The 72,089-nt window shown below is 38.5% G+C and overlaps 3 protein-coding genes across 3 annotated transcripts; 2 read left to right on the top strand and 1 right to left on the bottom strand.

The window, feature by feature from the left end:
• Nucleotides 1–32,403: 32,403 nt before the first annotated feature.
• Nucleotides 32,404–47,068, top strand: FUCA2 (alpha-L-fucosidase 2). The gene is made up of 7 exons (XM_034418945.3): nt 32,404–32,718; nt 34,476–34,663; nt 35,385–35,724; nt 39,090–39,300; nt 42,042–42,232; nt 43,375–43,483; nt 44,983–47,068. The coding sequence occupies exons 1-7, from the start codon at nt 32,420–32,422 to the stop codon at nt 45,121–45,123; spliced, it is 1,479 nt and encodes a 492-aa protein (XP_034274836.3). The 5' UTR covers nt 32,404–32,419; the 3' UTR covers nt 45,124–47,068.
• A 167-nt stretch (nt 47,069–47,235) lies between these two features.
• PEX3 (peroxisomal biogenesis factor 3) lies at nt 47,236–60,160 on the bottom strand. Its single transcript, XM_034418943.3, has 12 exons — nt 59,966–60,160; nt 57,936–58,067; nt 56,653–56,734; nt 55,983–56,026; nt 53,646–53,770; nt 52,098–52,164; nt 51,948–52,002; nt 51,706–51,871; nt 51,167–51,237; nt 49,750–49,872; nt 48,871–48,967; nt 47,236–48,333 (listed from the first exon to the last, which is right to left on the bottom strand). Exons 1-12 carry the CDS (start codon nt 60,036–60,038, stop codon nt 48,250–48,252), a joined length of 1,119 nt encoding a protein of 372 aa, XP_034274834.2. The 5' UTR covers nt 60,039–60,160; the 3' UTR covers nt 47,236–48,249.
• A 70-nt stretch (nt 60,161–60,230) lies between these two features.
• On the top strand, nt 60,231–70,937 carry ADAT2 (adenosine deaminase tRNA specific 2). The gene is made up of 6 exons (XM_034418944.3): nt 60,231–60,386; nt 62,915–63,019; nt 68,227–68,377; nt 69,730–69,836; nt 70,558–70,630; nt 70,721–70,937. The coding sequence occupies exons 1-6, from the start codon at nt 60,312–60,314 to the stop codon at nt 70,759–70,761; spliced, it is 552 nt and encodes a 183-aa protein (XP_034274835.2). The 5' UTR covers nt 60,231–60,311; the 3' UTR covers nt 70,762–70,937.
• Nucleotides 70,938–72,089: the final 1,152 nt, after the last annotated feature.

The following is a 72,089-nucleotide window of genomic DNA, read 5'->3' as shown; positions in this document are numbered from 1 at the left end:
AATCCAACCAGACTCTCAAAAAGCTTGGAAATATTTGATTTCAAGGCTATGCCTGTTGGATGGAATACATGAAGACAAAGGAGGACATGACCTCATTTGCTGGACATCTAGTAACCTTAATGTTGAAGATATAACAAAAGAAGAGGAATCTATCCCAACTTCCTTGACTTTTGCAATCCCATGTCAGATGGAAGCTCAATAGATATAAAAAGGAGAGGAAAAGGACCAAATATTTATGCATCTTTGCAGCTGGAAAAATTGACAATACTGCAAGTCATGACATAATAAGACTAATTAATTCATGCTAAAATAAATTACCCCTGCTATACGTGAAAGCCAATAAATATTTCCAATGTATGAAACCCTAGTTTCTTTTCTTGTCTTTTTGGCAGATAGGTAAGGGCATATCTCTATTAATAAGAAGGGCTTTCTTAAATGAATTATGAATTCCAAAGCATTAGCATCTTTAGCACTTAGAAGATTGCCAAAAAATGCTTAACAGGAAACTTGGGATCTCTTTAAGATTTTCTTCTGCACATCCATTAACTCAGTGCTAAATGTCCTAACCTTGGATCTCTTCTGATGGAAGTCACCCTGTGAACATTACTGATTTCCTAAGTCCCAGAACTATGCTTGTACTGCCTTTAAACTTTAACTTAAGTAGCAGAAGAATGCAGCCATACAGTTGCATTATGTATATTCTTGTAATTAAATCCTATGTAATTTAGTAGAGCTTATTCACATGTGAAGAGATTTCTATTTCAAGCATTTAAAGATTTAAATCTGCTTCTTATACAGTCTCTGGAAAGCTCTTATAACACTATTGCCTTTCTAGTTTAATCTTTTTTTTTCTTTTGTATCTTTGTTTAACTGCAAAGCTAAATTATTTACTAACGATATTGCAAAAATATCGACCAATGTGGCTTCCTTATCCTGTTTGTAAACAGGATACTTATGTATTTGTAATGAATAAATAAATCCTTATATATAATAAATCCTTAAAATATTATTTGTAATTTATTGTACGTCCATCATTGCAAAATCGAAATGTGAGTAAATAGCAACATAAAGGGATGACGTAGTCATAATTGTAGATTTTTCTGCATATATGAAACAAAAATAGCAAGCATGCTATAGTAAATATAAGCTACAATTCAGATCCTTTTAGAAATATAGACAATAAAATGCAAGAATTAAAAATTTATTGCCTTTTTGGAAATTATGGTAAGCAGAGGGAATTTTTTTCAACGAAGAATGTTGTCATCTATTGGTTGCATTTTTTAAATCATTTTTCATCTTTTTGTTTTATTCCATGGATGTTTTAATGTAATTTGATAAGACCGTAAGCTGCCAAGTCTTTTTTTACTACATTAGGAGGAACTCAAGTAAATTAATGCATATATCAGTGTTGGCGAACCTTTTCAGCACCGAATGCCGAAACAGGACCGCACACACATGTGCCGGAAACCGGAAGAGCTGCACGCCAGGCAGCTACTCTTTTGGTTTCCGGCATGTGCATGCACACTGGCCACCTGGTCTTCTGCTTTCTGGCGCGCATGCGTGTGTGAAGACCAGCTGGCCAGTGCGCATGCGTGTGCCAGAAACCGGGAGAGCAGCCACCCGGTGCGCATGCATGCGCCATGAAGATGATCTTCATCACCTGATCTTCTGGTTTCCGGTGCTCCCACATGTGTGAAGACCAGCTGGCCAGCAACGTGGAATCCAGAAGAGTAACAGGCAATGGCTCGCGTGTCCGGAGAGATGGGTCTGTATTCCACTTCTGGCATGGGTGCCATAGGTTCGCCATCACAGGCATATATCCTTTTTTTGCATGATGCATGAAATTGTATAAAATTTTGCTATATATATTGGAGGGCAAACGCATTATAACATTGTACCAGACCAGATCTTTTTATGTACTTTGAGCATTTAAACATTATGTGTGGAAAAGGGAGAAATATTTTTTTTTTCCAAAATAGGAAAGATAGGCACAGAAGATTGTAATTGATATTGCCAGGGCCAGGTGTTGCTAAAAAAAAAACAACTCTTTTGCTCTAGAACAGTGATGGTGAACCTTTTCGGCACCAAGTGTCGAAAAGAGAGCACTTCGTGTATGCGCTTATCTGGGCTGAGACCAGGAATAGGAGTTGCCCGGGACATGCGCACGCTGGCGAATGTACTTGTGGTGTCTTCAGGTTTCTTCTTTACTGCAGTTTCTTCTTCTTTACTGCCAGCAAGTCTTCAGATTACTGCCGAGCATGCACATGCGGCAATCAACTGGCCAGCGTGCACCAGAAAATGTACTTGTGGTTTCTGGCATGCACATGTGCGCCAGCCGGCAAGTCTTCATGCACACGTGTCGATCAGCTGGCCAGTGCACATGGTCATGCCAGAAAATGGAAGACTAGCTGATCATCGCTCGTGCATGCGCACCAGAAACCCAGAAGAGGAACGGGTGCTGCCGCATGTGCCAGGTGACATGGCTCTGTGTGCCTGAAGTGGCACACTTGCCATAGGTTCACCATCACAGCTCTAGGAACAAATATCAGCCATATTGTACTTGGCATCAAGGTCTCTGAGTCAATTCCACTTTTCATTGTTTTTTTATACCATTAGGGAGTAATCTAACTTTAGGGCCTGCTAAGTGAATATTGGTGCTTCTGTTAAGTATTCTGAAATTGTGATTAACTCACTAGCAAGCTGCAATGCAGGTACTATTATTGTTTTGAAGTCTTTGGCAATGATGCAAAACACACTACATTATAGAGGGTGGGAGACAAAAAAACATATTGTTTATTATACAGTTGTTTTTTCCACCTGGCTGCTCACCATTCACAGCGTGCCACAGGATTCTCTCTATTTCTGAAGGGATCACAAGTCAATGTTGTTTGGATGACGTGTTCCTAGGGTAGTAATCAGGCTAATAATCCACTGTATTCCTTGCTTTTTCCTTCACAATAGCATCCATTAGCACTTGTACTTTAACTACTTGTTTGAAGTGAAGCTGAAGATACTGTAATTAGCACTGTAACATCCAAGGTTATATTAAGACCCTGAATGTGATGGGGGAAGTAATATAATTTCTTTACTTTACCCCCAAGGTACAATTTTCAGCAGGAGCACCTGCTTCAGGAGAAAACCGAGGCATCCCAGGACAAAGGAATTCCCAGTGATGCCAAGTTAAATAATACACCGGAAATTTATTTAAGACATTTTAAATAAATAAATAAATAAAATCGCTATTGAGAACATGTCTTCATTTTCCTGAAGTTTTTTTTTTTGACACTTTTCCATTTTGTTTCATTTTTCAGAACTTTTTGACACTTCAACATTTTTTCTTGCTTTCTCTTGATCCAGATAACCAGTGACTGATCCTTTGATTTCATCACTGAATAACGTTTTTACAATTGTTCCATTGGCAGTTTCCCTTCTCAAGAAATGTTTGAATATTGTTTTACTTCTAATCATAATCCAGTCTGAATATCTGGCTGATTGTGCGACAGACCACAATAATAATAATTCCTAACAATAATAACCATCAAACATCCACATCTGCCTATCCCAGGTCCTTGGAAAGGACTTGATAAGTAGATAAAAATACCAAATTGGGTCTGAATATCTGGCTGACTATGTGATGAACCATATAATAATATAGCAACAATGGTGCAATAAATACCATTTGCCTGCAAGCAAGAACTGGTGGGAGGTTCTTGCAAAATAGACAAAGTCATAAAAAATGAATAAACTAAAATATCTGGGATATAACACTGAAGAGTCCACGATTGTTCAGAACAGAAGAGGAAGAACTGGAAAAATGACAAAATATAGATGACAAATAAAATAAATGACTGTGGCAAAAGAAAGCAAAGATAATAGTAATAGGCATCTTGGTGCAATCCCATCTGGACCACCACTTGAACATCATCAGCATTGACAAAATCACCATTGGTCAATTGCAAAAGGCAGCTTTACTTGGAACTGCTTACATCAGGGGTGAAATGCTCCCAGTTCGGACCAGCTCAGGTGAGTATCTAACGATGGCGGTGGGCAGTTTGGAGAACCAGTAGCAAAAATCCCTGCCCCCGCCCCCCCATGCCCAGCTGAGCCGCGTGATCATCAGAGCCTTTTTTTCCTTTTAAAAAGGAAAGCTCTGACGATCCCAGCTGAGTTGCCTGCTAATCAGGCAACTCAGCTTGGATCGCCAGAGCCATGTAAAAGAAAAAAAAGTTTCTTTTTTTCTCCCCTCCCCCCAAGCCTCCAGCTTGCTTACCTTAGCTGCTGGTCGCAAGGCAATCCATTGCATCAGCAAGCAACTGAATCTCCCTGCCTGCAATCAAGCTCATCGGTGAGCAGCTCTATCTGCAACTTTAAGACTTGTGGACTTTAACTCCCAGCAAAGCTGGCTGACGAATTTTGGGAGTTGAAGTTCACAAGTCTTAAAGTTGCCAAGGTTGGAGACCCCTGTTCTATTGGGTAAGTTTTTTTCCCCTTTGGGAGCTTTAAAAAAAATAGTTAATTGGGGTTTTTTTTAGTTGTTCTTTTTTTAGACCTAGCCATTTAAAGTTTAGGAAGTTTTAAATTTAGCTGCTTTTATATAAAAATAAAAATAAATAAAAATAAAATAATATTTGTGCAGCTTTCTGAGATTTACTGTGTTTCTGTAGTGTTTCACTCTAACTACACAAACACACAAAATCTCACAAAGCTGTATGTGGAATTTTGTGTGTGTAAAGTGTGAAAGTTGGTTTTTTGGGCTTTTTGTGGCTGTGTGAGGTTCCTGCTTGTTGCAGGGGCCATTTTGGGTCTAGCACAGCTGCTTTTACATTGTGGGTGAGCCAGTTGTGTTGTGTTGTGTTTTGTAGGTTAAAAAAGGGCAAAGAAGTGACATTGACTTGGCCACGCCCACCCAGTCACCTTGCCACCAAGCCACGCCCACTAATTAAGCCACGCCCACAGAACCGGTAGCAAAAAAAATTAGATTTCACCCCTGGCTTACATCCTATGACAATAGCTTTAACACCATAAAATAACATCTATCTATCCCAGGTCTTGAGAAAGACTCAGTAGGTAGATAAAAATGACCAGTCCATTTTAAACTTCTCATTGACTATGTAACAAACCATTATAATAATAATCCCCCAGGGAGACACTACCTTGATGTGGTTGTGGGACTTGCATGCTCTGAGGAAGATGAGAGCTATGCCAGAGCAGGGGTGAAATGCTCCCGGTTCGGACCAGATCGCCTGATCTGGTAGCGATGGAGGCAGGTGGTTCGGAGAATCGGTAGCAAAAATCCCTGCCCCCCCATTGTCCAGCTGAGCCGCGCAATCATCAGAGGCTTTTTTTTTAATTTTTAAAAGCATTTTTTCTGCAACCTCTTTGGCCAAAAAAATGCTTTTAAAAGTAAAAAAAAAGCGCCTCTGATGATCGCGCGGCTCAGCTGGGATCATCAGAAGCTTTAAAAAAAAAAGAAAGAAAGCCTCTGCCGATCATGCAAGTCAGCTGGGATCGTCAGAGGCTTTAAAAGCATTTTTTTTACAACCTCTTCAGCTGAACAGGTTGTAGAAAAAATGGTTTTAAAAGTTAAAAAAAAAAAGTTGGCCACACCCACTCAATCATATTACCACCACCCCCAAGCCACACACACAGAACCGGTAGTAACAAATTTTACATTTCACCACTGTGCCAGAGGTTCAACTGTATGGACAGAATTCATCAGGAAAGCCAGATGAAGAATGTCTCCCCAATAACCAATATGGCAAGATGTAATTTACTGAAATCCATGCCAGATTGGTCCTTACCCAAATCAACAAGGGCTGTGCTACGTACATGTTGGAGTTCCTGAATATCTGATGACAAGTGACCTATAGAACTTAGGACATTTGGATGAGCATCCTGGGACAGCAGCTTCAAGACTACTGGAAGAAAAGGTGTTTACATGTTGCAAAGATATAAATATTGAAAACAAAGAGGTAATGTTCTGCTATTACAAATTAAGCCCAATAAGAAGATATCTGACAAGAATGCACCAGTTCTGGAAGGGACAACATCCAGAATCCAAAATTACAGAACAAAGGCTAGTAGATCAACATTGATTTATAATGTGAAATAAAGTATTCACAGAAGCAGACTTGGAAGAACTGCAAAGGTCTACCTAGGGCAAAGAAATCAAAGCCTTGCCAGTAGTAGCTCAGACTGTAGAGGTAAAGCTGGAGGAGTTGGAAGTAGAGGAATCTAGCAGAGATATAGAATTGTTTTCATTTGGAAACCTGTCACCCTCTCCTCTGCCTCAGAAAGAACAAAGCCTTCCAAATAAAGAAGTAGAAGAATTGAAACAAAGAATAACAGTACAAGAAGCCAACATAGCTATTTAAATTGTTTTCATTCTCAAATCAGACATCATCCCTTCTGCCTTCTCCTCAGAAACAACATTAAATAAAAAAGAATTGAAACAAAGAATACCTGAGCATCCAAAACAGTGTAAAAAGAACAGAATAAGGTTCCCTGGGTTGAAGTTTGTTCCAAAGAAACAATCAGCAGAAGTAATTAAACATGCCATTACTATAATATCAAATATAAGCACCAGCTCATTGCAAGAAACAAACCAACTAATGTAAAGCATGACTGCAGTTATAATTGAATAAGTGGGATCAGCCCCCCCCCCAAAAAATCCAAGCAGTGCAGTAAAGAATATTTCTTTTATTAAAACCATAATAATATAATGATCTGCAAAGAAGCTGAAGAAGCAGTGAATCATCTAGTTAACTGTTGCAAAAAGATTGCACAGACTGACTGCAAGCAACGGCATGGAAAAGTAGTAACTATGGTGCATTGGAAGATCTGTAAGAAATATCATTTGCCTGCAAGCAAGAACGGATGAGACCACAAAATAGAGAAAGTCACAGAAAATGAAGAAGCTAAAGTGTTCTGGGACATAACACCCGAGACTTAACATTTGTTGATAAGAAAAACAAAAAAAGATTCTGGATAGTGGAGATGGCAATACCTGGAGACAGCAAAAGAGAAGAGGATGAACTGATGAAACAAAGACCTGCAAATAGAAGTAGAATGCCTGTAACAAAAGAAAGCAAAGATAGTACTAATACTAAGAGGCACCTTGGGTGCAATCTCAAAAAATCTGGAACATCACTTGAACATCACTTGATACCTTCAGAAATCGTGGGCACTCCATCACTGGAAGTTTTTAAGAAGAGACTGGACAGTCACTTGTCTGAGATAGTATAGGTTCTCCTGCTTGATTCTATTCTATTCTATTCTATTCTATTCTATTCTATTCTATTCTATTCTATTCTATTCTATTCTATTCTATTCTATTCTATTCTATTCTATTCTGGCTGCTGATCACCAACGGCACTTACAAAAATCACCAGTCAATTGTAAAAGGAGCCTTACTTGGAACAATTTACATCCCGTGGTGATACTTTTAACATCATCAAACAACATCAGCCTAGTCCAGATCCTTGGGAAAGATTAAGTAGGTAGGTGGATGAAAATGCCAAATACAGTTTAAACACCTGGCTGACTGGGCCATGAACATAATAACAATAATGCAGCACTTTGGCCATTTTAAAAGATGGGAGAACAATTTTTGGCAACAAATATTCTTGGCAAATATTTGTTCAATCTGAACCTTGATGGATACACTTTCAAAGGGACTCATGCTTAGATCTGGCTAGCAGAATATATATTGGTATCACAGGCAGACAATAATGGCCAAGCTTACTGAAGAACATGAAGTTAACAAACCTTTTGCCAGCCTTAGGATATAAGGTGGAGCTATAAGGGTATCCACAGCAGGTGGTTAAAAGAAAAAATGTTGAGCTTTGATTACACTGTCATGTCATCTTTCACTTTTTTTAACCATATCTTTCAGATATCCCAGGGTGGCAATGTAATCATGCAAATTTGCTTGTAGGGAAGTTTTAAGTGCAAAATTCTTTTAAACCTTTGAAGCTACATATCTAAATATAGAAAGGAACATTAGAAAAAGGGAAATACCAGGAAAAAAAGGAGGGGAAACAACAGTCATGCATACCGAATCCAAGACAAAATCAGCTTAAAGAAGTTATTCTTATCTGCTGGAATAAAATCTTGGATTTTAGAATATGGCCAGAGTTCGTTACAGGGTGGGTAGTTGGAGAAGGATTATTCAAAACTGAACATGGTGATCTGGGTTCAGATTCCTTGGCTGTGATGTATCCTCTGTACAGGTAGTCCTCAATTTACAACAGTTCATTTAGTGACCATTCAATGTTACAACAGCACTGAAAAATGTAACTTATGACCATTTTTCACAGTTATGACCTTTGCAGCATGATCATGTGATCAAAATTCAGATGCTTGGCAACTGGTTCATAATTATGGCCATTGCTGTGTTCCAAGTTCAAATGATCATCTTTTGCGACCTTCTCACAAGCAAAGTCAATGGGGAAGCCAGATTCACTTAATAACTGGGATACTAACTTATCAGTTGCAGTGATTCACTTAACAACTGTGGCAAAAAAGGTCGTAAAATGGGGCAAAACTAACTTAACAAATGTTTCACTTAACAACAAAAATTTGGGGCTCAATTGTGGTTGTAAGTTGAGGACTACCTGTATTGCCACCCTGCTGGATAACTTGTCCTGGGAAGATTGCAGAAAATCATTGTAGAGCAAGATGGGGCTATATAGCATGAGCAACAATCACAATGTGTCCAGTTCCTCAGTCAGTCACTGTCCATAGGTATACCAAATATGCAAAATAGACTTTTTCACAGATTAACTTGCATCAGTAATGTTGCAAACTTGAAGTATATGTCCAATTCAAATACTGTAATAACTTATGAATGAATCCAAAGAGCTAAAATATAAATGGAAGGAGAAGAAGGAGAAGAAGAAGAAGATGATGATGCTTGACACCTAGGACACTGGCAGCAACCCGTATCAGCCATTGGCACCAGTCAATCGTATTTGTGACACATTTTTAAATGTTCAGTTGACTGAGTTTCATGTTTAATGAATAAAAGAGATAATAATAATAGTAGTAGTAGTTGGCTTTGGATGGTAAACTAACTTTATGAATCTTTTAGACATATCAAAATGCACCATATCTTTTTTCTCAGAAAGTTCTGGACCTCCAGATGCTTATTTAAAAGGCATACTACTATTAAAATCTGCAAAATGTGTGCTAAAAAGTTTAATATGTTAACCTTAAAATGTTACAAGTTCCAATGAGTTTTTATATTTGGATATAACAACTGTCCGGCATTACATCTCTTCTTTAGGAATATGCATTTTAATTTAAAAAGCCTCTTTGAGAAATTAAAAATTCAAGCTGGCATTTGATATTACAGTAAAAACAGTTTACCTATCAGTGTGGCAAATGCTCCATCTAGTGAGCTAATTCTGCACAGCAATCTTTTTTCAAAACTATATTATAGTATAGTAATTTAGGTCTTTTTTCTACTAGCTTCTCTTCAGAGATTTGGTACCAGCAACAGCCACTATATCACTTTATCTGAAATATAGCTATCTTAAAAGCATTACTGAAAAATGTAAGGAAATATCAAATTCTCACAAGCAACAATAAAGTATGGAACAATGATTCTACTCATTCCACAATAAACCCAGATGTCTATTTGCCCCTACATTTATATCAGCACCGTCATAGACGCCAATAATTCCATACACAAGATTACAGGTAGCTTCACATGCTGTTCTTTCATCTTCCAGTAATGTCCCTCTAGATTCTACCGAGGGCAAAGGGGACAAACTTTGCACAGAAGAACTAATGGATACAAATTTAGTATCAGGACTCAAAGCAAGGACAAAGTATTATTAGAGACTTTTAACCTTCCAGGGAGGAGAACGGTGGCTCACGTAGTTAGGACACTGGATTGGAGGTTAGCAAGGCTGCATTCGAGACCCAAGTCCTGCTGCGTGGCAGGGTGAGCTCTTGTCACTTGCTCCAGCTCCTTGATGGGGACATGAAAATAGCCCCCAAGAGCATCCCCTGAGCTACGGTGAGGTCACCCGTTAATCCTTTCAACCCGGAAGTGCCTTAAACGGTGCCTCTGACATGAATGGGACAGGATAAATTCCAGAGCACTGTTTTTAAAATCAGATAGCAGTTTCAGAAGAACCAACTACACCAGCACTATAGACTTGAGAAACTGCACAACTCACATTAAAAGGTTTCAGGCCATCTCAGAAGATTATAACAACCACAATGTGTTTTAATCTGTTACTTGAGGAGATACTTATAATCTGAATCGTGTATAGTAACTGAATCTTCATAACCACTCTTTCTCCACCACCATCTATCCAGCTCAATGTAAAGCCTATATCAATTTAATCTTACCATGCATCTGTGATATGAGATACAATTCAGAAAACCCTATGCCTTTAAAGAAATTGTATTAGTATGAAAAGCTATTACTAGACTCCTCCTGATTTTTTGCAGCCATAATACAGCTCTCTTCCTACAATGTCTAGGATAAAATAGACAAAATGGAGATCAAAGGAGAATAAACCCTCAATTTTGAAAGCAGTACTTCCTGAGCCCAGTCATTTCTTGATTTCAGAAAGAAACAGGAAATTGCAAATATGCCCTGGGAGCAGTTAAGCCAGAATTTACATATAAAGTCAATAAAAAGTTCAGTGATACTTGTTCTGTCCCTCTTACTTGATGTTGTTCTGCAGATAGATTCAATTTTAGGTAGAAATTTACTATATGGTTGAACAAGAAGCCTTATGATATACAGTATCCAGAAAGATGAAAGCTATTGTCTTTAAAGAATATGGGCTACCATCTTTCAAAATGGTTAAAACATCTTCTAAATTGTAAAAGGTATTTTTGAGTCTATGTAAAGTCAAAAATATCAAGATTAAATACAATAGTGCAACTTGATATAATTGGTCTATCATTAGTTTACATTGTCCAATTACGGGGTACTGAATTTGTTTTCCTCAATTTGTTTTCTTATACAATACATATGCCATTCTGACTAGGAATTGGTGCTAATGTTAACTAATCATAGCAGTCCAACTTCTGATTTGAAGAAAGCACTACATATTTTAAAATAATTATTTTCAAATGCATTTTTGCCTTTTTCACTAGTTTATGTGTATATTAACAACAGAAAGAGATACTCCATTTTACTGTCCCCTATATTCCAAAGAGGGACGGGGTGGCTCAGTGGCTAAAATGCTGTGCTTGTTGATTGAAAGGTCGGCAGTTCAGCGGTTCGAATCCCTAGTGCCATGTAACAGGGTAAGCTCCTCTTACTTGTCCCAGCTTCTGCCAACCTAGCAGTTCGAAAGTACGTAAAAAATGCAAGTAGAAAAATAGGGACCACCTTTGGTGGGAAGGTAACAGCGTTCCGTGCACGTTTGGCATTTAGCATGCTGCCCACACAGGAACGACTAGCACATGTGCAAGGGGAACCTTTACCTTTACCTTATATTCCAAAGAAAATTTTCAATACAAATTCTAATAATAGGGCAGTTCTGAATTCCAAACAAATTATGTTATATTACTTGGCTGTTCCCCTGGGACTACTAGCAATAAAACGAGTTGTAGAACTTAAGACAGAAGTTGAAAAACAGCAGAATTAAAGCTTTTCTGCAAGATTTCATGATTCTGGGTGTCTGGATTCAGAATCCAGTCACAGAAGTTTAAATTTTTTTTCACCATTCAACAAATGGTGCACATGTGCACATGTTGATTTCAACTGTGTCATAAATGTCAGCTGGAATATCAAAAACTATTACAAATTTCCAATATGGAAGCTTTACAGTGGATTTATAAACAAGGTTAGATATAAGATTAATACATAAGCATCATAAATACTATGTTTTGACATCAATAGAAACCTTAAAGCTTCCACATCTGCATACCAAAATTGCAACTCACATATAAAATCTCAAGCGTCATCAAGTATTGCGATGGATTGGTAAAATTTCTGTCAATTGAAAAATCAAAAGACAATTTTCTTCCAGGTCTTTAATCTCCTTATGCTAAAATAAGATTGAAGTACCATGTTTCCCCAAAAATAAGACCCTGCCTTATATTTTTTTGAACCTCGAAATAAACGCTTGGCCTTATTTTCAGGGAGGTCTTATTATTTTAGGGCGCATGGTGCAAGAAGGGGTTCTTCTTGCCATCTTACCTGATTTCCCACTCTATCTCCCTAACCCTAACCAAGGGAAATGTCGGGGACCGGCTGTGCATGTGGTTAAATATTTTCAGGAAGGGCTTATTTTCGGAACGGAGGGCTTATTTCAGCTCATGTGCTCAAAAGCCTAATTGGACTTATTATCAGGGGATGTCTTATTTTGGGGGAAACAGGATAGTCACGTGAGTATAAACATTGAATGACATTTTGTTTTTTTTAAAATAAACAAAACCCTTGAGTTATAGAAAAGATTAATATTTGGGGTAAAAGTAAAATCTTCATAGCTTTCTATTTTCTACATGATAAATTATCCTACCAGGATCGAATTCAATCCATATATGGATCCTTATAAGTCCAAATTTACATGTGGACTTCTGACCTGTTTTTAAGTAAAAATTGGATAAGTACTCAAATAAATGGCATAGGAATTTGATAGAATATTTTCTTTGAGTTCTTGTTTTTATCCTGAACTTTTCAGTTTTGGATTTGTCAATAGGACTATCAGATCTTGATTTCCAGTCATATCCATCTCATTCCTGTACTCAGTGGAACCTATACTGTACCTAGAACAGCATTCATAGGATTATCATTGCCATTTTGTGCAGAAAACCATCTAGACAGTATCAATATAAAGCCAACCATTTAATTGGCTAGTCTACTTAATGAGGTCTACATCTTAGCAGAACTCTATAGACAGATGGCAGGATATTGTTTTCTATGCGGGAAATACCAATTATCTGTTTAGAGATGCGTAGATTATACAGAATGATAGACAGATGGATTCTGTGAATCATTGCCAGAATAGCTTTTAAGGCATATTGTATCGCTAACCAGAATTTTATCTTTAACAGTTTCTTGCAGCAATTGATGAGTTTCTTAGTTCTGTGCATAGTAGTGAAGATTACAGTCAATAGATTCCACCAATATTTTGATGTCATCATGGAAGAAAGGTCACATTTCTCTTACACAGCAGTTCCAGGTGCAAAAGTCTAATAAATATTGTACTGTATAATATTGGCTTACCATTAGAATCCAGCATGCCTATTTTTTGGAGGGATGGAAATCTACTGTTAATATCGTCATTACAACTATATAATGCAGTATAAAAATTTAATAAATAAACTATATATACAACTTGAGTGTTTTCAATTGAAAGTGAACTATAATTGTGATACTGCTCACAAGCAATGTTATGTCTCTATTTTAACCTCACAAATCTAACCCATATGAAAGAAGTCAACATTATTGAATTGAAATTGGTTATTTACTAATAGCTTTAGTAGCTGCATTCACACATAATTATAAGCCAGACCTTTATCCATACTTTGTTGAACACGGTTTAACAGTGCGGAATATTGCGTTCAACTGTAATGTGTGGGGTTTGCACATATCACACTAAGCAAGAAGCAAGTAAACCACATTGTGGTTTATGTATTGCACGAACCCAAATCAGTTTGGAATTGGGCAGTGTCTAAATTGAACTGAATAAAGGAAAACAATGTATAAGAAATAAATCCACCACTCTTTTATCCGAACTATCTGTCTCCTTTTTCATGTGCTTTAAAGAAGCCTTGTTAAAACTTATATTTTATGATTTCCTAATATTGTTTCTTACTTCAATTCCTTCTTTAAAAATATGACTTACCAAGTAGAAATTTCATCATGTTAAAAATTGTTTCTTATCTGCACTCTTGTATATTTTTACTGTGTACAATATACTAGCTTTAAAGTATCTTTTCTCCCCTCAAAATTAGTGTATGATTACACTTACCAGACTGTCTTTATCCACTTGGTCTACACCCTTTTCCAGTCCAAGATAATATCTACCAGTATCAGCTCTCCTTTACTTTTTTCTTTCCTAAACTTTTTCCTGCACTGCTGAACTCACTGGAGCAAAGCAATTAGGGCTTATGACATGTGCTGCTGCCAATTACTTATTTTAAACCCCACCCCCAAGCTTTCTGCTTCAGATATAAATAAAGATAGAAGGAGGTTTCCCAGATTGCAGGCTGGAGGGAGAAGCTGAGAGTCTAGGTCAAGGACTGCTGCTCCATCTGCAGGGAGAGAGTGACTATTGTTGGCCTTTTACATCCAGCCGCGGTGAGAGAACGGCTGTGGCCATCCGCCTGCACTGCAGCCATCTGATCTGGTCGCCCCATCACTGTGAGAGAGTGAAGGGGCCCCAGCTTCATCCTGGCCAGCCTCTTTTGCCATCTCTCACCTCAATGACTATCTTTAAATTTCGCTGACATCCAAGGTTCCCCTTTTCCATCTCATCATACTTGTATGGCTTATACCTCGGCAGATTTGCTTGCGCTGCGAGATGCCCCCCTCTCGCGGCGATGGCCTTCCACTCTATCGAAGGCCTACCTTAAGGACGGGCTTTGGAGCCCCGAGAGGTGGCATGTTTTAAAGCAGGGATTGAGGGGTTTTTTAATTAGGGTTTTTAATAATCTTTTAAGGGGAACTGGGAGGGTGACCAAAGGGGATGGGGGGGTAATCCACCTAGGTCAGGGCCCAGCCTGGCACAGGGTAACGGTCTGGAGGGCGCAGGATGAGGGATTGGGGATGTCATCAGCACGGTGGATGGGAGGGGCAGATATGGCAGGAGCAGAGGACCTTATCTTGTGCCGGGAGTGCGCACTCGCTACTTGAGAGCGATTGCACGCCCCGGTCCTCAAGGCTCCCCTCGGATACTAGGTGGCTCAGATACTCAGGACCTGGGCCTCCGGCTGATGCTGTGCAACGCCAGGTCCGTGGTAAATAAGGCCCCCCTCATTTACGATCTTATTCAAGAGGGGGGAGCGGACCTGGCGGGTATTACGGAGACCTGGTTGGGCCCGGAGGGAGGGGTCCCTCTGGTTGAGATGTGTCCACCAGGCTTCAGAGCACTCCATCAGCCGAGGGCCCAGGGGAGGGGAGGGGGGGTGGCGGTTATTATTAACGAAGGTCTGGGTCCAAGGGAGACCACTGTGCCACAGATTGCCGGATGTGAGTCCCTCTTTGTGAGATGGGGTCATGGGGTTCAGATGGGCTTGCTGCTTACGTACCTGGCTCCCTGCCGCGTGGCAACGGCCCTGCCCGAGCTACTCGACGTGATAGCCACGGTGGCAGTTGATACACCCAGGCTTATGGTCATGGGTGATTTCAATCTGCCGTCCGTTGGTGAAACGTCAGAGATGGCTCGGGAGTTCATGGCTTCCATGACGGCCATGGACCTGACCCAGTTAGTTCATGGCCCCACTCACAGGGGGGGACACACGCTGGACCTGATTTTTGTCTCTGGCCAGTGGTTGAGTGGTCTTATTATAGGGGATATAGACATGAAACCCTTGTCATGGTCAGATCACTCACTCCTTCGTCTGGACCTTCGAACCGCTACACCCCGCCGCAGGGAGGCGGACCCAATTAGATGGATCCGCCCCAGGCGCCTGATGGATCCTGATAGGTTCCAGATGGAGCTTGGGCCAATTCCTGAAGATCTGGCACACGACTCGGCTGAGGACCTGGTAGCTGCCTGGGATCGGGCGGCTGGTGGGGCCTTGGATCGAGTCGTGCCTTTGCGGCCTCTGACCCGGTGTCGATCCCTCGCGGCTCCTTGGTTCACCGAGGAGCTGAGGGAGATGAAACGCCGGAAAAGACGCCTAGAGAGCGGTTGGAGGGCCAGTCTCGCTGAATCTGACCGAACACTGGTAAGGTCGCATATTAAGACCTACCTAGTGGCAATAAAGACGGCAAAGTTTAACTACTTTTCCGCCTCTATTGCGTCATCAGGGAATCGTCCGGCCGCCCTGTTCAGGGTAACCCGCTCCCTGCTCCATCCGGGAGTGCGGGAGGATCCCTTGGAAGGCAGGGCGGAGGATTTCGGACAATACCTGTATGACAAAATCGCTCAGATCCGGGGGGATTTGGACTCTGACTGGGTAGATCAGGGCAGGGTGACGAGGAATAGTCTTGAGAATGTTACCTGGGAGGAGTTTGATGCTGTGACTCCGGATGATGTGGACAGGATTTTGGGGAGACCACATGTTTACTGGACCCGTGTCCCTCCTGGTTGGTACTGGCCTCCCGGGAGGTTACACGAGGCTGGCTCCAGGGTGTTATCAACGCTTCGTTGAGTGAGGGTCACTTCCCCGCCGCCTTGAAAGAAGCGGTGGTGAGGCCTCTCCTCAAGAAGCCGTCCCTGGATCCGGCAATATTGGCCAACTATCGTCCTGTCTCCAACCTTCACTTCCTGGCGAAGGTTGTTGAGAGTGTGGTCGCGCGAGAGTTTCCACAATTCTTGGAGGAAACATCCTATCTAGATCCGTTCCAGTCGGGTTTCAGGCCTGGACACAGCACGGAAACGGCATTGGTCGCGTTGGTTGATGATCTCTGGAGGGCTCGGGACAGGGGTTGTTCCTCTGTTCTGGTCCTGTTAGACCTCTCAGCGGCTTTTGATACCATCGACCATGGTATCATGCTGCACCGGTTGGAAGAGTTGGGGATGGGGGGCACCATATTACGATGGTTCTCCTCCTTTCTCTCCGACCGGTCGCAGTTCATGTTGGCAGGGGGGCAGAGGTCGACCTCAAGGCCTCTTATATGTGGAGTGCCTCAGGGGTCGGTCCTCTCGCCCCTCCTGTTCAACATTTATGTGAAGCCGCTGGGCGAGATCATCCGTGGCTTTGGGGTGAGATACCACCAGTACGCTGATGACACCCAGCTGTACATCTCCACCCCAGGCCACCCCAACGATGCCCTTGAAGTGATGTCCCAGTGCCTGGAGGCTGTGCGGATCTGGATGGGGAGGAACAGGCTCAGGCTCAACCCTTCCAAGACTGAGTGGCTGTGGCTCCCGGCATCCCGATATAGTCAGTTGACTCCATCACTGACTATTGGGGGCGAGTCGTTGGCCCCCACAGAGAGGGCTCGCAATCTGGGAGTCCTCCTGGATAGGCAGCTGTCCTTGGAGGAACATCTGACGGCTGTAACCAGGGGGACCTTTTGTCAGGTTCGCCTGATCCGCCAGTTGTGGCCCTTTCTTGATCGGGATTCCCTGTGCACAGTCACTCATGCCCTTGTCACCTCTCGCCTTGACTACTGCAATGCTCTCTACATGGGGCTCCCCTTGAGGAGCACCCGGAGGCTCCAACTGGTCCAGAATGCAGCAGCGCGGGTAGTGACGGGAGCAGCCTGGTGCTCCCATGTAACACCGCTCCTGCGCGAGCTGCACTGGCTCCCAGTGGTCTTCCGGGTGCGCTTCAAGGTGTTGGTTATCACCTTTAAAGTGCTCCATGGCATAGGGCCTAGCTATCTTCGAGACCGCCTGCTGCCACCGACGATCTCCCATCGACCCGTGCGCTCCCACAGAGAGGGCCTCCTCGGGGTGCCATCAGCCAAACAGTGCAGGCTGGTGACCCCCAGGGGGAGGGCCTTCTCTGTGGGGGCACCTACCCTCTGGAATCAATTGCCTCCAGAGATAAGGAGAATCCAAGACCTCGGTGCCTTCCGCCGTGCCCTTAAAACCTTCCTTTTCCAGCAAGCCGGGCTGGCCTAATTTTTTAAGTGTTTTTAAGTGTTTTGTTTATTGTTTTTAATTAATGGGGCCAAATATATAAATGTATATTTTAACTGTATTTTAATATTTGTATTTGATGTTTTTTACTTGGCTGTTCACCGCCCTGAGTCCTCAGGGAGAAGGGCGGTATACAAATTCAAAAATAAATAAATAAATAAATAAATTATCTTCTATAAAAAGTTACTCTCCCTCTGAGAATATCAGAGATCAGAAATTCAAGAAAACCCTATACCCAGACAGAAGCTTTGGAAAATTCATGAAATAACCTTTCTGGAGGTAGTAAGTAAGGGTTCTTTCTTAAGTACTGCTGCAATCTGAATTGAAATCAAAATGGAATAGGATGCTTAAAAAACAGGAAAAAAAAGATTAACAAAATTGTATGAAAGTGCTTCTCCAATCCTCTTCAGACAGCAGTTTCTTTCTCCAAACTGTAGGTCTCTGCAAATGTTTAATGATTAGGAGGACATCTAATTGCAAAGTTGTAATTTTTACACAACGAAGCATACAAGAAACTTAGCCTTGGAAGTTGACAAGATGATATTAGGGTCTGTCACTCTGTCCCTACCTATCTTACAGGGTTGTTGTTGCAGGGGAGGGGAGAAGGGAAATTAGCTCTTATATTAACTTCAGTAACAAATAAAAATAGTATCCTATAATGAAAATAAATGTACAAGCCTCGGATAACAGGTCTATTAACTGGTCATTAGATGGTAGCAAGAGACAATGAAAACACTAACACATGTCTCCCATCTAGTGGTTGTCTCCATTTTTACACCCCAGCCCTCATATGTGGGAGGCATGTTTGTTTGTTTGTTTGTTTGTTTATTGGAATTTGTCAAACAAAAACGAGAACAAAATTAAGAGAATAAAAATACAATAACAGGGACGATAGGCCGTTAGTGCACTTATGCACGCCCCCTCTACTGACCACTTAAGTATGAAATAAGGTCCACGGAAGTCAATTTGTGACTGAAACTGTGAAAATTTGTAACTGAGACAACTGAATCAGGTAGGGTATTCCAGACTTTGACAACTCTATTACAGAAATCATATTTTTTACAATCAAGTTTAGAACGATTTTCACTGAGTTTAAAGTGGTTGTTCGCGTGCGTATTATTGCGATTAAAACAGAAAAAGTCATTTACAGGTAAAACATTACTATGTATAATTACTATGTATAATTACTATACAATACTATGTATAATTTTGTATGCAATATCAAGTTCTGACCACAAGTGATGCAGTTCTAAGTTATCCAAACTGAGAATTTCTAGCCTAGTAACATTTGGTGAAGAATTAAGCATTATTACTTATTTAATGTATGCACATATCACACTAAGCAATGGGATTGCAAATTGTTTTTAAAAGCTAAGAGGGACAAATGGAAACAAATTATAACCTTGTACAAAGATTTTGGCCCTTTTAAAATTGCTCTGGTTCTTCTTGTGCCCCCTCCCAAAAGACGGTATAGACAGATATAGAAGTAGGATACAGCCATATATCTCTAGCCACGTTTCTGGAAACAGACACTGCACATTCAGTTTTTATAAATAAAGAGTAAGAATGTCCAACAGCCTATTTAGTGTAGGCTCTTGGTTCAAATCCTTTCCTTTACCGTTCCCACTGAAGTTAAACTATTGTTCACAATATAAAATTTGAAATTAGTTCTTACGTTCTCTCAGCATGTTAAAAATATTGTATAAAGCAATAATCATTCTATCTCTCCTAAGAATTCAAAATATTATGTTTAAATTTAAAAGGTCTCTTCCTGTACCACTATAAGTAGGTCAGTATCATTAAAACAATTAAATGGGATTTGGGCATGCCAGATTTTTTAACAGTTTGTCATGCCCATGGCCTATTGCAGAATCTATTAATTTAGAATATGCCTAAGACTTAAACCAAAGCAATTTTTTTAAAAAAATCACATCTTTTTTCTCCATTCAAGTTTGACCAGTAACTATGTCATTCTTCCCTTCACACTCACCCATATAATTATATCAATTCGCCATCTGATTTGCTAGAGATGTTCCAATTTTTAACAGAGTGCATTTAGTTGCTTTAAGAGACTAATTTGTATTTAAGGAAATCTGAGTCTACCAATTAGTTTTGCTATTTTTAATCTAACCTGTTAACCACTAAGTTCAACAGCCGTAAAACTTGCAAATGGTTCAACAAGCAGAGCTCTTTCCTGTCACTGCACACCACATGAAATATTGCTTTTTCAATGCAACCCGCCCAGAGTCACCTCAATAAGGGAGATGGATGGGATAAAAATTTAGTAAATAATAATTTAATAATAACAAATAGTGTCTCCATTCCATGTAAAAAGCTCTAAGGCATCTGCCAAGACCCTATAGGAGCCACTAATAAATGAGGAAGAAAAAGCCATCCATAACCTTCTGCTACACAAGTTTATTCATCCAAGGCCCTACACATTTTTTTCTTAAAAGAGAAAGTAACAATACAGCCAACAAGACTTCGAGCGAAAGTCCTTTGTACAGTGGTTCTCAACCTTCCTAATGCTGCGACCCTTTAATACAGTTCCTCATGTTGTGGTGACCCCCAACAATAAAATTATTCCTAAGACCATTGAAAATATGTGTTTTCCAATGGTCTTAGGCGACCCCTGTGAAAGGGTCATTCAACCCCCAAAGGGGTCCCGACCCACAGGTTGAGAACCACTGCCTTTGTAGATGCAATCCTGTGGCTAATAAAAGGATTCATCTGGAGACTAAAATCAGTGAACAACGAACCCATTCAGTACATGCCATTTTTTTCCAAGGTAACTGCAGGGTCCCCACCGAATTTCTGCCTGCCAAGTAGCTAGGAAAAGCTAAGAATTCTGAACCAATCAATCATAATAGAGCTAGAAGGGACCTTGGAGGTCTTCTAGTCCAGCCCCCTGCTCAAGTAGGAGACCCGATACCATCTCAGACAGGTGGCTGTCCGGTCTTTCCTTAAAACCATCCAGTGATGAAACAAGCCAAAAAACCCCAATCAATCAATCAATCAATCAATCAATCAGAATAGAGCTAGAAGGGACTTTGGAGGTCTTCTGGTCCAACCCCTACTCAAGCAGGAGACCCTATACTCTTTCCTTAAAAACCTCCAGAGATGAAGTCCCTTCAACTTCTGAAGGCAAAGTAGCCTTCTGAAACCCTTCCTGTCAAGAAAAAAGGTTTATGTGAAAGACAAGGGTTAGCAGGTGGGAGCTGCCAAATCCGGGACGCCAGTAATCTCTCTTTTTGCAACGGCCAGGATTTCCGCAGCCCACCTCTGGTCCCCCACAACAAAGAGCATCGTCCGATGACACACACACACACACGCACACACAAGCACCCGGCCCTACCTGACCCTGAGAGCGGCGCTCGGAGCAAGGGACTCTTCCTGAGGGTCCGGAAAGCGGAGATGTCGCTCTGGGTGCGGCCTCTGGGTGCGGCCTCGGTGGGAAGCGGCAACCGGCGAGGCGAAGGAGCAGCGGCTTCGGCTTGAGGGCTCCCTTCTTTCCCTTCCATCGCTCCCTCCGTCTGCTTTCCTCCTCTCGAGGTCCCGGAGCTGTCTGGGCGCGCTTGGCGCCTTCTTCCGCAGCAGGTGCAGCGCCTCCCTCGAGCAGCCGCCCGGAGGGGACCCGCGCGAGAAAAGTTTTGACAAGAAGGGACCGCCCCCACTCGCTCAGTTCCCTCGCCGTCAGCCCAGCCGCCGCCGCCTCCATTGCCCGGGGTTGTTGCCGCTCAGCCATTCTCAAGCGGGAGGTTCCTCGGGGGCAGGGAGTCCTCTTCCACCCCCCCAACTTACTCAGGACTCGGAGCCGAAAGCCAGAGCCCCACGCGGGGCGGGGAGTGGGGGTGGATGGGTGGTCAAGAGAGACTCCCGACCGTCCCAACTTAGCAAAGACGTCGCAGGGAATGGAAATGGGGACTTTTCCCCTTCCTCGCGCGCCGAGATGGGGGCTGCGTCCATTTATTTGACAAGAGGCGTGGTTGCCCTTCGGTGACCCTTTGAGGATTTTGCACTTGGAATCCCACATGTTTCAGGGGGATGTTTTTAGGCAAGGCATGAATTTTGAATGCGGTGATGTGCTTTTTAAGGGAAATTGCTTCCAGGAAAGTATCCATGAGCAACACATAACATAGATAGGTTTGTGTGTCTGTGTGTACGTCTGGGTGTGTTGGCCACCTAGCCAAGTCCCTGCAGTTTTCTGTACAAGATGTCAGAAGCGGCTTGTCCTTGCCCTCGTTTTAGGGCTGAGAAAGAGGGACTGGCTAGCCCAAGGCAGCTGGCTTTGTGCTAAGGCAGAACTAGAACTCGCAACCTCCTGGCTTCTAGCCTGATCAGAGGTGGGTTTCAGCAGGTTCTGACCAGTTCTGGACAACCGGTAGCGGAAATTTTGAGTAGTTCAAAGAACCGGTAGTAAAAATTCTGACTGGCTCCATCTCCATTGATTCTCTGCCTCCCAATTACCAGCTGATTGGGAGGAAATGGGGATTTTGCAGTAACTTTCCCCTACCACCCCCACCAAGCCATGCCACGCCCACCAAGCCACACCCACAGAACTGGTAGTAAAAAAATTTGAAACCCACCACTGAGCCTGATGCCTTGGCAGCTACCATACCTTGCCTGGAATTAAGTGTCTGGAAGAGATACAAGCAGCAATTTAATGGTTTGTGTGCTTTTTGAAGTCCTGTGGATCTACCCGGAGTCAGAAATATGGCAAGGATTTCCAGGATAGGTTCTTTCCGGGAGCAGAATGCTGTGCTTCTTTTATGGTCTGTTTGCTTTAGGTTTTATTTGTCCAAGCCTTTTAAATATGGCTTTTCTCTGTTTGACCCCAGCTTCATTCCATTTTAATATCTATTCTTCTTACGTTTATTTTACACAGTCTGCCTTATCTGTTTTTTTGGGTTGAATGTGATGCACTGTATTACTTTTTTAGGGTTGAAGAGGATAGAGAAAGATTGCTAATAAATAGATCAGGGGTATGAATGTGTGTGTTATACCACAATAGAATCCAGAATGGTTGACTGTACTCATCTATTGTTAGTTCATTAAGGAAAATGGATCTTATTGCACACTCACTATTTTGTCCAATAAAAGCAAACCTGCACTTCTTTGAAAAATTGTGACATACTATACTCACTGAACTGAAATGAAGGAGGGGTTAAGTTGAACTTCATTCATAAAAATCTGACTCCACCAGAATGTCTTTCCTCAAAAACTGATTATTTATTTAAGAAATATATTCTAGCAATTTAAGGTAGCTGACAATAATAAAACTTTTACATATGAAATAGCCATAAAATAATAAAAGGAATATTGAAATAGAAGCATGTTTTCTCTCTATTGTATATTTAAATATATTATAAATACTGCTATAAAGTTACTTTCTGTCCTAAACTTGTGAACAATAACAATAAAAGTTTCAAAATGAAAAATACATTGATTCTGTGATACAAAGCACTATGGTCCTGGCCATAATCAAATCATGAACTTTAGTACAAAGATGTGCAATATCTCCTGGAATTATAAGGCTGAAAGGGATCCTGTAGGTCTTCTAATCCAACCCTCTGCCCAAGGCAAGAATCCTTATATACCATCCCAGACAAATTAATGCCCAATCTTTTGTTAATGATGGAGCAGTCATGGCTTCAGGAGGCAAGCTGTTCCATTGGTTAATTGCTCTGCAGGAAATTTCTCCGTAATTCCAGGTAGGATCGCTCTTTAATAAGCTTCCACCTGTTACTTCTTGTCCTGTCCTCTGATGCTTTGGAGAATAAGACAACCACTGCATCTCTGTGACTACCCCTCAAGTACTAGAAGATAGCTATCATGTCACCCCTATTCCTTCTCTTTGTTAGGCTACACATATCTAGTTCCCTTAACCATTGTGGTTTACTTTGTCAAATGCCTTAGTGAAGTCCAACTATACTATATCCATAAAATTTCCTTGATCTTCCTTGATCTACAAATTTAGTCACTTTATCAAAGAAGGCAATACATTTGTTTGGCACAATCTGTTTTTAACAAACCAATACTGGCTTCTATTAATCACCTTGTTCATTTCTAGGTTCTCTGCTGCTTGATGATATTCTGCTGCTTGATGATATTTTCTAAGATTTTCCCAGGTATTAATGTCAAGCTGACTGCTTTGTAATTTCCTGATTCCACTTATTTCCTTTTTTGAAAATCTTCTGCAAGAGAATCGAAGATGGCTGATTCAACATTTTAGTTTTGCTAATGACTCTGAATATATAAGTAAACTTTCTAGTATCGACATATGATATTATAATGTCTCTCTTATGTATTGCTAATGTATCTGACACTACAATCTTTGGATAGTGAATATAAAATCAATGGTTTCATTAAAATTGCATGGAAAGTGCTTTAATGTCCATTTCCAGAATCAGCAGTTACAGTATAAAACACTTTTATTCTTTTATTTTCTTGTCTTCTTGTCTTGTATTTTGATAACATAGAATATTAGCACTCTATTCACAATCTATACTACTGGAACATAGTTCGCCTATATCTGTAAGTTTATAAATATTGGGCATCTAGAACTTATCCCAAAGGACAGGATATCTTTGCGTAATCTCATATTTCATTTAGTATTTTTAAAAATATATTTTGAAAGAAATCAAAGATCACAACTTGGAAGTTCAAACACCTGTGGATATGTGTTACCTCCCTCTTCTCCTGTGGTTTTCCCAATAGGAATTGCTGTCTACCCACAACTGATACTTACCTTGTTATGGAAAACCATAAGGAAATTAATAACATCTTATGTAGGATCAGGCTTAGCATTTATTTTTCAGTCGATGTATATACAGTTAAGTGCATGTCACAAAATGTGGAATGTAACCAGTCTTTTTGCTTAGTCAATGTTTCCGGATAACATTTCTATGATGGGTTCTAATTATGATAGCTGGTTTCATCTGGGAAATTTCCTCTGCAATTGTTTTTAGGATTAGCAGTGCAGTCATAACACAGAAATAAATCCCAGAGCATCCAGGGCAGTCACGTCTATGTAAGAATGCATAGGATTGGAGCCTAAATATGTCATAGATGATGGCATTTTGCTTTATTTAATTTGAGATTGTCAAGTCTTGAAATTTCCAATCTTTTATAAGATGGCTACAAAATAAATTATTCTGGTACAATTGCATATTTGTATATCAGTCACGTTTCTTACCCGTGGTCTCAAGTGCTGAAGAAAGATAAAATGGCACTCTTAGAAACTATATTATGCCAAGCAGAGTATTTCCTTCGGTCAGCATTAGAATATGCTAAAATTAGTTTCACACTCCCAATCAGAGGTGGGTTTCAGCAGGTTCTGACCACTTCTGGAGAACCGGTAGCAGAAATTTTGAGTAGTTCGGAAAACCGGAAGTAAAAATTCTGACTGGCCCCGCCCCCATCTATTATCTGCCTTCCAAATCCCAGCTGATTGGGAGGGAATGGAGATTTTACAGTATCCTTTCTGCCACGCCCACCAAGCCACGCCCACCAAGCCACGCCACGCCCACCAAGCCTCACCCACAGAACCGGTAATAAAAAAAGTTGAAACCCACCATTGCTCCCAATTAATTGAGAAATTAGACAATTGACATTTCTGAATTATGTGTTTTTAGGAGTTACATGGAAACTCTTTTTCCTTATAGTAGATGAAGAAAAATTTGGCCTACAACTTCTCACAGGAATTTTTCTTTTTAACCATCTTATATATTTCACTATGAATAAAATTTGAAAATATTCTTTTGAACTGTTGATATCTGCTTACTATTTTCCTCTGAATTTTTATGTGTAACATAACAATCAGTCCACACTCTTTACAAGGAGAGCTAAAACCATTTCCCCCCTCTGGATGCAAACATAAAATCATCAATGAGAAGATTTATCCATGTTGCTTCTAACACTTGACACTGATTTGATGACACATTATCTACTTATCTATTTAAGAATTATTCAAATAATTCTCTTGCAGTATAGAGACTCCAATATATTTCTTCCCTAACTGGGTTTCTTTCATCCTAAACTATTATGCAGCATATGCAATATCTAAAAAATAAATCACTTTGAGCTCAAAGTCACTTCCACCAGATAAGTGTTTTCAGTTTGCAGCCTTTCTTATGATCAAGAAGAATCTTTGGCTATTCTTTCATTCAGCTGAACATCTCAGAATTGGGCAAGATAGCCATGTCATGCTAGCTTAATTTATTTTGCTTTGTCCTACCTCAATTTTGGAGTCTTGAAACTCAAAATCATGGTTTATTCAAGTGGGGTTTTTTTACCTCAGCAACACTAATATTATCAAAAGCTGCAGTACAACTTTTCTGTATTTCTTTAACAGACATGTGTTTGTTTATTCATGTCAAAAGCATCACAATTAAAATAAGGCATATCATAAAATTTAAAATATAAAATACAAGATTAAAATGTGTACGAATTAAACAGATCTTGCCCAGAAACTAGCAACATTGTGTTCTGTCATGTTGTCATGAAGCCTTCAATTGTACCCTGATTGGGACACAATGGGTAGATATACAGGTATATAATTAACAGGTTATTTTTTTTTATAAAAAACATTGAACATTTATTTTATTTTTTATTTTTTTATTTTTTTTGCTTTAATTTATATGCCGCCCTTCTCCGGAGACTCAGGGCGGCTTACAATGCGTTAAGCAATAGCCTTCATACTTTTGTATATTTATACAAAGTCAGCTTATTGCCCCCACAAACTGGGTCCTCAATTTACCTACCTTAGAAAGGATGGAAGGCTGAGTCAACCTTGAGTAGTATTTATTAGTAACATTTATATCTATCTTTCTGCCAATTGGTGGGAAGACAGGAAAGTTACAAAAGGAACACCAAGTATTAGGACTCCATTAATGGAACATCATGAATGTAATGAGACTATTAATAATTGAATTTAAATGAATATTTGGCCAAGTGTGATTAGACATACAAGGAATTCATCTCCAATACAGAAGCACTCAATGTACTTGCAATTTAATAATAAAGATGTAATTAAAGATATACAGGATCCAGAAAACACTAAGATTGAATAATTCTTAAATTGTGCTAAGCTCACAACATATAGAACATCAATATAACATATAAACAATAAGTCCATATAGTTACTACTCTAGGTTGACTAATAAAGAAGACTACTGATCTACTCTTTCAGGAGGCCTATTAGAAACAAACGTTTAAAATGAAACCTGTCAGTTGGCAAAGGAGAGGCTGGTCATCATTAGGAACTGCTGGTATCATCTTGATACTCACAACGGATTTGAGTACCCCTGAGCTACCTTTTCTGCAATAGTAGATCATATAAAGAACTATATACAGCTTTAGAAATTCTAGTTACAGGAATTTGACTAGCATAGCTAAATTTACTTAGTATTCATCTCAAATGTTTGCTACATGGGCTTTTTCATAAACAGTAGGCTGATTATAACTTTGGGGGAATACAGTTACAAAATTTTCTTCCTTTGAAAGGTATATCTCATTATTTATAGGTAAGTTGTTACATTTAATCCTAAATCACATAAGGAACTGATGTTGTGGTATAACTCAAACTTGAAAATAATGGGGAAGTTGTCCTGTTGGAATGTTTGTCTTAAACAAGGGATAAAGATAAAAATCTATTGATTTTTCACTTTGTTTTAAAGATTTTGAGAGATTGCATTTTGACTTATCACATATATAGGTTGGCAATATATACAAATGAAGTATATGCTAACTGAACAGTATACCCTGTAGGCTTTAAAAATTTCCATGACACCTGCAATTCTAACTTATTTATTTCCTTGATTGGAAACCAACAGTTCAATTTTATAAAAGGTGAAATAAAAATGTCATTTTTACATTTCAACTGTGAAAAGAAAGATTGGAGTATCAAATTTTAGAGAATAAATGGGTTTATTCATTAAAATATTAAATTTACTTAATATGATTTTTTTTAAAATGATCTAAAATATTATGTTAGGTTTGCTGAAGCCCTCAAAGAATATTTAAAAATAGATGAACATTAGATCCTTGTTTATTTCCCTCAAATTATATCTTACATCTTATTAACATTCTTATTTGGAGAATTAAGATGAATTGAATGGCAGATTATAATTTTTTAAAATAAGAAACAAAAATACTTCCATTCAATTGTGTCTGATTCTCAGAGATTGCCTGGAGAACTCCCTGCAGTTTTCCTTGGCAATGTTTTTCAGAAGTGGTTTTCCATTGCTCCTTTCTAGGGCTGAGAGCGTGTGACTGGTTGTGTGGCAGGCACCTGGGCTCATGGAAGGGCTAGAACTCATGGTCTCTCTCCTGGTTTCTAAACTGCTACCTTAATCACTGCACCAAATTGGTTTTCAAATAAGAAAATAAGTAAGTTAATCGCATAAAACCAAAAGACTGAACCAACTGATTCATTGGTCGAACGATCAACATTAACTACCTGTTGTTTATAAAAGAAGCCAGAGGTCATTCTATCATTATTTGAATAATTGCATTTGATGTTATGATGCATTAGTCATTGGATCAGTTTCCCCTTTCGATACTAAATAATCAAACAGGAGTCAATGCAAACTAAGGTTAAGGAGGCAATCCCATCCATTAAGAAGCACTTTTCCTTTCAAAATGTAAGAGTCTGCCAATCATGCCTATAGTATTGTATAAGAAAACTATATTCAGACCATCAAAGGCACTTACTGATAAAAGGTACACTTATGCTGCATTAAACATGAGCGGCTCTTCATTCAAAGATAATTGAATGAGCAAGTAAATAGGCAAAAGTCACTCAGCTAAAGTTTCTGGCAGCATTCAAAGCTAAAGAATTTTCAAGAGATTAACATGAAACAGTTGCTTGATATCTGATAGCTGTCAGAACAGATATTCTTCAATGCAGATCGTTTATATACATGCATATGCTCCATCATATAGCTTATGTATCATTGTATAAAATGGAAAACTATGCAAAGATAGGACGGATTTAAGTCTTAAATGATCTGAAAAATTAGCCCAGCCTGTTGTGAGCTCCAGCAAGTTTCCTCTTGGGAAAAGAATTGTAAGGAAAATGGTGTTCTCTAGGTATATAAACTGGAATGGGAAAGTAGCCATTTGAAATAGAGCCTTGTTCTGTCCCAAGTGCCTCTTAGTCTGCCTGTTTCTTCAGGCCAGTGTTTCCCAGCCTTGGCAACTTTATGCTGTGTGGGCTTCAACTCCCAGCATGCTAGCTAGGCAATTCTGGGGAATTATAGTCCATACAGGTTAAAGCTGCCAAAGCTAAGAAACATTGCTTCAGGCCCCCAGCTAAACTATCCTGTTTAGCACTGGGTTTTTCAGGGTATAATAATGCCTGTGATCAATTCATATCTGAATTAGCCATGCATGGATACAAACTGATCACAAGATATCCCTAAGGACTCTGCAAAACATCAGCTATTCTGGGATCCTTCACTACTAAGATGCAATCACCAGGACTCAACAGCTGTGATGCCAATGAAGTCCTTCCTTCTTTTAACCTTGTACTTCCTTGTCATTTGTAGGCTGCTTATCATTATATCATCTCATATCCCTCTAAAATTAGCATCTGCTCTGAATAGAAAGGAACTTTGCTTGCATTTATACTTTACTGTAAGGTGTCACAAAGGTGCTTTTTCCAAAAATTAACTGGACTTTCTAGTTTTTTTGTTTGAAAACTCTTTTGCTTCTCACCCAAGAAGCTTCTTCAGTTCTAACTGACTGGTTGGGAATGGAAGGATTTATATTATTTACAGTCATCTGGTCATCTTCAATGCATGTGAACGAGGCATCCTACATCACCCTATCTTACTTTTTTAAGCAGCATTGAAAGAAAACCTGGCCAGCTATGGTTTACACATGTGAAACACTTGACATAGGTAGCACTTATCTGCTAGATTTATATTTCGTCCTGTTTCAAATATCTGGAGGATAATATATTAAGTTAATTTCCATATTTCTTCAGGGACACCTTGAATGGATTATAATTATAGCAAGTGCAAGCCATTGACTCTGCAAAAAGAGAAGATAAAACATTTGAAGGCGTGCCTCTGTATAATTCAGTTTATCAGCATGAATGGGCTTTTTTGTAGGATGTAGGTAAACCTTCTGAAGGATCATTAGAAAGGGATGTGGTTTCAAGAAGGAGAAGTAAAAGGCAAGAGGTAAGAGAATAGAAAAATCTGACAAACAGGAACAGGAGGGACATTTAGTGCCACTAATATTATGCCATGCATGGCAATAATTTTTACATTTTTGGCCACTCCCTGGTGATTGGCCACCCTGCTTTCCAAAAAACTTTAAGGAAAATGCTCAAGATCAGTTGGATGAAAGGAATCTAAGCACCAAACTGAAAAACATACATACTTGGAGATCTCTCCTGAGATCAGAAGCAACTAAGATCAGATGCTACTAAGACTCATACAATTAGCTCACTATAGTTCTATCCTGCTGATCAGATGGAAATAAACAATATAGCAAGAAACTATATGAACAGTATTTCTTTTGGATGGGACAGAAAAATGGATCTCAACCTGAGCAGATGATTCTATTAACTGTAGTCTGAGAGAAGCTCTCATTTTGTGGGCTGTGGAATCCAATAGAAATAAAAATTCAGGGCAGGAAACAGAAATAGATCATAGTTCTAGAAAAAGTGTGTTTAACAGATCATCCAAACTTTAACAAGAGATGTTTATAACAAAATTTTGCTGAGGAAGGTGGCAAAAACTTTAGAGCTAAATAACAAAATATTAGAGACAAAAATATGCGTGACAAAGAGAGTGGCAGTGAGGCCAAATGACCTTCAAATAAATACAATAGGGAAATTAGGAAGATGCAATATTCATAGCATCCGATACCTATATACTAATGCATGCAGGGGGAAAAAAACCCCAGGATGAAATTAAGATCTGAAGTCCTAATGGAACATCTAATGTATTCTTGTCTTGCTGATATGTAATTTCTGAAGAGATGGATTATATTATTTTTTAATACTAGATTTAATCCTGATCAATAAGAATGAATCCAATGAGCTTGAAATTCATGGGCTTGGTCAGACATTTTTAGTATTAATATTAGATTTCCCGCCACCGCCCCCACCCCCACCCCATGATCATGGGGGATGCTGCAACGGTTGTAAATTGTAAGTAAAAAACGGTCATAAGTAACTTTTTTCAGTGCTGCTGAATGATCACTTGACTAAATGAACTGTTATAAGTTGAGGACTATCTGTATATTAACCCCAGGCCTGGGACCAAAGCTAGGTCTTGAGGACTTTTCAGGAGAGAGGCTGGATCCTTATCTTGGAGTGGAGGCAACAACAGAGAAAGCACACTTTCTTAGTCCCGCAAGATGACAATGTTTAATAGTGGGGAACCTGGGGTGCACTGCACATACTGTGGGGAATGTATCTGGCAGGGAGAATTGATTGGAGACAGGCAGTCCCTGAGATATCCAGGCCCTATGTCATACAGAGTAATAGCCAACACCTTACATCACACTCGGAAGTCAACTAGCAACCAATGCAGCCTGAATAACACTGGTGACATGTAAGCATGACAACAATACTATACTATATTGCTTGCACTGCTCTACTGCATTACAAGACAGTTGCTTCTTTCCCTTGACAGTTGAGGTCAGTGTGCATGCTTAAGACAATGATCATCATTTAAAGTTAAATAAATAAAATAGCGGGAGAAATTAAAACTAGATTAAGAAGACACCTGAAATGAAGTTTTCCTCAGTATGTTTCGTTAAAAATAACTATTCAAAATTGCATACATTTTAAGATAGCTGTCCTTAGTTGCTGAAATACTTAGATGGTTTTTTTTTTTTTACCAGACTTGCATTTATTGGATTTATAAATCATTCACCAGGTTTTTATTATCTTAGAGAAAATTAAATATTAAAAGAAGAGCAGGCATTAAATCACAATAAGAGAACAGCATAAAAAACATCCGAGAGCCAGTTGCATAGTCAAGAAGGATCATATGAAAATGGCTGATGATGAAGATGGCTCACATCACAATCTTATACAATGGTAGTAGTATCTGAGTCAGTTTGGACTAGTGTTTAAGCACCATGTAGAAATTGGGAGACAGTGGGCATGAAGCCAACTGGGAGCCCTTGGCCCAGACATTCTCCCTCAGATCTAAGAAGCAGGCAATGGCAAACCATTTTTGAAAAGTGCCAGGATGTGTCCAGGAGAGAAGCAACCTGGAAACACCTCCTAACAATGAGGACAATTAACCAGTGGAGCAGCTTGCCTTCAGACATTGTGGGTGCTTCATCATTGAAGGTTTTTAAGAAGAGACTGGACAGTTACTTGTCTGAAATGGTATAGCATCTCCTGCTTGAGCAAGGGGTTGGACTAGAAGACCTCTAAGGTCCCTTCCAACTGCGTCATTCTGTTAAAATGGCACCTTTCTTTCCCTCCCACATCTAAAAGGTGGGATGAACTTGCCAATAAATGTCGAAGACGGCGCCTTAACGAGCCTGCAGCCTTAGATAAACCACCCTCTCACAAAACACTTGTTACCCAACCATTGTGTGTGATCGCACAACCACCCGACACCGGAGACAACCCTGTTCCGCAGAAAGGCAGAACTCAAAGCTTCGCGGGCGGAAGCAGCCGGTCCGGCGGCCATGTGACTCGGCGTCATATGATTCGAGGGAGGCAGAGAAGCGAAGCGGGAAACGTTGGGAGTTCAGTCCGGGTTCCCATGGCTCAGCCGGACGGTTCATCCTTTCTCCGGCGGGAGTTTCCTCGCTTCTTGCTGCCGTTACCCCCGCTGCTCATCTTCCTCCTGCTACCCTCAAGCGGCCGGGGCGGTGGCTACGATCCCACTTGGGAGTCTCTGGACTCCCGGCCGCTTCCGCCCTGGTTCGATGAAGCCAAGTTTGGGATTTTCATCCACTGGGGTGTTTTTTCCGTGCCAAGCTTCGGCAGCGAGTGGTTTTGGTGAGGTTCCCCTCTGCCAGCTCTGCCATGCGTTTTCTCTGACCTCGCCTCCCTGTTTTATTTATTACCCGCCTCGGTTACTTGCAACTAGCAGGGTGTGCTTTAAGGATTCTTCTCTGCTGGGAAGACGGGCATAAAACGAAACGGGCATGAGTTGCTCTGAATCTCATTGCAATTCCATCCCCACCCCCCCTTGGGGTAATGTGAGAATCCGTCTCACACCAAAGTACTGGCCCCCTTCTAATTCTATAGAAAAGCACTCTACAGACTGTCTTGGTCTGGAGGTTTGGAAATCATGGGTGTTTGCAGAACACTGAAGATTCAAGGAGAGACACCCATAGGCCTTGTATTGCCTATTCCCCGTTTGAAAATGAAAATCTTGAATAGCAGGATATTCCCTTCATCCTTTACTTTTTTTTCCCCCAGCTAACGTTCTCAGCTGATTTCATTATTCTTGAACCTTTGGAGAACTCTGTCATTCTTAGTTCTCTTAGGCAACTTCTGCTTTTATTTCTATTTTTAATTTAAAGGTTTGTGTATGCTTGCATGCTAGGGAAATGCCTGCCTTTGACATAATTTTTGCTGCGTGTACTCGCAAGGATAAACAACAAAATGGATTTTGAAGTGTAGTCTATGGATTAATTTTAAGATGTGAATAACTCAGTGTGAACCCTGGAAGTGGGTTAAAGACAGAACTGGAGGTTGTCAAGCCAGGAAGTTGAAATCATTATCAAACCAGGCTTTGCTTGCCTTGAAGGATTTTCCTGTCTAAAGGGAACATTTTATAATAATATAATAAACCCTGCTGTTAATTGCCCTGTCACTTTGCTCTCAAATATGTATAGTTTAAATCAGCAGTCATGTCCATTTCTTCTGTACTTTATTTCCTAGAGGAATTACTGTTATAGCAGATTGGTTCTACATGGGGTATGAACAATATTCAGATACAGAATGCAATGGTACACAGTTTGCAATGCATCAATATTTATCCATATGACACCATTTTTATACAAGATGCACTAGCTCCCCGTAGATTTCCAAATGCAATTGAAGATGCTGGTTACCACCTTTAAAATCCTGTGTGGCATAGGACCATCCATCTCCAATGGTTTCAACTATAGGACCCAGGAAACAGGCCACTTTTTTTGCAATATAGTACCTATCCTATGAAACAGCTTCCCCCCTGAGAGTGGATAGCCTGATCCCACTGACCTTCTGGAAGGTTGCAAAAATCTATTTTTTCCCTCAGGCATTGATAGATTGATTATGTGCCATCAACTCAGTATTGTCTCCTAGCAACCACATAGATAATTTTTCCCCATCATAATCTATCCTTAACATGGTATTTCACGTCTTCCAAAGTTATACTTATCACCACTATAATTGAGTCCATCCGATTTGTTACTGGTCATCTTATTTCTTTCCATGTTTCCCAGCATCTTTCCTCAGTGTTCTTGGGAAAGTTAGCAAATTGAACTGAATTATACTCCGCTTACCTCAAACTTTAGATTTTTATATTTATCATCGAAAGCTATATTTCCAGAATTCTGTGGGCTATCAGGCTTTGAATTTGATTCATTTAGAGAATGCATCTTGAGATTATCAGAAAAAATATTTTAAAATACTGGTTCTGCACTTGCACAAAGCTTGCACATATAATACTATGTTCAAGATATGTGTAAGAATTTGCTTTAGTCTTATCTTTGTTAGTCCTTCTGTCATTGTATGCAGATACATGGGATGTTGTTCCTTTGCAGGTGGTATTGGCAAGCAGAAAAGAAGGAACCTTATGTAACTTTTATGAAGAAAAACTACCATCCTGGATTCACTTATGAAGATTTCGGCCCTATGTTTACAGCTGAGTTGTTTGATGCCAAGCAGTGGGCAGATATTCTGAGTGCTTCAGGTGCCAAATACGTTGTCTTGACTTCAAAACATCATGAAGGTAAAGTGGCCACAGTTCTTTTGGATCTCAATTGGTTTAGTTATTTTACCAGATGAAAGGCTTGGGTAAGATATCCTCATTATATTCTAAAGAAAAAGATGACTGAAAGTAATGTTATAATGCTAAGCCAAGATGATGAAGATGAAGAGGATGCAATGGAAGAAATCAGGCAGCAGATAGCAGAAGTAGATAGCCCTATTTTAGAAGCTAAATTGAATTGGCTCTGGTTGACATTTGGATACAGAATTACTGGAAAATCTCAAAAGTAAAAATTCATGGAAGAAAGCAATGGCAAGCCATTTCTGTAACCTAGCCAAAAAAGATCCCAGTTCAATATCTTTACACCCTTCTACAGAAAAAGCCAAAATGGTTTGGTTTGTGTGCTAATCTGTAAAGGATGGAGTTATATGTCATGCTGAGCTCAAAATAAGCATATTGTGTGCTTGGTATGATGTGTTAATAATAAATCACTTACATCTTACACTTTCTCCTATGATACTGCAGAGAGGGTCAAAATAATGTAGGACAAGCGATCCTGTATTATCTAGTGATAACTAAATTTAGATCATCTTGTTGAAGATGCCTTATACAGTGCAGTCTCATTAGTCTCATATCAGGAGATAACAATGGCAAAAAAAAAAGCGTGAAACAAAGGTTTCCAGAACATATACTGTACACACCCAAAATAGTTCATTCCTAACCATTTTCTTTCTTTGACCAGGTTTTACTCTGTGGGGGTCGAAATATTCCTGGGCTTGGAACAGTGTGGATGTGGGACCAAAACGGGACCTTGTGGGAGAGTTAGCTACATCCATTAGAAACCAGACAAGCTTACGTTTCGGGCTATATCACTCATTGTTTGAATGGTTCAATCCTCTCTTCTGTGATGACGCTGCTAGCAAATTCAAGAAACAACAGTTTCCAAATGTCAAAACTCGCCCAGAGCTTTATGAGATTGTGATGCGATATCAGCCAGAGGTTCTGTGGTCAGATGGTGATGGGAATGCTCCAGATACTTACTGGAACAGCACTGCCTTCCTAGCATGGCTTTATAATGAGAGGTATGGGTTATTTTCGTATTGAAATAGTGCATTTCACCTAAATATTTAGAAGGAAATTGTGCCCTAATCATAATGTTGTATTCTTTTTTTTTTATTGAAAAGTTTTAAAGTATTTTACAAACAAATTTCCCCCCCTCCTCCCCCCTCCCATTCCCTTCTCCCTCCCCCGACTTCCCAGAGCAAAATACAGGGTATTGAATTTAACAAACATAATCAAACATAAACAAACTAACTATAAGCTCGTAACTCCCCCTTACACTTTAACTCCCCCATACATACCAAAATATCAAAATAAAAAAAATTCAGCTAAATATTTCATTCATAAGCTATTTGCAACTTTTTAGTCCCATATTTGTTTTGTATATAGTCAATCCATCTTCGCCATTCCAATACATATCTTTCATTCGAACGATCCTTCAAATATGCAGAGATTTTAGCCATCTCTGCCAAATTAGCTACTTTTAATGTCCATTCTTCAATAGTAGTAGTTCTTCCTTCTTCCAATACTGCGCCACCAGAAGTCTGGCTGCAGTTATTAAGTTCAAAATCAGATTAGTTTCTATAACTCTACAGTCTGCAGTTATACCCAATAAAAACAACTGTGGAGCAAATTTTATCTTCCTTTTAAGAATATTCTGTATAATCCACCATATCTTAATCCAAAATGCCTTAATTTTCTTACATGTCCACCATATATGAAAATACGTTGCATCATCACATTTACATCTCCAACATGTAGATTGTAAACTTGGGTACATACAAGCTAACTTTTTGGGATTTAAATGCCATCTATAAAACATTTTATAAAAATTTTCTCTCAGGTTTTGGGCTTGGGTAAATTTTACATTTCTAACCCATATTTTTTCCCATACTTCCATCATTATTGGTTCCCCAAAGTTTTGTGCCCATTTTATCATACAATCATAATGTTGTATTCTTGATTGCTTTAAACTGCAGTCCTGGTTCATGTTGCTCCCTTATTTTTAAATAGTACTAGGATTAGAATATTGCTTCTAAAATAATTTAATTGGATTCTATGATCTAAAACAGTATCTTGATGGTGAGAAAAAAAATTAAACATTTCACATGTCATTTAGGAATATTTTTTGTGACCATCCAATCACAGCCAGCTTTGGAAAAAGTCTGACTCTCTTCACAGAGCTGCCACATAATTTAATCTCTGAGTTACTTGCATAGTTTATACTGTTGGTAATGGGTTAGAGCAGCTTCCCTGGGGTTTAACACTACTTTTTGGCATCTGTTGAAGCCTTATCTTCCCAGCCATTAATATTTCTTTTAGAACTTCATACTGTTTATTTTGTTGATGATTTACTCTAGTTTTATGTGATGCATTTTATTACTACTACGTTTTTATTACTGTTCTTGCAGCTTCTTATCTTACTTTTATGATGCTTTTTTCATTATTTCTTTATTTGGCATTTTATATTCTCAATTTGTAGTGGCTACAAAGATGAATTCGGGTACAGGATGAATTAATAGTTTAATGCATAACTCACTCCTTTCCTTCACCCTGCTTAAAGTCAGAGATTTAATCCAGAGCCTGTTGGAAACTATTGCCTGAATACATCATAAGGTTGCAACTCCTGCATTTCAGTTTTGTGCCTTCCACAAACATTGTTCTTTCTGTTTGCAAAGATTTGCAGTTCCACGGTGTTATGTTTATATTTACTGTTTTATCTCTGATTTTATATTTAATTATCTTGTGTTTAAAACATTTGCAATATGCTTACAAGTGGGCCTCCCAAAAACCAAGTATCAGACAATCAAGAGAACTGGCACTTCTTCAAAATTGATGGAGAAGCAATGGATTTAAAACTGGCATTTCTAAAAATTCTAATCCAAGAATTCATAACTGTTTTGAGAAACCTACGTTTTCTGGAAATGTGTCAGAATGAGAGTATATTACTTGGCAGAGAATTTCAGAATAGCAAATTGCATGTGTTAAGTTCTTCTGTGCCCTTTGTTAAAGTGAACCACGCACAAGATTATAGATAAATGCACTTTGAGTATTTTCAGTCTGAAAACTTCATGTATGTGATAAGTTTGCCTTCATTATTATGCCCCTTTGAACATTACTTTTGCTTGAAGAAAGAGAAGGGCCAAGACTAGTGGTATAACCACACTGCTCAGCATCTCTCACATTGCCACAGGAGCTGATGGGCAATAAAATTAAGGCCATCTGGCAGGTCACCGATTCCTATCTCTGCTAAATTGGTGCCACAGGCTCACACCACAGTGTTGTACTATCATTTTGCAAGTTCCGCCTCTTAGGGAAACTGTGCAACAGCACAACCCATGTAGAAAAAGAGCATGGCTTGCATCACCATGTGATACTGCTTGTGTTATTTTGATCCCTCTCTCCCTTTCCCTACAGACATCACTGCTCTGCTCTGCTCTGAAGGACCACTATATAGCAAGGAGGAAAGAATTAGACAATAGAAGTAACATCAGGCATTTATTGTTTTAAAATTCTGAAAATCAGAATGGAAGAAAAATTAATCTGACGTGCATATTCAGGGAACAAATAACATTAAATTTGACCAGGGACAATTTTAAGATTTTACCTAATTGTTAAAGATACGATTACAGTGAAAGCTTGATTTTTCCAGACCTCAGTACAACAGACTTCGCATGCAAATGAGATTATGTAAATGCCAGTTTGGGTCATTTGTGTAATAATATCATCTAAATAATGCCGATTATGTCATTTGTATTAGTTTGTATCAAAGGAATGACATTGGTCATTTGTATCATTGGCAGCATAATAGAGTTAGCTTTGACAAGATGGGCAGCATATAAATTCAGGTAGTCCCTGGGTTGCAATTGTTTGACTGTTCAATTTTACAGTGGCGCTGAATGAAAAGTACTTATGACTGGTACTTGGAATTCTGGCTGTCATAACATCCCAGTGGATACATGATTGCAGTTTCTTATATTCCTGCCTGCTTCCCACAGAGTCAATGGGGGAGGCGGTAGGCGGTAGGGAATCAAAATCATGTGACTTAATGACCTTTGAGATGCTCAGGTTATGATGGCAACCGGGAATGCCAAAATTCCCATTACTAAGCGACACAGTTGCATGATGTTGTGCTTTACAACTGCATTCCTTAGCAATGGAAATTATGGTCCCGATCATCTTTGTAACCTGAAGATTACTTGACAGAAACTGATCTGACATTTAGGAATAATGGATCTATTCTTTTAGTTCAGTTGAAGTAAGTTTCCCTATATCCTGCCTTTCCTCTCAAGTTTATTTTTTATATTCAGTGAAGAATATAAATGAAGAAATGTGCCTGCAGGTTTGAGTTGGCACCACATACCAACAATGTGTTTTAATTTTTCAGCCCTGTTCGGAAAACAGTTGTAACAAACGATCGCTGGGGAGCTGGCACAATGTGCAAACACGGAGGTTTTTTCACTTGTGCAGATCGATACAGCCCTAAACATCTCTTGTCCCATAAGTGGGAGGACTGTATGACAATTGACAGAAAGTCTTGGGGATACCGAAGGGATGCACAATTAAGTGATTATCTGACTATTGAAGCTCTCATACAGGTAAGGCAAGTCAAAATGGTACCTGTAATTGTATGGGGACTACTAGTTCTTATTTTTTCCGAAAACATGAATAGCTTATTTCAAAAATGTAACAAATTATATATTTAGTTAGAATAACTAATTAACAGAACACCTTACTGTCCTCGTGCATATCCTATACATAGGTCAGGAAGCAATAGTATGGACAGAATACAGTGAAGTAGTCTGGCTCTAGATTGGCAAAGGAGTGAGATAAGGCTGTATTTTCTCCCCTTATTTATCAAACCTATATGCTGAATACATATTAAGGATAGATGGATTGGAAGAAAATGAATGTGGTCTTTACAATTGGCGGAAGACGTATCACTAATCTGCCCCAAGCTGATGATACCCTTCTGATAGGTGAAAACACAAAGGACCTGCAAATTCTAGTAATAAAAACCAAGGGCACAGTGAAAAAAATGGGACTAAAATTAAAAGATGACTGGTATAGAACCGGCCTCAGAATTGACAATGAAGACAGTGGATGGCTCCTGCCTTTTAGGATCAATTTTCAACTGTTCAAGAACCAGCAGAAATAAGTCACATGTTTGCATTTGGCAGAGTAGCAATAAAGACCTTGGAAAGTATATTCATATACTAGAACGTGTTTATATCTACAGTTATCAGACTTGTGTAGGCAGTGTTTTTCTCTGTAAGAAATGAAGGTTTCTAATGGAAGTGAAAATTGTAATTTAAAGAAGTAGGCTAGAAGGAGTATTGATATTTTTGAATTTTGGTGTTGTAAAAGACTTTAAAATTATGTGGTTAGCAAAGAGAACAAATAGATGGATCATCAAAAAAATGAACCCAAAGTTCCAGCTTGAGGCACAGATCACTAGTAATCCAAGATCTAACCCTTTGGAGAAATCTATAATGTTGGGACAGCAGTATGACTTGCAGTAAAGTGGATGGATTCATTTACAGCAGTGGCTTCACCATTGGAAGACCTGAAGGAGTAGGCTAAGGACAGATTATCCTGGATAAAATCTATTTATGTGGTCAATAAGAATCAACACAGATTATAAACTAATTTATAAACTAATTAAACCCTACAGTTTGTTATCCTAGAGTTGCAAAAAGTTCTTAAATGGGAATATTTCCCATCTTTTCACTCATCTTTTCTCCCCAATTTCACTCCACATTTTACTCTTTCTGTTTTGGTTTGTTTCTTTGATTTGTATGAGAAACTTTGCAAATACAGGATGTAGGTACTATACAATCTGATTTAGAACCATTATCTTATTGATATCATGTTACAAAATTTAAATCAGAGTACTATGTGATCTGTTTTCTCAAATACAAAGAGAAGCGAGAATATATTCAGTTTTTGCTAGCCAATTCCCAAAGAACATCCAGATCCATTCAAAACCCTGATCTTTTACATCTATCATGTCTTAGATTTATATGTTCAAACATTGCACTGAACCATAAATCATGGTACAAAAATTACAATCCCTTGGTTCATAAAATCAAACCAAATAAGCATAAATGGGCTTAGCTCAAATGTGTGATCCAGCTATATCACCTCTGTTTGTATAAAGTTCTATGGTTTAAGATGCTGTACTAGAAATTTATTTTATGTTCAATCATCAGGTCAATTCCAATAAGAAACAAAGTTCTCTCAGCAGAAACCTTGAGGTTATCTCTTCGAGCAATTTGGCAATTGCTAGAAGCAGCTCCTCATAATCCTGAATATGTTATTCTGTAACTTCATAATTTCAGCCTTGGAAAAAGCTGTACAAATGCTTAAGTTTAAGTTTACTTTATTGTCATTGCACCTCGTACAACAAAATTAAATGCCATCTTCAATGCACATTATACATAAAAAATAAAAAAAACACACATCCTTCACATTCTATGCACTTGAATTGAAAATCCCTGATATTGCATTAATATTAATATATTAAGTTAATATATATTAATATATATTATTTATATAATATATATTATAATTAGTATTAAAATAATAAGTTTTAAACTAGTTTACGTTTTTATGAATTCAGCGGATTTTAAATAGATATAGGTATAGGAACTTTGCAGTTGTAATCTGTAAGTAATCTGCTAAATGTGTATCCCTCTAGAATGGGTGTCAAACTCAAGGCCCAGGGGCTGAATCCAGGCCCCGGGGTGCTTAGATATGGCCCACGGGGCTACCCTGGAAACAGCAAAGGACTGGCCCACAGTGTGTCTGCCAGGGAAATGGAGCTTGGGAGAGCTGTCCCAGGCTCTGTTTTCTGCCACAACAGCCTCCTGCAGCTCTCTGCCAGCAAAAACGGAGCAGCACGTGACATGGAGCTGCCCCCCCTCCAGCACACACACCTGGCCCTGCATGTCAAATACAACCCTGATGCGGCCCTCAATGAAATCAAGTTTCACACCCCTGCTCTAGAACATAGACCTGTTCTTCAGTCAAATGAGCAAAAGGAAATACCAGGAAGTAAGAGAAACCTGACCTACTAGGTAGGTGAACTGCGCTTGCCAATGCCACACACAGGGCAAAAGGACAATGTAAAGTACAGAGCAGGATGTTGATGAACTCATGAATAAGTTTGTAGTGATTCATAGAACTGGCAACTCCACTTGAATAGTTGTACTTTGCTTCAACCTACAGCAGTGCACTGGCAGCATTATAACAGAAATATTGATTTAGACCGGAAAAACTCAAACACATGTTTTGAATTTTAGAATCTTGTGTTGATCATTTTTTAAAATTGTTTCAGCAACTTGTAGAGACAGTAGCATGTGGAGGAAATCTTTTGGTGAATATTGGGCCCACCCATGATGGTCGCATTCCTATTATATTTGAAGAGCGTCTGAAGCAAATGGGGACTTGGTTGGCATTGAACGGTGAAGCTATTTTCAGCACTAAACCTTGGAGAGCCCAAAATGATAGTATAACACCAGGAGTCTGGTGAGTTCATGAGATCAGTGATATTACAATATTAAAGTAACTAAGTAGCTTTAAACATGTTTAAACTGAACAAGATTTACTTGTGAGTAACCTGGGCCTTACATTGCAATCATACAGGTAAGGTTATATTGTTAAAATTGTGCAAGATTGCACCTGAATTTTTATATTTAGATGGCTGCAAAAGTGGGAGGAAACCAAAATAGATGCTCAGCTAAAGATGAACAGTTACAATTTCCTAATTATTCATATTTGGTTTGGCTTTGAACATACATAAAACTTGCTGCTCAATATTTCATCAGCGGAAAATGCTCTGAAAACATAACTTGCAGATAACATAGTTTTTAAAAATTCTGTCAGAAATAAGAATGTGCAGGGCAGTAATGATTAGATAAAAAGCTACATTTAAAATTGAGTGAATTAAAAGAAAACATACATTTAGATGTTTCCAGTAGGATTGGTTATATATGGATTGGTAGATTATTGGCTACAGACATCAATTGCTAATTCATACTTGTACATTGTTTGATCTCTAATATGTTTTGAAAGAAGTAGATATAAGGGCTAAATATATGTGGGAGAGACGCTATTTATTTTGATCCAAATTAATCACTTCCTGAGACTGTTTGCTTCAAGATGCGATTTCAAGATGTGCTTCCTTCCTGATGTTAGATAACAACCCTAGATTGCTATAATATGTTCCAGAATATGCCCTGGCTCCCATCACCTCCAATCTGCTACTTATTAGGACTTTTGGTACATATATTTCAGTCTCGGTGTTATTAGCATTTCTAAAATCTGCAAGCTATTAATGAACTTTTTTTTTCTTCTTCCTTCACAAAAATGCAGTTTTAGAACATTTAATGACCAAGTATTGGTAGACTATTAGATATTTGTTGGTGGAAATAATCATCACAAAACTCAATCCTCATTTTATTCTCTCTTCACACATCAGGTGTCCCCATTTGGGATAACAAGTGGGGGGGGGGAATCTGCTGTTTTTTGCCCCTAGATTTTCCTTTCGCCCCAAAAAACTTAATGTTTAAAATATCTGTTATAGTTTTATTACTGTAACTTCTCAGTCTTGGAAAGATGTTTATTCTGAAAGACTAAAGATACATAATAGAATAAAATATCCCCATCAGGTACACATTCAAACCAAAAGAAAACATTCTGTATGCCATTTTCCTTAAGTGGCCAACTTCCGGAACTCTGACGCTGGGTGAACCAAAAGCTATTCTTGGGAAAACAAAGGTAAGCAATTCTGATTATAGCTGAAGACATCAGAAAATGCCAATAGGCAGCCTCCTTGCAAACTATAGATCCTTCATATTGATCCACTTACTCTTCCAGTGAATAGGGGTTGTTATGTCTATCTTTTTGGGGTTTTGTGAGCATGGATTAAGGTTATTTTTATTGATGCTTAGGTGTAACTTTGGAAAAATAGTTAGCACTAGCATACAGAACATGCTGTGTCAGACTGGACTATGTTAAGTACCACCACTAACTCTGATCTTTCAGTAAATCAGAAACATCTGATAATTGATGCAACTGCTCATCTCTATCACCATGTCCTACTCCACCCTCAAATTTCCTTTCAGGAATCTAAATAGGAAACTAGAATGTGTAATAAGTTTCAGGAACCAAATAGCCTAGGCATGAGTGGTTTCACAGTGCTGAGACAAAGACCATAATAGCACAGGGTAGCAATAACAAGTTTACATGATAGAATGACTTATTTTCAAGTACGCTTAAACCAAAGATGCATGGTAACTCTTGTAGTCAAAACAAATTTTATTTCAGTGGAAGAAGTTCGAAGGTCTGGGGTTTCCTAGAACTTTATTTGGGTGTGTAATTTAGCAATCTCTCTGCATGAAACTTAAGTCACCATCAAGCAAATGTGCAGAACACTACTAAATTTACATAATGAGATTTGGTTTTTTTTTACTTAATATGCTATGTGGAAGGTGGATGAAAAAACAGAGTTTTAGACTGTCAAATCAAGATAGCCATTAGCCTACCACTACCACTGTGGCTGAGGATGATATATGGACAGAGATCCATAGTTTTAGTTCCTGGTTTGTTTTTGTGGCTCAATGTCTGTAGGGATCCTCAGTCATCCTGGTCATAGTTGCCCCAAAGTTGCTTTCTTTCAAAAGCCAACTGGATTTTCTTGTTTTGCTTGAAGATGTTTCGCTACTCATCCAAGAAGCTTCTTCAGTTCTGACTGAATGGTGGAGAATGGAAGGATTTATATTCCTTGCAGTCATATGGTCATTAGCTTTTTCTGAAAGTTGTTGAAGCCACTTATCTGTGTCCTCAGGGTCACCTAAATCCTGTAGTCTTGCAATTCTCCATTCAGTCAGAACTGAAGAAGCTTCTTGGATGAGAAGTAAAATGTCTTCAAGCAAAGCAAGAAAGACTAGTTGCCTTTTGAAAGAAAGTACTTTTGGGATAACCATCACCTGGATGACTGAGAATCTACAGAGACATTTAGCTGTCTGTTTTGTGATGAACTCCCTTCGAATGGTGTGGGAATTTGAACGGATTTTCAGGGGGAAAAATTGCAGACTACAGGATTGAAACACCAATTAACGTATTTCTAATTTAAATTGTACTTCAAACAAGCCATGATTTTATGTAATCCATGAAAGCAGCTAATTATTTCTTCTTATTACACATGAATCCATTTATCATTTGAAGAGCTTTCTTCCTACTTTCCTCCCATTTATAATAGCTTTTTAAAATTTCAGGTGAAACTAATAGGATATGAAGAATCATTGCCCTGGATTTCTACGGGAGAAAAAGGAATGATGATGGCTGCACCTCTGTTACCATTCAACAAATATCCCTATCAGTGGGCCTGGACTCTACAGCTTACTAATATACAGTAGTGACAGAATCTTGCTCTGCTGAATTTTTGTAACTGGAGAAATAAGGATAGATTTAAAATAGAAAATAATTCAGGCACCAATCTTCTTTTCTTCTCTTAATATTTTTAAAGCAAGGTTGATGGAAGAATGCATATTGCAATCACAAAAGCTGAATAGGAAAGGTTAAGTAAATTTATATTGTCCAGTGAATGCTGAGGTACTGAAATAGCAATAGCAGATTTATATACCACTTCACAGTGCTTTAGAGCCCTCTCTAAGCAGTTTACGGAGTCAGCATATTGCCCCCAACAATCTGGATCCTCATTTTACTGACCTCGGAAGGTTGGAAGGCTGAGTCAACCTTGAGCCGGTGAGAGATTTCAACTGCTGGTAGCCAGCAGTCAGCAGAAGTAACCTGCAGTACTGTGTTCTAACCACCATGGCTCTTGATAGACATAACAGAAGTATTGAAGTTTATGGTGTTAAATACAGTTCTTAATACAATCTTGTTTTTGTGAAATAGAATACTGAATTCAGTAAAAGATGTTACCATGGAAGGGAGTTTCAGAATTGTTTTAAAATTGGGGCTTTAATCTTTCCCCCCACAATAAGCTTTTATCGTACTTATTTTGACTACCTCAGAGAATTCCAAAGAGGTTAGAAACTTGTCTATTGGCGCTTAGATCTTAGTTTTGAGGAGATAAAAGTGATCTAGTATTCTGAATACACGTTTAAAGCCCCGCATGGGATGGGTGCAGGCTACTTGGACCGTCCTGATGGGACTGGCCTGCCTCACATACGCTGGCAGAGGGGTTATGATACAGATTCTGTCAGACAAGGAATTCTGGCTGGTGGGATCCAGGAGAAGAGTCTTCTATGCCATGGTTCCTGCCCTCTGAACATCTTACTCCCTGAGGCAAGATTGGTTCCCACCCTCCTGACTTAAGACCTGGTTCTGCCAGATACTTGGGGACCTAAAGAGGAAACTTCACACTGGATGTGTTTGACTAAAACCTAATCCCACCTCTCCCCATGCATCCTTTGCCATCTTGTGTTGATGATTTTATCTGTTGTGTTATTTTATAAATGATGATTTTAATGTTTTTTAAAAAATATTTTTATGGTACAAGCCATCCAGAGTTGCCGGATATGAAATGAGCAGCAAATAAATTTCATAATAAATAAATAAATATCATAGTTATAGAAAATTCTGTTAAACACAGCCCTGTTAAAATGCTAGATTTTTAAGATGTAAAAAAATCAGACCAAGATAAATAACATCAGAATTTTTTCTACCTTTAATATAACACATAAGCTGTACAATTCAATTGCAAAGCAGACAAATCTTTCTGGGGAGGAATAAATAGCTTAACATGGTTAATAACATGGTTAATAATATGGTTGCATAAAGGTACACACCCTCCTATAAGCAGGGATGTGGCTATGTTCAGAATTAACTGATCACGTTCAAAATGTGGTACACAATAGTGATTAAAATGATTGATCAAGCCCATTTTCAACTGTTCTAGTAGGATTTTTTGACATTTACTCAGTTGCCTCTTACAGCAAAATCCATGGTGCTTCAACAAATATTAGTTTAAAGGTGTGCACACTTATGCAACCACGTTATTATGTTTTTTTATTTTTTCCCCCTGAAAGATTTCAGTTTTTCAATTGAATTGTACAGCTTGTATTTTCAATAAAAGTTGGAAAAAATTCTGAAGTAATTTATCTTGGTCTGATTTTTTTTCAAAAACCTGGCATTTTAATAGGGCTGTATAGACTTTCTTCTATATGCACTCTTATTTCTAAGTGATCTAGTTCATACTTTAAAATACAGAGGTTATTACAGTTAAAAATACGTTTTTAATTTAAATGTTTATAATATATGTCTGTGCAGAGAATTACTAGTGAAATTGTCTACAATTCACTAGTTTCAAAAGGAATAAATTCATTTTGAGATTTAGCTACTGTTACCTCCTATTGTTACATTAGATCTTTTATTATTTGTATTAACTGATTGCACTGCAGCTTTGCAACTATCTGATGTTTCACTCTATATTCAAAGAACTGGGGATACGTTCTAAACAATAAATTCCTAATTCCATAAACAGCACTGATCAGGACAGCATGTAATCTGTCAAAATATTTTATTGTGATTCAGATATTTTGTAGAGCTCCAAGTAAATACAAATTAAAAATATTTACAAAATGAATGTATACAGCAATAGCCATTTATAAACAGTGTAAACATAATTTTTGCTAGAAACAATACATTTCAACTCCAAACTCATACAGCAAGCTCAACATTGCACTTTTCAGATACCAGCAGATCTTTAGCATAGTCAGTAGTCCCAGTTTGAAGAACCTAAAACTTTAAAAGCCATCTATCCCACTGCTGGGTTGCTTATCTGCTCCCCCAAGTCTTAAGAAACTTAAGACTTAAGAAAAACATTTCGGTGGTTAAAAGAGAGAAAAGCATAATTACTCATCCACCACCAGAAATATAATAGGAGTATATGATGATCTTTTGATCAAAGCCCCTTTTACTCAGTTGTAGAGCGAGAATTGTATGGTGGTTTTGTGGCAAGAGAAACTTTAACTAAAAGCCATTCTCATTTACCGAAGGAGAAAAATGGTGACATGTATACCAGAGCTGGCCTTGGTTATTCTTGTTCCATTTGCCCACTGTCATGTGTTTCTGATACAACTGATAAGTTGCTGAATTGGAGACAGACTGCAGAAAGATTTTATTACTCCAGCCTGAAAATCAACTGGACATAGTTTTCCCATCATACTATTTTTGTGGTAGTTTGCGCAATTATAAAAACTGCCATTAATCTTCAGAAACCATCTGTTGACACAGTGCTTATTGCACTGGTTTTGTTTTGTTTTTTGTAAACAAGTTATTCAAAATTGACTGCCTCAATGCAAAGGCTTACAGCACAAAGATTTTTTATATTAATAATTACTTTAGTCAGCTTTAGGAATTCCAGTATAAAAAATTTGGAAATGAACTTTTTAAAATGTGTTTGTTTTACAAGGATAGTCATTCTACGGCACTTTGTTAATGAGTTTCATTATCAAAATGAATAGTCACAATAACTGGATACTAAATGGTATATTCTGTACATATTGAACAGCAGTTTACTTCTCTAGTTGTTGTGGGGTACTGAAGGCTTCATATACATTAGCAGCAAAGTTTTTCACTTGTTCCATCATTAATAAGTCCTAAAAAGAATATTCAGATCAGTTTTTGCTCTGCTTTATTATGGTGTACTATTTTTACCATGATATCAAGAACGGAAATTGAACCTTTGCAGTATTAGTATATCTACACTAAAGCAGTGCAAGTGCTTAAAATCAAAATTAAAATATAATGAATAGAAGAGATGTAAAACATTTAGGAAGGGGTGGGAATATAAAGGAAACCTAAAGACTTTTTTCGGTGTCAAAAAGATTAGGCTTTCCTCCTTTATTGCTGTCTAATCATGAGAATAAAGAATAGGCTGATAAAATATTTCACTTTAATTATGAATATCTTAACCTGCTCATGATTTGAGGTAATGGTCCCTATTCCTGTTATTTTAATTTTGTTAATTTTGTTAAAACTCATTGGAATTTAGATTTAGCAAGGATGATATATAACTTTAAAATAGACTAAGTGCTAAACACACTTACCTAAGAATAAATCCTACCAAACTAAATCAGACTTATTTTCAAACAGTTGAATTCATTTTAAAACAAATAAAATAGAGGCCTTCTTACCTGAACAAAATGGCTAGGTGTTTCACTGCAGACTGAATGGATCTGTCCATTTATTATTGGGATTATCTTGGCTAGAGGAAGACTGGCACTGGAAAGACTAGGATAGGAAAAAAAATACAGAAGACGTTTGTCTGTTTAATTACTTTCACAATATACTGATATCACAGCCACCGTAAGATTGCAAATATTGAATATTGACATCAAGAACATATGCAATACAAACTGTCCCTATGCAATGCAACAGTGATAAACAGGTGGGAATTCAAATAGATCGATCCCAACTCTTCCATTTACACGCTCAGTATTTCTCAATCTCTGTATGAGCTGAGTATACGCATCACAGTTTTTTGTTGGCTGCCAAGCAGATTCTACTAAAATGTTAGAACAAGAAAAGACACATTCCACATTAATACAACCCTGCTCAAAAGATTTTTGGCAATGGAAAAATGCAAGAGCAGCCATTTATGTGTGGCTCTTCCTAGACTGGAACAGAAAAAGTTGCTTTTTTACATTTTATCTAAATTGACAGCTTGTGATAAAAACAATGAGAGACAGTAACTAGAAAATACTCTAGCTTATAAGGGTTGTAAAATATGTAATGGGATAATTCAGTTCGAAGTAATCATGTTGTACAACCACTCTATGCCTCTTGCCTACTTTGCACACAGTGAAAACACTTTCATTAAAACTATAGTGGAAGCTGTTGTGATGGACATCTTCCATGCATCTACTTTAAATAACTTTTTCTGACTCTCTGAGATGATTTGCAGAGAGTTTTTCACCACTGTGAAATTGCCATTCCACTTTTAGTGGATAGAAAAAAAACCACTATTCTCTAATAACAGTTGGAAGCATGTGTAATATTAAAATCAGTTTTACCTGTTCACAGAGCCAGCATGGCATATGTCCAGTTCAGTAGGTCTGAAGAATTCTGCCATGTTATCCAGTAATCGACTAAACCCTCTATTTAAGCAACTGCTCAAAACTCTATTAAAATCTGGGCTGGAATGAAGAAAAAATTCCCTGGTATTATTCACAATTCTTGGGGAAAAACTGAAGTTGTATCATACTGCCTTTTTATGCACAAACTGAACTTTTCAGTTGCAGTTCCCAAACCCTGATGGGTCATAGGCTATACAACATAGGCAGTACATGTTCTAGGGCAGTGATGGCTAATCTTTTTCAGACCGAGTGCTGAAAGCATGTGCACATGCGCAGCCAAACCCCCAAAATGCAATGTGTGCGTGCCCCGCATGCGTAGGTGCCCCCACACACATCCTGCCCCCGCATGTGTGCTCCCCCATTGCATGTGTGCAGCCCCCCACACGTGTTAGTGGCCCCACCCACGTGAACCATCCCCTATGAATGTGTGCATGCCCCCCACGCATGCGTGAGTGCCCCCCCACATGCCCCGCCCCCGATTGCACACCATAGACCCAATGACCAGCTGGCCAGCGGGAGGCACGCACACATGCATGGCAGAGCTGAACTGGGGTGATGGCTTGCGTGCCCAGAAAGAGGGTGCTGCGTGCCACCTGTGGCACGCGTGCCATAGGTTCACCATCACAGTTCTAGGGAATTATAGATGTTACATATTGGGGGACAGAAGTTCCCTTCCACCCTCCTACCACACATATAAAGGAAATAAACTCAACACCATAGTTCAAAACGATACTTGCCAGTAAACTCATATAGAAACATCCATTTCATTTATCAGCACAAAATGCCAATTAAGGCAATTACTTTTCATGTCAAAGCTTCCAACAACTATACACATTTCTCCTCAGTTTTACTGTATGAATCAGTTTGCTTGTCACTCAGACAATAATAAACAAATTGTTTCAGTAACCAAATTGCAGGCCATTTGGTTACAATAATAATTATGGTTTGGTCCAGCAACATCCACAGGAACCTGCATTTTGGATCATTGTGCAATTTGCAATTAAGGGTCTGCAATGCTGTTGATGCAAATCTGATCTCCATCCACACACCTTGTCCATGATGATATTGATTTGCTCAACACAGAAGTGAAAATTAAAGTATTTTAGGGCATGAAGGGGATGTAAGGCACAAAGGTTACTGGATTTCTCTCTTGAAGTCTTATAATTATTGTCTGTTATTTGTATAAATGGATCTTTCATTTGTAAAGATTTATAGAAAATACCGTTAAAACTACTAACATCTTAAATGTTGAAAATATCCAAATTTCAATTCATTAACATTTCCGTTTCTTCTTGTTTGTCATAGGATGTTTAGCATTAACTCAGGTTCAAGTCCTCAAACTTTGGCTACTTACCTTTCTAACATATCTCTTGTTTCATTAAGTAACTTAATGGTAGCAACATCCTTTTCTGTCAGTTCATTAGCCTAGAAAGACAGAGAATAAAGGCAACCTGAATGTTTTCACAATTAGGGTAACTGACTTTATCTGCCTTGAATTCCACCATGATTGTTGTGACCCTACTCAAGAGCTGTTCCGGAGTAGAATTTACTGTCTATACCAGGGGTGTCAAACTCACGTCGTCAACCCCTTCGCTAAACCAGGCATGGGCGTGGCCAGCTCATGACGCATCCGGGCCATGGGCCATGAGTTTGACAGCCCTGGCCTATACGTGATGTTGCCAAAGACATTGTTTGTGACAGATGAGGAAATCATTGACAAACCATTACACACCGTAATGTGTTTTTTCCCTATCCTAGTTTGGAAAAGCTGAAGTCAAATAAAAGATGTTAGATTCAAGATAAGTTCCAATTCTATGAAAAACATACAGAACCAACCCCCAATTGTAGTTCAGAGTCAGACTGATTCCCTGCTGTTAATAACATGCAAAATACCTGGAAAGCTAAAGGATTCTCTTCATCCGGCATCATGTAATGACATAGGTTGGATTGTGTTGCAGTTTCTTCAGAGGTAGAATCTTCAGGCTGTTCAATTACCTTTCTAATTTCTCTTAGCTTCTGTTCCAGTTCCAAGAGGGAAAGGGCATGCTTGAGAGAAACACTGCAAGGAGAAGAGTTAAACTTAGTAGTGTGCATTCAAACCAAGTTGTTTAGATTTTTAAAAGACCCTATTATACCTCTCAAATACATTCTGCACAGTCTTCTTAATCACGCTTATTAATTCGGTTAAGCCTACGGTAGAAGAGGAAGGATGATTGAAGATCAATTCCCACTAGTTCAAACGTCATAATATAATTTTAGGTAAAATTGTTTTATAGATAACTTACCATCTCCTAGGAGGTGTTGAATACTTGATAAATATTGTTGTTGAACTTCTGGGGGAGCTAAAAGTGTCTGCAAGAAGAAAGATATTCTGTATCATTTCTGCTACCTAAGGGACACTACTGTCCTGCATATCTTGCAGTAAATCAGAACACAGACTTCTTCCTTTACCTCTTCAGTCGCTGCTAAAAACTTCTTAAAGGGCTCTTGTAATCTTTTAAAGTAGAACAGAACAATTCATTCCCCCTCCCCGCCCCCCTTAAAAGCTACATGAAAGCTATCTTGGAAGCACAGCTAGATCAAAGGCAGGCAATCCATAGTATTCCTGGGGTTCTTGTAGCCACTGAACGCCCAAGTTTATGCTGCTAAAATTTGGTAGCAAACAAGAATAGCACTTTTTTTTTTTTTTTACAAAAAAAGGTGTATTAAACCTCCAATGAGAACCAGATTAGTGTAATGATTTAAGGCATCGGGCTAAAAATCAGGAGATGGCAAATTCCAGTCAACTAAGGCAACTACGAGACCGCCTTCTGCCGCCAATAGCCTCCCACCGGCCAGTTCGCTCGCACATAGAGGGCCTTCTCAGGGTGCCGTCGGCCAGACAATGTCGGCTGGCGACCCCCAGGGCGAGAGCCTTCTCTGTGGCAGCACCTGCCCTCTGGAATGACCTACCCCCAGAGATACGCACGATACCAGACCTCCGGACTTTTCGTCGGGCCCTGAAAACACATCTATTTCATCTAGCCGGGCTGGCTTGATCCCATCCTTTCGGTTTTAATTTGAAATTGGTTTTAACTGGGTTGTTTTAAATTGAGGGCCAAAATTATTTAATGTCTTTTAAACTATTTTTTAAATTTTATATGTTATGTTTTATCTCGGCTGTTCACCGCCCTGAGTCCTGTTGGAGAAGGACGGTATAAAAATCAAATAAATAAATAAATAAATAAATAATAATAATAATAACTGAGTGACTTTGAGCCAGTCGGTCTCTCTCAATCCTAGGAAAAAGGCAATGGCAAACCACTTCTCAAAATGTTACCAGAAACAGGGATTTGTCTAGGCACCTGCCAGAGGTATAAAATGCCACACACAAAAAGCCTACCCTCTGACAGGTTTCTTTTACTTTAAAATAAATCTTGATTTCTCCCCCACCCCCCACCCCACTCCTGGTCCAAATGATGAAAAAGAGCTGAAAATTGTAATCACATCTCTTTAACGGGGCCATGGCATCACAACCATATCCTCTGCAGTCCTCCTGAAAAACTGTTTAAAAGCAGTTCCCAGATATAAAGGGTGATTGGTGCCAGGTTACAATATACTCTTTTGAAGGTATTTTAATATTGGTATTCCATGCTTTTTGGTCATCATTCCATTTTAAAAAATTAAATCTCCATCTTACATAGTTTCATTTCAGTAATCATAAGTATTTTCAGCATGGGTCTGTTTCAATGAGATTTAAGCAAGCATAAAAATATACTACAGTATTCAAAGTATAATTTCCTTTCTGAGTTTTCAACCCAGAAATTTTATCTATTTGAAAACAATCTACTTACAGTGCCATTTTTGCAAACTGCTGCATTGTCTAAGTAAATGTATCCACCAATAATATTTAATTGGACTCGGAGAAGAACTACAAGCATGCATGTGCTGTATACTGCTACAATACTCCTTGTAAAACCTTTAATAAAACAAAAAAAAAATTATATGAAATTCTGAACTTATCTTTAAAAATAATATATTTTATTAATAACATTAAATTGTAATGGTGCTTTTAAGAGACTTAAGTCAGGGCTATACTTCTATAAATTATTTGGAGGGCAAATTTCCATTTTATTTATTTTTCTAAAAATATCTTTAAAGGAACAGCATAATTTGAATCTCAAGCTAATCAAAGCACTAGATTTGGCTAAATAAAAGCTATTATATCCATGGATTTACTGAAGCAATAGACATAAAAAACAAGATTTTACTTAAAATGCAAAAAATGGAGGAAACAAAAAATCCACAATTCCCAAAAGGATTCCCAAAGGGGAAAATTTCAAAAATTTTACATTATTCTATGTAACATTATTCTCACTATTATGACACATTCTAATTAATTATGACAACCATAAATTGTGTTTTTACTATTGCAATACATCCTTTTGAACTGAGGTAAATATAATATCATCATGTTCATGTGTTAAGGAGACTCCTGATAAGATTGCTTCTATTGGATAGTAGCTGATGGAACAAAACTATCTTTAAACATCACAATTAGATGTACAATGTAAGTTGAAGGAAAGAGTGTTTTGGTGTGAAATGATAACTGAATCTGATGACTTGCTGAGACTGACGATATGTGTGTCCAGGCAGGAGACACAGGTAGCAAAGATGACACCAAAGAGGAAGCATCATGAAGCACATGTTGAAAAATCTTGAAGACAAAGGTCAAGCAGAAAGAAAGGTTAAATCACTAATAAGCTCTTCTTCCTGTAATTTTGGATAAAAGGCACATTTGGCCACTAGGACCACAGTGAGGACAAAGCAACACCAAGGTTGGCCACAGCTTCTAACATAATACACAGAGGGTGTAGCAGCTGGAGTTCAAGTCCTTGCCACATCCTGGTGATGGTCACTTAAGGTAAGCAGGCTTTCACAAAGGCACAAGACAAAGACATGGCAAGAGTCTCTCAGAGCAAGCAGCTATATTAAACAAGAATAATAATAATACATAACACCCCAGGTTTAAAATTGTTGATAAGAAAGACAAAAAGTTTGGATGTTGCAGTACCTGGAGACAGCAGAACAGAAGAAGAAAGAACTGGAGAAAATCACAAAATACAAACACCTGCAAATACAAGTAGAACGACTGTGGCAAAAGAAAGCAAAGATTCTACCAATAGAAAGAGGCACCTTGGATGTAATCCCAAAACATCTGGTGCACCACTGAACACCAGCAGCACTGATAAAATTACCATCAGTCAATTGCAAAAGGCAACTTTATTTGGAACAGGGTACATCTTGGGACAATATCTCTAACACCAAACAACACCTGCTTATTACAAGTCTTTGGAAATGACTGTTTTCTACTCAGCCAAGCTACCATCCCAACTGCTCTTGACAATAGAGTGAAGAAAGAGTTTAAAGGACACAGAATTAAAATTTCAATTATGCTTTGTGTTGGTGAGCTGAGATTCCTACTTAATTTTAAATGATACTATGTGGTAAAGGCTGAAGTGAGAGAGAGGATATTTTTTTAAAAAACCATTACAAACAGAAGGTTTAAAATTAGAGAAAATAAAATAAGGTGGAAAATAACTACACATCTAAGGCAGTGGCGAAATCCAATTTTTTTTACTACTGGTTCTGTGGGCGTGGCTTGGTGGGCGTGATGTGGCTTGGTAGGCATGGCTTGGTGGCATGGCAGGGGAAGGATACTGCAAAATCTCCATTCCCACCCCACTCCAGGGGAAGAATACTGCAAAATCTCCATTCCCACTCTGGGGCCAGCCAGAGGTGGCATTTGCTGGTTCTCTGAACTACTCAAAATTTCCGCTACCAGTTTTCTGAACTGCTCAAAATTTCTGCTACCGGTTCTCTGAACTCAAAATTTCTGCTACCGGTTCTCCAGAACCTGCTGGATTTCACCCCTGATCTATGGATAGAAATCACTGATTCAGGAGAGATAACTATGGCCATTATGAGAATTCAAAATTAATTCAACAGAGTTCCACTTAACAAAAGTAAGGCTTACTTTTGAATAAATATGCTTTCTTCATGACAAATTATAATGTTTATTGGGATAGTGTTTGAAGCACAATAGCCAATAATGAAGAAAGAAAAGTCTCATTTTATGTACACCTAAAGAGGCTCAATGGATCACAAGCACAATGGTTCATTTGACTTACTTATAATCTTCAATTCTTCCCATATTTCTAACTTATTGGCTGGCCTACAGAAAGAGCAGAATAAACACATTTATAATTAATTGAAGAATTCCATCACATGTGAAGAGCATGCACATCAAACAAAACAAAAAAATCAAACATAAAAATATGATGGAGAAAAATACTGGGATTTTGGAAAGTAATAATGTAATAAGGAGAATGCTTGCAAAGCACAGGAACTTATGCAATGATGCCATTCAGTTGAGAGATTCAGTTGGATTCTTAATCCTACCCATTCTTCTGCACACATTGGAAAGGAACAGGAAGTTCAATTGCATAAGCACGATTGCTCATATAGCACTGGAATAAATCACAATTTTTTTGTGATACTGAAAAAAATACAAATGTGTAGCCCTAGGTTGCCTTGGTAATAAGTATTTCAGAAGACATGTAAAAAAAAGTAATTTAACCAGAATGCAGAATCATCTATGAATTTCATGCATAAAATAATAGCATAAAAAAAGGATTCAGACACTTCAATAGCAAAGTTTTCCTTCCCTAAAGTCAATAGAGTGTTAACAGAAAACAAATAGTTTTGTCCATGCTAATGTTATGTACATACACACTACCAAAATCTAAAGGACAGATATTCAAAACAAACTATAATAATCTCTTGATAATTTATGCTTACTTGTTTTTCAGCAGGGAAGTGAGACTCTCAGAATTCAGCTGATACATCAAAGTGTCTCTTAAAGTTGGAAGCATTGATAGTACTAAAAAGTAGATGATAGGAAGAATTGTTTGAAGGCACGGAGCATCATCAACAAAATAAAAATAATAACTTGAATATAATAGTGAGGATGTTACTGTAGAACTGAATGTAAAGATCTCTATAACATAAATCTAACATTGGGAAAATATTTAAGGCTTATTTAAAATAACCTTTAGAAAACAATAAATGTAAGGATCACTGACAGCCCATCAGTTTCAAAAGGAATCTGCTATGTGAGATTATACAATACTGGTAAAAAAAAGAAGAGCCCTCCTGAAAATGCAGAACTAGACATACAACTTTCTGAATCCTATTTATTATACTAACCTGTCCATATTAGCATGACTAACCGTACCAATGTAGTTCACACATTGTACCAAACTACTGTTAAGGCTAATCATGTTTTGCATGTTAAATTGCTCAGTTATGATTTATAGTCAATTAACAATTTAGAAATATAAAAAATAGCTTACAAATCTATTTGTATTTATGGTAGTTACGTTTTGATGACCTGCCTGAGTTAGCAAACATTGTTCTAAGCATTGTTTCATCTGTAGCAGTGGTGAAATCTAAAATTTGTTACTACAGGTTCCATGGGGGTGGCTTGGTGGGGGGTAATGTGACTGGGTGGGCGTGGCCTTTTTTTTTTTTTACTTTAAAACCATTTTTTCTACAACTTCTTTGGCGAAGAGGTTGTAAAAAAATGCTTTCAAAAGGCTCTGACGATCCCAGCAGAGACTTTTTTTCTTTTAAATGCCTCTGACGATCAGGCAACTCAGCTTGTATCGTCAGAGGCATTTAAAAGAAAAAAAGTTTTTTTTTCTTTTAAAAGCCTTTGATGATCCCAGTTGAGCCACGCGATCATCAGAGGCTTTTTTTTTTACTTTTAAAAGCATTTTTTCTGCTGAAGAGGAAAAAATGCTTTTAAAAGTAAAAAAAAAGCCTCTGATAATTGTGTGGCTCAGCTGGGGATGGGGGGGGGCAGGGATTTTTACTACCAGTTCTCCGAACCACCTGCCTCCATTGCTACTGGATCGGGTGATCCGGCCCGAACCGGGAGCATTTCACCCCTGGTCTGTAGCAATTGTTTCATTAAAGAAACAGGAGTTAGATGTTAAAACAAGTACCAAAAAAAGGAAATTTGACAGCAGCTTCAGACTTTGGTCTCTTTGACAAACAAAATAGCTACAGTACCACCTTACCTGTCATGTTGCAAGTCCTCTGATTACTTTCAAAATGATACTGCCTTCTTGCTTGTGCTATATATTCTGCTGCTTCTCTTTCTTGAATTTCTTTCATTTTTTTCTGGCCATATTTTCCAAGTACATAAACCCCTACAAAAGACATACACACATACATATCACACTACACTCTCTGAAATACCAAGCTACTGACAATTAGGAATATGGTTGATCAGCCCAAAAATAATATACGTCCAGAGAAGCATTAAACAAAGAACTTTTTGTGAATTTATATGTGTTTTAATATGGCTGTACACCCCCCTGAGTCCTTTGGGCAGTATAAAAGTTTAATAAATTCAATTCAAGTCTTGCATTTAGCAAGACCAAAACTTCTGTATTTAGTGGTGAAGTGGTGAAGCTTCTGTATTTAGAAAAAAACCGATACTTTCTCAAGTGGGTGACAAGATACACTTGGAACAGGAAAATATTGTACAAGTCTGTTCATGCAATTGTGAATGAAGGAGGAGGTTGATGCAGAGCATGTGAACTAATTAAAGAATCTGTCTGAACTTGAACCTCTTTCATCAGTAGGATCTACATCTCCATTGGGGGAACTTCTCAGGCAAGATAAATTCTTAACTAAGCATTCCTTAACCAAGCACTCTCCCAATGTACTATGTATCAGTTTCCATTTCATTATTTATTTATTGTAAACTGGCAACTTGGTTTCCTTTAATTACAAATCCCCATTCAATGAAACATATTTATGAATCCAGAATCTTCTAGTGAGAGACATTTTAAACTCAGTTGCAAAAGCAAATACCATCATTAACATGCTTCAAGACAGGTTTTGAAACATTGCCTTTAATCCACACCTTCATCCAGGCCTAGCAAATGTGACTGTAGCTCTCTATCTTCCTTTCCTTCATTGACCTATTTGTACAAGGTCCCAGGTAAAAAAACAACAACAACCTGTCACTTATTTTTCAGAGCAACAGAAAATTATTTTTTCTCTCTTCTACTAAAGATAATGCTCTTGGAATTACAGCTAAATTTGCCTGGTTCGTAACTCTTATCTAAAGGGAAAATTGTTTCAAGCCGATGCTGGCAAATAAGAGCTCAGGTAAAGCACATGGCTGTTTAAATTGCCCAGTCTGGACTGATGGGGTTTTGATTTTTAATGTATTTTAATATACATTTAATATGTATTTTAACATGTTTCTTACTTGGATTGAGATTGTATATCTTAATTGCTGTGAGCCGCCCTGAGTCCTATGGAGATAGGGCGGCATATAAATCTAATTAAAATAAATAAATAAATATGCTTGAATCTTCTTTCCTCCTGTTCATTACTGCTTTGAGTTTATTTTAACTTGGTTTGCTGTAACCAATGCTACGTAAATAAATTCACCCTAGTATATTTATTTAGATTATCCATTGGAAAAAGGCAGAAATATCAGGGTATGTACAACACGGAGCAAGAAAGACCGTCTCGAAAGGAGGAAAGTGGGGTCAGTAAGTGGGGTCACTCTCCCCATATCTCCTGCAAGATTTTATTCATTTATTTATTTTTATTTACGTATTTTGTCAAGCATATATAAGATAACAGTATAAACATAATTTGAATACATGAAAAGAGTTAAGTAAAAAGGAATATTAGGACAGGTATGCACGCCCTCTTAGGAATGGGGTGATGATGATGATGATGATGATTTTTAGCCAACCTAGGTGAACACACACAGAACCTAAGAAGAAAATCGGTAAATTAATCAGGGGTGAAGGTGGCAATCCTCATGCATGCACCCATCCTTGGGAGCAAGCTCACTCGGCATAGATAAACGAAGCCAAACTTAAAGGGGGCGAGCAGGAAACGTCCTGCAGATTTTAGGGGGCGGACGCTTCTGGCTCTGGGGCAGCAGGAAGAGCGCAGGAGGCGCTCGGGATCAGATTAGGGGGGGGATGCTTGTTTAACAGCTGTTTCTGGGCAGCAAAGCGCAGCAAACCAAGGCTCGGAAAATGCCCGGGTTTGGGGGGGGGGAAGAGAAACTCACCGCCCAGAAAAGCGCCCAAGAAGACGCATTTCTTTTTGTGACGCTTCAGGAAGCCCCACACGGCCAGCAGCATCGCGGCGGCGGCGGCGGCGGCAGATGAGGATTCTCAGTCGAGCCGCCGCTCCGCCCACTCGTCCCCAGCACGCCGCAGGAAGCCCCGCCCATCGTCTCCGACGCCGGCTTCATTCGGCCCACGGTCCACCCCGCAATTCGAGTCCCCCTCCCCTTCCCGCCCCCCCCTCCAGCAGCTTGGTTCTCCCTTCATTTCTTTCCCCCTCGGATCTGTTCCCCCTTCACTTTTCGTTCCGTAAGCAAGCGAGGCTTGCTTTTTTTTCCCTTTCCAGAGATGATGGAAGCGGCGAAGAGGTGGCGGGTGAGCGCGGGGGAAACGGAGGCCTGGATGGACAGAGCTGTAGATATGGTGAGGGCGGCTCTCTCGCAGAGAAGCAACCGAAAGGGGTTGTTGTAAGAAGGGCGGTCGTCCCGCTAGAAAAAGAAAGAAAGAAAGAAAAAGAAGAAAGAAAGAAAGAAAGAAAGAAAGAAAGAAAGAAAGAAAGAAAGAAAGAAAGAAAGAAAGAAAAAGAAAGAGAGAGAGGGGGGAAGGAAGGAAGGAAGGAAGGAAGGAAGGAAGGAAGGAAGGAAGGAAGCTTTTCGGAACTTGGGACATAGTGGGGGGGGAAGACTAATGCATTTAATGGGCGACATCCACTCGTGAATTGTTTGGGAGTTTACCTGTTAACATATTTAACAGATTAACAGAGTTGGAAGGGATCTCGTAGGCCAGTGTTTCTCAACCTTGGTAGCTTGAAGATGGGTGGACTTCAACTCCCAGAATCCCCCAGCCAGCACTGCTGGCTGGGTGATTCTGGGAGTTGAAGTCCACCCATCTTCAAGCTTCCAAGGTTGAGAAACACTGTTGTAGGCCATTTAGTCCAATCTCTCTGCCCAAGCAGGAGACCCTACATCATTTCTGACAAATGGCAGTCCAGCGTCTTCTTGAAAGCTTGCAGTGATGAAGCTCCCAGAACTACTACTACTACTTTTTTTTTTTTTACACAAACAAACACATAATACGTCAATCCTTCCATGTGTCATCTCGGTGTTTCTTCAGTAACTTCTTCTTTTTGATTACTCCTCCTATCTTCATTTCTTCCCTTATAATTTCCGTTTCTCTATTAACAATATTTCCCCCCAAGTACAATACATTTAATATAAATATTCTCCTATTTCATTATCAACATCTTTTATCTATTTCTCTTTTCTAACCAATCATAAAATTTCCCCCATATCTTAAAATATTCCGTATCTTCTCTCTCTTTAATCATCAAGGTTAATCTATTCATTTCTGCACAGTCTAAACATTTTTTTAATTACTTCCCCTTCCAACGGGATTTTCTCTACTTTCCATCTTTGCGCAAATATTGTCTTCGCTGCAGTTATTATATGAATAATCAAATATACATTTTCTTTATTAATTTTCTCTGGTAGGATACCCAGTAGGAACAGCTCCGGTTTTGAATCAATATGTTGTTGGGTCATTTCCTCTAACCAAATCTTAATTCTGTTCCAATAGACTTTAGCTTCTAAACATGTCCACCACATATGATAATAAGATCCTGGTATTTGATGGCATTTCAAATGCCTAACTGAAACTACATTCCACAAATGCCTTTCTATAGATTGTGTCCTAGGTTACTGGAGTCAGCAGGGTTTCACAACCTGCCAATGTGATCAGTTGGAGAATGTGATTTATGACATGCCGAGGGAGGAGGGGGGAAACAGGGTCATGGGGGCCCGTAAATTTATGTGAGGTCAGTTCTGACTCCATCAGAGTATTGCCGGAATGGTGCTCCTAATAAATGACTGTATTTCTTTTGAAGTTTGGCTCATGGCTCATGAATTAATTAGGGCATCTTTTGGAAACTTCACAGAACTCAGGTGGTGAAAATATACAACACACCTTCCTCCTCCTATTTTCCCCAAAATCTGTGAGGTGGGTTGAGCTGAGAAAAAGTGACTGGCCCAAAATCACGTAGTTGATTTTCATGGCTAAAGTGGGACTAGAACTCACAATCTCCCAGTTTCTAGCCTGGTGCCTTAACCACTAGACTAAACAAATCATGCCGCATTACATGAATAGCAGTTGCTTTGACTGATTAAACAAAGTCATTGTAAATGAAAATGTAATTAAACCAGAGTAAACTATTGTTTCAGGTATAGCTCAGCCAATAAATCACAGTTGTGTGTGGTGTTTTTCTTGCTATGTATTAATTTCGGTTTGTTTTTCTTTTGAGAACTTGGTGGGGGGGGAAGAGGTAAGTGCCTCTGCACTTTGTCCTTTATTTTGCTATGTATGTGATCCATTCAGTCAGAAATGTTGGTTTTTTATAGGCATTGTTGTATATTATTGTTCTTGCATTAGGAAAAACAGTTGCATAGATAGACCTTGTTTACTGACTGTCTCATGCAGCGACTGTTTCCCCTTTTCTTGCAGAGAAGAGAGATTGGAGAAGAAAGGATTATAGGAGAATAAACAGGCACACAGTGGAGAATACATATCAAAAGGAATGTGCTAGCACTGGTTGTTTGCCAATGCATTCCTTTTGATGTGTTTTTCCATTGTATGCTTGCTTACTTTCTTTTAATGTTTTCCTCTACAATGATTGTAAATCAATTTCCTTATTAATTATCCCTGCACCTGGGTGAGAATTCTGAAGGACTGGGGAGTGGGAAAAAGGAAAGCTGAAATTAAGTCATAAGCATAGTCTGAGTCTTATGATTTTCCACTTAGTGCCTTGTGTCACTTATTGACCCAAGTTTCTGGTCCCAGACTACCTGTGATGGAGTAAATGCAGTTGGATGTGTTATGCTTCTGAATTTGCAATCTGTGATAAATATGACACCGTATCCTTCTTAACAATGCTGTTGCTAATTACTTTGTATTGATAGGCTAAAGATGCACTTGAGAATGGTGAAGTACCTGTTGGTTGCCTCATGGTCTACAATAATGAGATTGTGGGGAAAGGAAGGAATGAAGTTAACGAAACAAAAAATGTAAGTGAGAATCCTATCCTTTGCATTGCATATATAAATAGAAAGATCCTCAAGAAATTCCTCTACTTCAGCTGTGTTTAAAACCTGCCTTGTATAATTTGGGAGTTGTATAGCAAATTACTGTTTTGGAATTTTTATGTTTTGAGTTCCTGTTTTCTAAAATTCTAGTGAAAAAATGCTGTGTTCTCTATAAACATATCTCAACACATCCAAACTCAATTCTGGAAAACCATTTTATATTTTTCTTTTCTCAATTCTCAATTCTCTAAACTCAATTTTGGAAAACCATTTTATATTTTTCTTACTTTACAAGTAGCCTTGGTCTTGAATAAAGGGTACCCATGACTGGTCCTCAAAGTTTGACTGTTACTGTTGTACTCTGAGGTCTACCTGTAATTAAGAAGGACATGGTAACTTTTTTTGTAATAAAAATGTTTTGTCTTGATCTCTGAATGCTAGTGAACTTCAGTTATTAGTATTTTTTTATTTGTGGATTGTTTTCTTTTTTTTTTTTTTTTATTGAAAAAGTTTTACAATTACATTTTCTCCCCATTTCCCCCCCCCCAACCCTCCCTAACCTCCCTAACCCTCCCTAACCCACCCCTCCCACCCCGGACTTCCATAGAATATAATCCAGATCAAAATCCCCTTTTTATAAAACTTGAACCCCTCCATCCCCAATATATTTTTCATCTTCACAAAATTCAAATATTTCTATCTTTATATAACACTTTCAGTTAAAAGCTATCTGATACTTCCTAGTCTGATATTTGTTCTGCACATAATCTATCCACTTTTTCCACTCCCATTCATAAGTCTCTTGTGAATGATCTTTTAGATATGCTGAAATCTTCGCCATCTCTGCAAAACTGGCCATCTTCAAAGTCCATTCCCCGATAGTGGGCACAGCTTCATTTTTCCAATATTGACCTATTAGTAATCTCGCTGCTGTTATCATATACTTCTTTTTCTTTTATCAAATGTTCCACATTTTGTTTTGTTACTGTTACCTAGACAAGACCAAGTTTCAAAATGTAGTGATAATATTTCAAAGTGCCCCAATTTTCAAATGTATTTTAATTCCCACAATACCTCAGACAGAATAGCCATTGGCTGAGGATCATGGGAACTGAATTTTAGCAAGATTGAGAAAGACTGGCGGATATATTACATCAATATATATTACATGTATAATGAAATAAAAACTGAAAGAGTTCAAACAATAAAAGTTAAACTTTCAGTATTTCATAATAAACTAGAAACCCATGACCCATTGAGTCATTATTTCAGAGATATTTCCTTACCTAAACAGAGAAACGGAATGACCAAGGGTGGGCAAAAAATAGTGGGAGCAGGATGACTTCTGACTTTGCACTGACTGTACCATTGAATTTCCTTACGGGAATCTGGCAGGGACCAAGGGATTGTGAGACTGCCTGAGAAACTCTCACAAAATATTGAAAATGAAGATCATGTGACTACAGTGGCATCACAACAGCAGCCAGTAGCCACAACTTTCCCAAAGTTTGGAAGTGCAATGCAGAAATAAACATGTCATGAATTTCATAAGAAGATTCTAATTTGCAAAAGAGTGTACAGATTTGGTCGTTATGGGGTTATTCATCTACATGGAATGGGAAGAGAACAAGTACAACAATAAGAACAATTGCCAAACCTGGCTTGAATACATGTTTGTTTGTTTGTTTGTTTGTTTATGATGATGAACTATAACCCTACCCCTGCCCCTTGAGAAGTCTTCAGCATAGTTGGAGATGATGAAAACTTCAATGTCCATGGCAATTCATTCAAAACAATGAACTCTATCTAACTGATTTTATGAGGGGAGAATTTTAACAGTTCTTAATAAGAGCAGAGAGCATTTTAAGTCAGGAATTCTGCCAGCTCTCAGGAAGCGATTGTAGTTGCACCCTAGAGTGTGTTATAGCATTTATGGCACCTGCTAAGCACAATCTCTTGAAGGACTATTCACATTAAAATTAATTTGTAAGATGGTATTATAACAATAGATTATAGCTAAATGCATTCTATTTGCTTCACATTTGCTATCTATCACATATGTTCAGTTCCTTTTATTGAATAGCATTCTTTGATATATATAAGAATTAATTAGGCCGTTGTTTTCAATTTATACTTACAAATTTATAGTATGAAGCATATCGTGAAATACATAAGCTATTTAAAAAAACAGTAAGGGTAGAATCTTAAATATCTAGACTGTGCATGCTTTGCTAAACAAAAATCATTTCATATTTTGTAACTATATGTTTTATTAAAACATTTAGAGTGGTATTACAAATCACCCTTCTTTGAAAGTGATACATTGACCAAATGATGCAATTTTGCGTAATTGTTCTATGGGCAATATTTTGACCATGAGCTGTCTTTCGGATTAGTTGGAAACTACAGGAAATTCAGAATGGAACAAAGAGATTGCTGAATAAACATAAACAGAGAGATCATATCCTGCTAATTTGAAAAAAGGTGTAACTAACTCTTAGTTACCAGGCACAATTCATAAAGGTGTTTGTTTAGATAACTTTTTTCCTGAATGCCTTCAGGGCTCCCTTCACCTGCTTAAATCTACCAAATACTACAATTATTTTCAAAACTTTTTCTAAGATCCTTCCTGCCACTGAAGGTAAAGCTGCAGGAAGTTCTAGATTTTACTGATGATTTTTATCCTTGCTCTGCTTTTTATTTTCTTGATGTGATGACTGCTGTTTTTATCTTTATAAATTGCTTTGAGAATCTTGTCAACCTCAAATGAAGCTGTGTGCATGTGCACACGCACCTGCTCCACGCACAAAACTATCCCCTCTTCCCCACCCACCCCTGTACTGGGCCGCCAACCCAGAAAAGTTAGGGACCGCTGATGTAGGTTATACAATACGGTGCCAAATGCTGCCATAATTGGGGGAAAAAACAGGTGATGTAATCCATGAACATGCATAAAGCTCATGAGAGCATTTCCTATGCTGTCTATTTGCTTTTTATGACTGGTAGATCAATTTTTTCTTTGCATTAATTGTTGGAAAGATTAAATAGAAAATACGAACTTAATCCCTGACAGATAGAGGAAAAAGCTTGCTTGTGGTCAATCCTGTTTTTGATCAAACAGCTGTTTTTCTCCTGTCCTCTTTGCCCTTGTTTCAGACACTGAGAAAGAAAAGAAAGCAAAGCAGAGACACAACTCCATGCCTTTGATTTTTGTTTTGTTTTTTGATGATCTTTATTGTTTTGACACTGAATTTCTGTGGCTCTTGCAGGTTTTTTTGTTCTGTTCTGGGATTGGCTTTTGGAATTGCTCCAGTAAAATAAAAACAAAAGGCACTGTATAAAATAACATCAGTGTGGTGAAATAAGACCTCACCTATATTGGTTGTCATTGACCTTCCCTACCCTACAGTGGAAATTTTGAGAATACATTATAAAAAAGACTTGCAACCACTGCAGCTGTTTGGTTTGTTTAGGTGCTTTAAATATTGTGCTCTATTCTACGATGACTTTTGTTTTTGTTTTTTTTAATGAGGCCTGGATTCTGATAGGCTGCTTTGATAGTATGAAGATACTTACCGTATTTTTCGGAGTATAAGGTGCACCGGAGTATAAGACGCACCTACTTTTTTTGGTGAGGAAAAGAAGAAAAAGAAATCTGCCTCTGCCTCTAAGCAATTTTGCCTCATTGCAGCAAACAGCCTGCTTTGCTTTCATTTTCGTTTTCAGCATAGTTTGATTAGCACAAGGGGGGAAAAATCTGCTCCAGCAATTTACCTCTTTGCAGCAAACAGCAGAGCCCTGCGCAAAACAGCTGAGAGCAAATCAGCTGAGAGTCGGAAGCCGATCCAATCAACTTGTGCTAATTAGGCTGTGCTGAAGCTGAAAGGAGCTGTTTTTTCTTGCTGTTTGCTTGCAAGGAAGTAACTGCTGCAAGGCAGAGGCCAAAGGGTGTGGGCCAGTGGGTGGGCGGGGCTACATTCGGTGTATAAGACGCACCTAAATTTTCACCCCCTTTTAGGAGGGAAAAGGGTGTGTCTTATATTCTGAAAAATACGGTATATGACAGCTAGGAGGCTTAGAGTGACAGTCTAGGATTGGGGAAGCTTAAGCTGAAGTCTACTCTCAGCCACCAAAATTTCCTGAATGACCCCGCCAGTCGTTCTCTTTCAGTCAAAGAGCCAGCATGGTATACTTTTGAAGGCATTGGGTTGACACCAGCATTTGCCCTCAGCCATGGAGGCTTCCTGGGTGATTTGGAACCAATTATCATCTCTCAGCTCAACCTACCTCACAAGGCTGTTGTGAAAAACAGTTGAAGGAGAGGCTGCTGTGTAGACCATCTTGAGCTTCCGATGAAACGGCAGGATATAAACCTAGCAAATAAATAAATAAATTGTAACAAATTTCCAACAAGAGCCAGTCTTATGTGTGTTATTTTTTTTATTTTGCTTATAAAGCAAATTCTAAAAGACATTGAGTTATAAACTTGCCCTTGTCTCTTGATACAATATAGCAAGCATCCTCAGGCATAAGACAGGATTTCACTCCTTGCTTCAGTGAATTGTTTTAATTGCCTTAATCCAAACAGAACCAAGCACATCAGTTTTCATCTTTTGGGAACTGTGGCAAGCATGGAGAATACAATTGCAGAGCTAAGGGAAACTAACCTTTCTCAACCGGTGGCCATACTGTCTTGTAATACTGAGAATGCTCACCTCCATACACTAGAGGGCAGTAAATTGAGGGAAACTGTCCTAGGCCATTTTGTCCAAACCGTAGTTCCTGTAATTTTATTAAAAAATAAGAGTTATTTTTCCTTATATGTGTGTTTTCCTTATTTTATTAAATTTGTTTGCTGCCCATCTTATCACAGTGTAACAGTTGGCGCCTTATAATATTAAAAAGGATAAAACTATACAAAGCATGTATATAACAAGAATAAAGTGCTATAAAAGCATAAATTATTAACTCTAACTAAAAGTTGGGGAGGGTGGGAGTAGGATGGGTAGAGGGAGTGTTTGGATCTGTTATTAATCTATCCATCACCTCCAATGTGACCCTGTAGGAGCACCAGGCCAATTGGCAATGCCAGGTTTTGAGGCTTTTACCGAAGGTCAGGCTACTTTATATGCAAAGTAACCCATTTTATGTGGCACCAATTCTGACTTTTTTTCCCTTTATTCCCATAGGCTACTCGCCATGCAGAAATGGTAGCAATTGATCAGGTCTTAGATTGGTGTCATCAACACAAGAAGCAACCTGAGGAAGTTTTTACACACACAGTATTATACGTCACAGTTGAGCCCTGTATTATGTGTGCAGCCGCGCTTCGAATGATGAGTATCCTTCTCCAAATGTTGGTCACTTAATCCTTAATACGGGATTCTGTTTCCCACCTTGGGGAACCTCTATGCTACTGTTCTTCAACTGGGTATTTGGAGTTATACGAACTCTGAATTTTTATTAGCAAATGTTGATATGGATAGGATAGAAAAGAAGGTGACATTTAGGGTCAAGTCTACATCAGGCGGGACAAGTGCTTGTGTGGTATATGAAATTTTGGAATTTTCTTACGACAGGAATACGTTAATTTAAGCTTCTTTTCTTTAAAACATTTTGTTAAATGTCTGGATATTTTTGTCCTCAATTTATGGGTGGAAGATATCTTTTGTCCAAGCCGGGGAAAATGAGAAATATTTTATCTGGGGAAGTTATCACTTTTGTAATAACATGTCTAAGGAAAGGATGAATGTATGTATTGTAAATGAAAGGAGATTATTATTACTACATTGCTTTTTGCTTGTAATGTTGTATTTTGGGGTCATTGGGAATTGGGCAGTACTATATACAAATGTAAATAATAATGATAATTATTTAATAATAATATAAATTATAAGTAGCAATAGAAATTCTGAAAATGGAATACCAAAAAATGAAACAATCCATGAATGAAACAAGACTATATTAAAAATGCTGGATGGATAAAAGAACTTGAAGATGGATTGAGTAAAAATCAAATGGAAGAACTATTGTATTAATAACAGCACAAATGGTTAAAAATCATGTGAAAAGGATTGATGAAAAATTGGTGAGAACATATAATTGAAAAAGTTGTTGAAAATGAGCAAGTTAAAATATTTCGGGAATTCCAAATGCAAACTGATAAAGCCTTGGCTGATAACACCCCAGATTTAACCGTGGTTGAAAAGAAGGAAATGTGGAAAATTGATATGGCAATACTAGGAGATAGTAGAATAGAAGACAAGGACCTGGAGATTACAAGACTATCGAGATCTGAAAATCAAAGATGAAAGATTATGGTATAAACCAGCTGTGGTAATCTCAGTGGTTATTGGCATACGAAAAAAATCTTGGATAGCATTTAGAAAATCTGTGCATTGTCAAAATTTCCATTTGTCAATCACAAAAAAACCCCACTGATTGGATCTGAACATTTACCATGCCAATATGGTCCAATATCCTAGGTCCTCAGGAAGAACTCGGTGTGTATGAAGGCCCAGCTAAAAACTGGCAGCTGTGATTTCACGTATTGATGATGGTGGTGGTAGTGGTGGAAAGTTGGCATATCAAAATAGCTGGACTATCAAACAGGATTGTTACTATTTGTATATTATATACTATCTGTGTAGGATTTCTTATCTAACCTAGTTAATGCCTTAATTGATCTGCATAAATCCCGTTGGTTGTATATGGTTGCCAAAATGAACGGTTTGGAGGCTGCGGCTCGGTTCTGAATATCTCTTCTGCTACCTTAACAGATACAGGAGAACCATTTCAAGTGAGTACTTCATTACGGTGCCTTTCTATATGTTCATAAGAATGTGATATATCAAAGTGATACAGCAATGAAGAGCTTGCTCTAGAACCGTGATGGCGAACCTATGACACGCGTACCAGAAGTGGCACGCAGCGCCTTCTCTATGGGCACGGGAGCCGTCTCCCCAGTTCAGCTCCGCCGTGCATGCGCACGCACCTCACACCAGCCACCTAGTCTTCAGGTCTCTGCCGTGCATGCATGGGGGTGGGCGGCGGGCGGGATGTTAGATATCCACTTAAATAGTTTTATTTCCAATCATAGCTATCTGGACTCTGAAAAGACTTATTTAACAATTTGTGCCAGTCAAATGAAGGGGAAAAAGATTATAAAAATGCCCTCCCCCCCCAAAAAAATTGTCACCCTAAATTCCCATGAAATGTAACTGCTGGAAAAAAACACCCTCTTCTGATAACATCTATATCCTTCTCCCACTTTTTTTGTACTGTGCTTTCTTCTTGTGCTAATCAAAAGTCATACATGCATTCCTCTGCCTTTAAAAGTTACCTAGTAAACAATGTTTAATAGGTTGGTCTTATTCTAACATCCCAGCGTAGCAACAACAGAAGCTATGTTACTCCCACTTTTGAGTTCTTAAAAATAATGAAGTCTTAACTGAAAAATTCTGCTGATGGTGTATCTTCATTTCAGATGCATTTGTGAGCAACATGTTTATTTTCTTTAGTGCATAGCCGGTTATCGATCTGAAGAAGCTGTGGAGATGCTGAAAACCTTTTACAGACAAGAGAATCCAAATGGTAAAAACTTCATATCAGCATTTTAATCCATGTAGACGTGTATAGATTTGAATATTAGTGACCTCAGGTTTTTTTTCTTCTTTTTGGCAGCACCAAAATCAAAAGTTCGGAAAAAGGAATTCAGTAAATGAGAGGCTGTTGTAAAGTTAACCAGTCTAGAAGAATAATAAATCCTTGAATGATCTTCACAATGCTGACCTTTGCTGGACTAAATTATTTAGCTCCAGGAGATAGAAAATGACATACTTGTCCCTCTTTAATATGTGGTTGAATATAATATGCAAGTTATAATAAATTAACAAATACAGTTGTGGGTCAAAATGTCTAGTTTGTTTTCCCCTGAGTGCCAACTGGAAAGATATTATTGAAAGAACAATACCAGCTAAGGCTGAACTCTTGCAACTATTGATTTTGAACTTGACAAGAGGTTCAGCTAATTAGGATAATGCATGCTTTGCCAGTACAGACTCTTGCTGATTTCTATTGTCTTGTAAATTATTTGGATAAGAACTCTCTATAAAACTTTCTGTCATCTTCCAGTTTGCTAAGTTGTTCATTAAGTTATACATGCTGAATCAAGCTTTCCAGGTCACCTGCTACATTGGAATTTCTCTTGGGAACTAGTCTGATTAGTATTAGGACTTTATTAAGATGTAATATAGTCCAGGTATTTAGTGATTTTAATCTACTTGACTCTGTTCTAGTGCTAACAGAGGCTTTTCTGTAATTTCCTATGTGTGATGTATTCAACTGGAAATACCGAAGATAAGAAGAGGACCTTCTACATAAAAACCATGTACTCTTTCAGTGAAATAATCCAAATACGTATAAATGTCTAATTTGTACCATATTCTTCAGTGCATCACAGGGCAAGTTTAGATCTTCCTATAGACTACAGCGTTCAGATCTTGGTAGAAAATTTTGGCATTATTAAACTTAATATTGTGATAATTGAATTGAAAGGCTTGTACTCATGCCTGATCAGTTGCTGCCATACTTGCTCTTTTCAGATTAATTCCTGTTGTGATAGCAATCACCATTAAGGATCAGTTGATTTAGTTATATTTTAATATATTTGCAATAGAAAACTCCTTATAATATTGAAGGCAAGCTGTTCAGGTTAGCAGCATCTATCCGATCTTGGACAGTATTGAAAAGCTCAGCAGGGCCAGAATAGTTTCTTCTTTGGAAATTCCAGAACTGTTGGACTGACTGCAAAGTTGAAAAAGCATTCCAGAAAAAAAAAGGGGGGAAGAGAAAACCACTTCTGTAATGTTGCTGAGAAAATAACATGTGTAACCATGAAATCACCAGGAGTCATGGTAAACCTGAGGGAATTTATTGAATGAATTACCAATACAGGACTTGTGTACCTGTGTTCACTTACAATAATACTTTATTTGTAAGGACTACCTTTCCTGAACATATGGGTAGCTGAAATGTTGAAGTTATATTCAAA

This window comes from Pantherophis guttatus, chromosome 1 (genome assembly GCF_059756535.1).
Source record: "Pantherophis guttatus breed Tessera chromosome 1, ASM5975653v1, whole genome shotgun sequence".
Taxonomy (NCBI): Eukaryota; Metazoa; Chordata; class Lepidosauria; order Squamata; family Colubridae; genus Pantherophis; species Pantherophis guttatus.
This window is presented reverse-complemented; position numbering and strand designations above follow the sequence as displayed.

Excerpts from the sequence above, each read along its gene's own strand:
- ADAT2 (XM_034418944.3), top strand. The coding sequence starts at position 60,312 with ATGATGGAAGCGGCGAAGAGGTGGCGGGTGAGCGCGGGGGAAACGGAG. Across the intron at positions 60,387-62,914 it reads TGGACAGAGCTGTAGATATG|GCTAAAGATGCACTTGAGAA; the intron begins GTGAGGGCGGCT and ends TTGTATTGATAG. Across the intron at positions 63,020-68,226 it reads AAGTTAACGAAACAAAAAAT|GCTACTCGCCATGCAGAAAT; the intron begins GTAAGTGAGAAT and ends TTATTCCCATAG.
- FUCA2 (XM_034418945.3), top strand. The coding sequence starts at position 32,420 with ATGATTCGAGGGAGGCAGAGAAGCGAAGCGGGAAACGTTGGGAGTTCA. Across the intron at positions 39,301-42,041 it reads CTATTGAAGCTCTCATACAG|CAACTTGTAGAGACAGTAGC; the intron begins GTAAGGCAAGTC and ends AAATTGTTTCAG. Across the intron at positions 43,484-44,982 it reads CTATTCTTGGGAAAACAAAG|GTGAAACTAATAGGATATGA; the intron begins GTAAGCAATTCT and ends TTAAAATTTCAG.
- PEX3 (XM_034418943.3), bottom strand. The coding sequence starts at position 60,038 with ATGCTGCTGGCCGTGTGGGGCTTCCTGAAGCGTCACAAAAAGAAATGC. Across the intron at positions 58,068-59,965 it reads CTTGGGCGCTTTTCTGGGCG|GGGTTTATGTACTTGGAAAA; the intron begins GTGAGTTTCTCT and ends TGTCTTTTGTAG. Across the intron at positions 49,873-51,166 it reads ACAAGAGATATGTTAGAAAG|CCCAGATTTTAATAGAGTTT; the intron begins GTAAGTAGCCAA and ends TCTTCATTCCAG.